At 48.6% G+C, this 71,137-nt stretch overlaps 1 protein-coding gene and 1 long non-coding RNA gene across 2 annotated transcripts; one reads left to right on the forward strand and one right to left on the reverse strand.

Annotated features, from left to right (window-relative positions):
• Nucleotides 1–20,408: 20,408 nt before the first annotated feature.
• BOD1 (biorientation of chromosomes in cell division 1) lies at nt 20,409–32,800 on the reverse strand. Its single transcript, XM_012097204.4, has 4 exons — nt 32,358–32,800; nt 28,401–28,525; nt 22,131–22,327; nt 20,409–21,186 (listed from the first exon to the last, which is right to left on the reverse strand). The coding sequence occupies exons 1-3, from the start codon at nt 32,592–32,594 to the stop codon at nt 22,132–22,134; spliced, it is 558 nt and encodes a 185-aa protein (XP_011952594.3). The 5' UTR covers nt 32,595–32,800; the 3' UTR covers nt 20,409–21,186; nt 22,131.
• Nucleotides 32,801–32,978: 178 nt separating this feature from the next.
• LOC121816792 (uncharacterized) lies at nt 32,979–48,460 on the forward strand. Its single transcript, XR_006056484.2, has 3 exons — nt 32,979–33,238; nt 33,764–34,267; nt 46,151–48,460. It is a non-coding gene; the product is annotated as an uncharacterized LOC121816792 (long non-coding RNA).
• Nucleotides 48,461–71,137: the final 22,677 nt, after the last annotated feature.

Below are 71,137 nucleotides of genomic sequence, written 5' to 3' on the forward strand. Positions count from 1 at the left end.
CCTCCTCCCTCTCCTCCTTACCCCCTTCTCTTCCCCCCTTCTTCTTCTACCTCCTCCTTCTTCTTCCACTCATAGCTCCTAGCAGGGACCAATGGAGGCCTCACTTCCCTGTGAAACATCTAACTTTGCCAAGTGCCTATGCAATAAGCATTCAGATAGGATGTTGGTCCCAGACTCTTGGGAGCTCCCTTGAAAAGCCCTGAGGGGGACTGATGGATAGTGGTGTGTCCATCTTTGGATGAGTTACTGATTGCATAGACTAAACTTTTATTTAAAAAATCCCCAAAGTGATGGAGCAAAATAAATATAGGTAAATAGATTAAAAAAAGATGTAAGTCCAGCTGAGATGCCAAGGCTTGTAAGAAGGTGATGCCGGGAGGCAAACAAGGAAGGCAAAATGTGAAACTAAATTTATTCACTTTGTAAAATAAACTTGATATTGTCAGTCTTGGACTTACAGGAAAAAGCTGAAAATAATACTGAGAGTTTCCATTTATTCCACACCCAGTTCTCTCTGTTATGAACGTCTTAGGTTAGCATGGTATATTTATCAAAATTAATGAATATTGACATATTATTATTAACAAATATCAATTAAGATGTCCTTGCATGCTCAGTGCCTTAGTCATGTCCGACTCTGCGATCCCATGGACTGTAGCCCACCAGGCTCCTCTGCCATGGGACTTCCCAGGCCAAAACACTGGAGTAGGTTGCCATTCCCTTCTTCAGGGAGTCTTCCCGACCCAGGGGTCAAACCTGGTCCCCTGCACTGCAGGCAGATTCTTTCTTGTCTAGGCCACCAGGGAAGTCCCCGAGGTGTCCTTGGTTTTGACCTAGTGTGTGTTTTCTGCTCCAGTGCCCCATCTAGGCTCTCACCGTGTTTAGTGACCATGTCTTCCTAAGTCTCCTCTCGGCTGTGACAGTTTCCCAGGACTCTCTTTGCTTCTGTGACTTGGACAGTTGGAGAAGTACTGGTTTTGTATTTTATCTGTTATTTTCCCTGTGATTAGATTGAGGTTCTAGGCTTTGGGAAGGAAGACCACAGAGACAAAGTGTCCTTCACACCACCTCATGTCAAGGGAACATACTTTCAACATGACTCATCGCTGCTGACGTTGACCTTGACACTAAGGTGGTGTCTGTCACTTTGTCAAGTTACCTTTTCTCCATTTCCGTAAGTTGTCTTTGGAGGAAGTCACTGTGTGACTCAGAGGGCTTCCCTGGTGGTGTGGATGGTAAAGAATCTACCTGCAATGCAGGAGACCCAGGTTCAATCCCTGGATCAGGAAGACCCCCCTGGAGAAGGGAATGGCAACCCACTCCAGTACTCTTGCCTGGAGAATCCCATGGACAGAGGAGCCTGGCAGGCTATAGTCCATGGGGTTGCAAAGCGTTGGACATGAGTGAGGGGTGATTGCAAACGCACTGTTTTCGCCCACACTTAAAGAACAGGAAGTTGTGTTACCCCTCCTGGGGGAGGAGTAGCTACATCAATTTTGTAGCCCGGGCTGTCTCAAATGTACCACTCAGGCTGGCTGACATGCCTTGGAGTCTTGACACCAAAACCCCATGAGTTTTCCAAACAATAGTGGGAAAGTGTTCTCCTGCTCTGAGCAGATTTTTTAGGGGAAAAAAAAAAAAAGATAAAGCAACCACAAAACCACAGCAAAATCATCTGTCCCAAGAGTACCTTTCCTCTTTCCTCCCTTCTTTGAACAGATGGCCAGCACTGAGTTGCGTGTCCAGAACTCGTGAGATGCCAGGCACCCCTGTGAATGCCCCAGAAGCACCTGGTCAGGGGGCGGGGGGCTCTTGGGGCTCATGAGCAGGTCTCAGCTCTGGGTGCATGCCATATTTGGATCGAGAAAGATGGTGCTCACGAACCCATCTGCAGGGCAGCAGTGGAGATGCTGACATAGACAGCAGACGTGTGGACACAGTAGGGGAAGGAGAGGGCGGGACGGATTGAGAAAGTGTCATTGGGACATACACATACCATGTGTGAAATAGATGGCCGAATGGGGATTTGCTGTGTGACCCAGGGAGTTGAAACCTGGTGCTCTGTGATGACCTAGAGAGGAGGGTCAGAGTGGGCGGTGGGAGGGAGGTTCGAGACGGAGGGGGCATACGTACACCGATGCCTGATTCATGTTGCTGTATGGCAGAAACTAGCACAGTCCTGTCAAGGGATTATCCTCCAACTAAAAAGGAATACAGTTTTAAAAATTAAAGAAAAGAAAACAGAATTTTTCCACTCTGTGATGAAAGGAAAGGCTCTTTGGGGTTGGGCTGTGTAATGAAAGGCAAAAGCGATTTGGAAAAAAACAAGATCTGGCTATAATGGGAAAGGTTATTTTTACTGCAGGGGCCAGGTCATCTGTTAAAATGCTGCCATTGCCAAAGTTTGTCCGGCCCTCGGAAACGTTACGGGCGCTTTTCCTTACGGAGTTTATTTGCTTTGAGCGTCTCAAGGAGTTAAGTGAGAGCCCGGCCAAGGTCACGCAGTCCCTGCCAGCGGAGGTGGTGGCCACCAAGGGCTGGGGCTTGTTGGCCACCTCTGCTTCCTGGGGCTGTGCGGGCCAGCACACAGGCCACGGGAGACATGGATTCTGGGTTGCTCTGTCCTTTTCTCAGACTTGAGATGCCAGTTCCTCGCAGCGGTCACGTGCCCTGTGCACGGCTCCTTTGCAACTGGACAGAAAATATTCTCTGACGGCTGTCTGTGGTGGGGTTCAGGGTTGAGCAAGTTTCTGCATTCCGGAATCCTGAATGAAGAAGTGCCTAGATAATCCATTGCCCTCCTCGCAGTTGTTTGAAATGAGCTTTCAGATGCTCCCAAATGCTTGTTGCAGTCTTCCCCGCCTCTTCCACAGAGACGGACAGAATGACACTAAAGCCACCCTGGGGCTGTGCAGGCAGACATGGCGGGATAGGAATCCTGGACTCTCACTCGCGGTTGCTCCTCTGGCGAGTCCCTGAAATCTCTCTGTCCCCCAGTCTCTCTAACTGCAGGCGGGGATGGCGTGAAGGTGGGTGGCAAACAATAAAGAGAGTTCACATAGAAGACTGCATTTCCTCTTCTGACAGAGCTCCCACTCTTTATTCTTAAAAAATGAAATGCTTCCACTACTCCACTACTCAAAGAAAGTCTTCATTTTGGAAATAATGCCATTTGCAGCAACACGGGTGGACCAAGAGTGATCATCCTCAGTGAACAATTAAGTCAGACAAAGACAGATATCACACACCTCTTACATGTGAAATCTAAAAAATTATACAAATGAACGCATTTACAAAACAGAAACACACTCATAGACTTTGAAAGGGAATTTATGGTTCCCAAAGGGGAGAAACACTGGGGGACGGATAAATTAGGAGTTTGGGATTAACATAATATTGTTGCCATTGTTTAGTCGTTAAGTTGCCTGTGACTCTTGCAACCCCACAGACTGTAACCCACCAGGTCCCTCAGTCCTTGGGTCTGTTCAGACTAGAATATTGGACTGGGTTGCCATTTCCTACTGCAGGGGATCTTCCCAACCTAGGGATCAAACCCAAGTCTCCTGTATCAGCAGACAGATTCTTTAGCACTGAGCCACCTTGGAAGCCTGGGATTGACATATACACATTGCTATACATAAAACAGATAATCTACAAGGACCTACTGTATAACACAGGGGACTCTACGCAATGCTCTGTAATGATCTGTATGAGAAAAGAATCTGAAAAAGAAAGAATATATGTATATGTATATGTATAACTGAATCAATTCACCATACACCTGAAATGAACACAAAATTGTAAATAATTATACTCTACTATAAAATAAAAATTAAATTTAAAAATGATATTAAAAAAAATCTTCATCTGGGGGGACAATTTTAGGTTCATAGGAGATCAAGAGGAAGGTTAGAGATTTCCAGTATACCCCCAGCCTCCACATGTGACCAGCCTCTCCTATTATCTATATCACTTACCAGAGTGGTACATTTGTTACCAAAGATGGACCTATACTGACGTGTTATAATCACCCACAGTCTAGAGTTTCTTACAGTTCACTCTCGGTGTTGTACAGTCTATGGGTTTGGATGAAAGTATAATGACATGTATTTATCATTATAATGTCATACACAGTATTTTCACTTCCTCAAAAGTCCTCTGTGTTCTGCTCATCTCTCTCTGCCCAACCTCTGGCCCCCACTGGTCTTTTTACTGTCTCCATAGTTTTGTCTCTCTTTTTTTGGCCAGAATATCATCTAGGTGGAGTCATGTAGCGTGTAGCCTTTTCAGATTGGCTTTATATGCATTTAAGGTTCTTCCGTGTCAGTCTGTGGCATGAAGGCATCTTTCTTTTCAGTGCTGAGGCATAGTCCATCGTCTGGATGTACCACAGTGTATTTATACATTTACTTACTAAAAGACGTCTTGGTTGCTTCCAGATTTTGACCGTTATTACTAAAGTCCTTGTAAGTATCATGTGCAGGTCCTATTTGGATATAGCTTTGACTCAGGGCAAATGGCAAGGAGCGTGATTGCTGGATTGCATGGAAAGAATATCTCTAGTTTCGGAAGAAGCCACCAGTCTTCCAAAGCAGCCACACCATTTTTTCAAATTGAAGTAGAGTTGACTTACAGTAGTATATTAGTCTCAGGAGTACAACATAGTGATCTGGCATTTTCAAGATTATGATCCATATAAAGTTCGTGTAAAATATCGGCTATATTCCCTGTGCGGTGTTACACCCTTGTATCTTACCTATTTTATACGTAGTAGTTTGCACCTCTCCATTCTCTGCCCCTGCTGTGCCCCCTCCTCTTCCCTCTCCCCGCCGGTAGCCATTAGCTTATTCTCCCTCTGTGAGTCTATTTGTTTCGTCCTGTTCGTTTGTCTCCTTTTTCAGATGCCACGTATAAGTGAAAGCGTGCAGTGTTTGGCCGTGCCCCTCCCCACAGGACGAGAGTCAAGGGGCGTGAGCACCCAAATCCTGTGTCCCCTCTGCTTCTCCGCCAGGCCTCGGGTGCTCTGTACACTGGGATTCCTTCCCCAGAGGGTTTCCAGGTGGGACCCGGGTGACCCTGATCAAAGTATGCTGGAAAGAGCGGAGATGAAGCGCCCCAGACAAACCCGCTGTAATGACCTGCTCGGGCTGCTACTGCAACACACCACAGTCTGGGCAGCTTAAACAGCAGACATTTCTTTTTTCTCATGGTTTTGGAGGCAGCCAGTCCAGACCATGCCTGCCAGCATGGTGAGCACCCTCCTCCTGGCTTGCAGAGGGATGCCTTCTCGCTGCATTCTCACGTGGTGAGGAGACAGCATGCAAGCTCCTGGTTTGTTTCTGTTCTTATAAGGACACCAATTCCGTCGGATCTTGGCCTCACCTAAGCTGAATTACTTCATAAAAGCCCTGTCTCCAAATACGGTCATGTTGAGGGTGGGGGCTTCAACGTACGAATTTAGAGGGGGAGACCACGGAAACGTTTGGCCCACAATGCTTACCAAGAACAACATGGGCCGCTGCGTGGTGAATAATTCAGGCTCCACACTTGAAAGCTGGTGGAAGCGACTCAGGGTCTCATCCGGGGGAGTCACATCTGAACACAAACCAGAGGAGCCCGCTTTGGAGCCTGAGTGTGGGACATCGCCACAGAACAGCAAGGACTCCTCAGAGTGGGGTGCTTGTCAGCGGCCTAGGGCTTTGCAACACCTCCGCAGTTCTTTCGGGCAGTTTCAAGCCCCCTCGTTCTCACTGCTCAGCCTGCCCGCAGGCCTCTCTCCAGCCTCGCCCGTCGGCCCCCAGCCTTCCCATTCCTCTGCCTGGAATCGACTCCCCTCTTCTCCTTGGGAGAGACTCATTTCCTTCCTTGTCTCTTGGTCTCTGAACCACTCAGTCAAATTGTTTTTCATTTGAACCTGTGCTAAGGGTCTCACCCCTGACCCCAATCGTTCTATCAAAATATTTCTTTCAAGGAGATGGGATGGTCTCCCTCTGAGGACCCTGGCAGAGGGCCCTGCCTCCATCCTTCTACGTACAGGACAGAAAGCAGGGCTGTGGCAGGCTTGTGAGGCCCAGCAGCTCTATTTCCATCCTGTCTCTGTATCCACAGTTGACGTGAGCTCCCCGGAGGCGCCTGACACTTCCACCAGGGCCTGGCTCCCGGAGTGCAGACGGTGGATGCGTGTGGAACGGCCGAGTGGGCGCTGCCCTGGGTCTCTGCTGGGTTCCCAGGAAGAGGGGGACACTCTCTGGACTGCTCTGCACCGAGCTCCCTCCCGGGAATGGCCCTTTTCTAGCTCCCTTTGGTCATTTCCATTTTAATCTTCGCCTGAAGGCTTTTGAGGAGCTCTGTTCTGAGCTTTTCCCTAGCAACACAGCATTCTCAACTTTGGTGTTTAAAACTATCCTTTTCATGTTGTTTCACCTTACAGAAAGGGAGCAAAGTGACTCCAGTGCCAAGATTAATGGGGAACATCCTCCCCTCAAATGTTCCTGATCAAGGCCTGAGGTCCATCTCTGAAGTAAAACAGAATATAAATTCAGAGTTTGTGCAAAGGTATCTAAATCCACAAGAAACCAAGAGGTAATGTTTTTTATCAGGTCAGTTACTAGCTTAGACAACTGTCTAATTTAAAACGTTCACACAATGTCACCTTCAACAAAAAAAGTTAAGACAGCTGTGCAGTAGAGTTATAAATACACAGACACACACACACACACGTATGTGTACGTGGGACCTCCCTGGTGGTGGTCCAGTGGTTAAGAATTCAACTTGCAATGAGGGGACTCAGGGTTGATCCCTGGTCAGGGAACTAGGATCCCACATGTTGTGGGGCCACTAAGCCTGTGTGCTCATGCTCTACAACTAGAGAAACCCTTGCACCTCAGTTTAAAGACCCAACACAGCCAAATATATATATATATATATATATATATATATATATATATATAACTAAACTGCTTACCAGATCAGTAAACAAAGGATGTCGTCATCTTCAAGCCATTACACAACAGCTGCCTGGACAGTGAGCCCTGAGGGACCTCAGGGTGGAGACAAAGGGGCTACCCACCGCCAAGCCCATCTAGTGGGTATCAAACTTCGGCCACTCCTGCATGGTACACCTGAGGAAACTTGGGTAAGAAAACAGGATGCTGGCCAGAGAGGGCTGAGGTGCACATCAAAGGAAGCATGTCGGTGAGCCCGGAGTCCTGCATCGTCTTGTACATGGAGGAACACTCAAGTCTTTAACTTGAGATACCTCATTTCCTTTTAGTAACAGGAATCTTTTCTTCAGATTATCTGGCTTTGTTGCAGAAACGCCTATATATCCTGGTTTCCCCCCTTCCTCTTCAAAACAGTTTTCTCAGCATTACCTGAGATGCTGTCTCCTAGACCTGAAGTTCTAAAAATGTCCCCTGAACAAAACATAAGTCTCAACTTTTAGACTGTGCATTTTTTTCAGTCAACAATACATACATACATTTTTTTCCCTAAACTTAATGAACACTTCATTGGAATTTGTTTTGTGCCAGGTAATGTTCTAAGAGTGTTACAAATGCTGACGACTCACTGGCTCCTCATATCAACCCTCTGAGGCAGGCACTATTATAACTCCCATTTTACAGATGGAAAAGGTGAGGGATGGGAGAATGAAGTAACTCACTTGAGAACACATGGCTGGTTGGGGGCAGCCGGGATGAGCAATCTCGGTGGTGTGGCTCCAGAATCCACGCTTTCTATACCTATACTATCCTAGAACTTCAAGGGGCCTCAGAAGTAATATGTTTACTTGTGGGTTATTCAGTGACCAGACTTGTGGTGATCACCCGGGCTGGGCCAGGTCCACACAGGGCAGCGACCTCACAGAGGGGAAGGCATCTGTGCCCTCACCACATCAGCATCCCAGGTCCACGCTCAGCCCTGCCGCTTAAGAGCAATGTGATCCTTGGGCGCCTTACTTAACCTCTAGTCTCTGCTCCTTCAGTTGTAAAATGAAGATCAGACTGCAGACCCGACTGGGTGGTTTTGAGGGTGAAGTGAGTGAGTCCTTGCAAAGCGGTGTGTGAAGTCCTGAGACGTGCTCCAACCATGCCCTTGTCCTTCAGAGAAACGCTTCCCACTTGGATTCTTCTTTCTGTCTCCATCTGTGGAGCCATTCAGCAAACATGCTTGCTTCACTGAGGGTGGTGGAGTTTGCTTGGTAGGGGCAAAGGCAGGGGGTCAGAGGAGCCGGAGTGGCTCTAGGGGTTGACGCCAGGGCAGACAGGGGTGATTTTCCAGCAGGGAGCAGGGTGAAAGCTGGGGTTCAGAGCCACGTGGGATTCTGACTCCAGGCATCCCTCCAGCTCTGTGATTTGGGGTGGGTTGTCTTCCTGAGACTCGGTTTCCTCTTCGGATGATGGCAGCCATCCGCTGGGGTAGGGAGGGTGTTCATGAGATGCTGTGTGAACCTGGGGTGTGGACTTTTGTCAAAACTGCTGCTGTGGTCACTCCTGGGAGCCCGGGGGGCACTGAGAGACAGATGCTAACTCTGGGGAGAGTGAGATGGTGCCAGGGCCAGCTTGGGGAGGGGTGAGATGGACATGGGGGACTTGGCCCATATGCCCTCTGGTTTCAGCACCCCGTGTGCTGCCTTGCCTGGCCAAGGGCCTTTCGTGACCTGCTCTTTTCCTGGGTTCGGTCTTTATTTCCATCAAAGCAGGCTGCCACCCTCCACCTGGCCTCCTTCGAGGCTGGTGGCCTCCAGGGCCAGCAGAGAGCGCGTGTTTACTCACACCACCTCTGTCTGTTAATGGAGGTGGAACTGAGGAGGCCAACACTGTGGCTGGGCCTGGGTGGCTGCCCCACAAAATTAGCATTCACGCTACACTGGGTTGGAAAACTCGGGGTGGAAGCAGAGTGAGATACAAGTCAAGGTCAGGCCAGGATCTGGTTCAGACCGAGAAAGAAACAGGCAGTAATAATGACTGTTATTTTGTAAGTCCTTATTACATACTAGGTGGTACTGAGCATTTCCCAGGCATTATCTCAGTAATTTCCTCCACACAGGGAAGCAAGCAGAGAGGCTGAGAAACTTGTCCAAGGCTGCTCAGCTACTTTTTAGAGAAGCTGGGGTTTCGCCTGATCTCTCTAAAGTCTGTGTTATCTCCAGCTAGGTTATTTTGCCTCCCCAGGTTTTAATACCAATACTTCCTTTTAAAAATATATATTTTTAATTGGCTTCCCAGCTGGCTCAGTGGTAAACAACCCGCCTGTCAGTGCAAGAAATGAAAGAGATGTGGGTTCGATCCTTGGGTCAGGAAGATCCTTTGGAGTTGGGAATGACAACCCACTCCAGTATTCTTGGCGTATACTCGGATCCTGGAGGACCCCATGGACAGACACACCTGATGTGCCTCAGTTCATGGGGTCGCAAAGAGTTGAGCACAACTGAGCAACAAAGGACACAGCGGACTCAGTGTTGTGCTAATTTCTGCTGTACAGCAAACTGACTTAGCTATGCACATATACACATGCTTTAAGAATTGTGTTTAACACCAGTAGTTTCTGTTTAAAGAATTTCTATAGTCTTCAAGGCAGTTTTGTAGGTGGGGAGACTGATGTTCAGAGAGGACCAGGCACTTACTTGCCCACAGATAGGAAGTGACAAAGCTAGGGTGCTTCACCCAGCTCCTCCAGATTGTGTGGGAATGAGCCTGGTGGGTGGGCCAAGCAGCTTTCTTCTGACGAAAACTCTTCCTTTAGGAAAATGCATGGCAGCGTCCTGGTGGTTCCCTCTTCCATCATGACCATGGGGTGGATCCGGAAAGATGGGCCTGTCATCTCTGTCTGGCTCTGTGATGAGAACCACAGCTTGGCTGGGTGATGATTAAGAGCTGCGTGCGTGTGTGTGCATGCTAAGTCACGCACACACGCATGACTTTGTCATAACTTAGTTATGCTTGAGTCATGTCCCACCCTTGGCAATCCCGTGGACTGTAGCCCACCAGGCTCCTCTGTCCATGGGATTCTCCAGGCAAGAATCCTGGAGTGGGTTGCCATACCCTCCTCCACGGGATCTTCCCGACCCAGGGATCAAACCTGTGTCTCTTCTATCTCCTGAATTGGCAAGTGGGTTCTTCACCACTAGCGCCATCTGGGTGCTGCACATTCTCTCATCAGCAGCTCCACGAGGTAGGAACTGCCCTATCCCCCCATGTTACTGATGAGGAAACAGAGGCTCAGGGAGCTAGGAGGGTCTGCCTCAGGTCACCTGGCTACTGAGGGGTCTGTGCGGTACATTCACCCAGTAGGGTTTCCCTCCAGAGCCCAGACTGGTGGCCGCTGCCTCCCATCTTCTGCACCACCCCAAACTGCCGGGACCTCCTGCCTCTAGCCCTCCTCATGCCCAGGCTGCATCCACATCCCTGCCTTCACAAGTCTCTTTCTCCCCTTTCCCTCCTCTTTAGATCTTGTTCTAGTTCCATGCCTTGAGCTGGGCTCCCTGACCTCCTTGCCCTGGCTCTGCTGTCCTTAGGCCAGCGGGCAACCAGGCTACTTGGTCCATTAGCTAGCTCTGGGCTAGCCCTGGGCTTCCATTTCTGTAAAATGAGGGTGTGATGGCTGCTCTGCACTCTGCTCTCTGGTTAAATGAATCAGCAGCAACGACACCTGTAGCTGCTATTGTTACCTTGAGCAATTACAGTATTTAGTGAGTGCTTACTATGTGCCCTGTGTGGACAGGTGCTCTGCAGGCACCATTACACTTGATAAGGGATGGAAAAGGGAAAACTAAGGGACATGAGGGCTTCCCTCGTGGCTCGGCAGTAAAGAGTCTGCCTGCAATGTAGGAGACGCAGGTTCGATCCCTGGGTTGGGAAGATCCCCTGGAGGAGGGCATAGCAACCCACTGCAGTATTCTTGTCTGGAGAATCCCATGGACAGAGGAGCCTGGTGGGCTACAGTCCACTGGGTGGCAAAGAGTCAGACACGACTGAAGTGACTTAGCACGCAATGCATGCAAGGGATGAGTGTTTCCTCTCCCGTTCCTATTCCTTTCCTATTTCTAGCCTATCCTTGTCTATCCCCACAGAGCAGAGTGCCACACCTCAGAGTCTATGGAACAGAGGACAAGAGAGCTGCCGGATAACAGAAGCAGCGGTTAAGTGAGGTGACTCTGTCCCTCTAGGATGTAGCTGTGTTGCTCCTCATGGATGGATGGGCCACAAGTTCACAGTTTTACCTGACAGCACCTGAAAACCATCGCCAGGGCAATCTCTGGCAACCATGCATCTCCTTTCCCCCGCTTCTTACAACAACTCTTGTCCCTCCCCCTGCTTCACTCTGCCCTGGAGTTGAACCCGCCTCGGAGGCCTCCACTGACTATTTGGGGGTGGGGGCGGGGAGGGTGTGGGGAACAGCCCTGGCAAAATAGGTCAGTTCCAGGGTCTAAGCAAAGCTGCGGGGCTAGCACGGAGTCACTGGTCTCCACGCACAGGCCCAGTGCCCTGGGTCATCACCTTACTCTGCCACCGTAGGAGATAAGAATGGACACAGAGGCGTCCCTGCCTCCTCAGGTCCAGCCTTGGCATCCTCCACCTCCTGCTTGTCTGCTCTGGAGGCATGTGATGAGAACACTCCATTCTCCCGCGTCCCTCCCTCTCTCACTCCCAGAACCCAGCTGTGCGCCCTGGGCCTCGCCTGCTCCCCTTTCCCCTTCTCTTCCTCTGCCTCAGGCAGGAGAGGTCTGCGCCTCCCTGGGCTTCCAAGACTCGGGTGTAGCGCAGGGCAGCGGGCAGAGCTGCCCTCTTCAGGCTGGCTTTGGTTCAAGGCCGTGTCGTCCGCGAGCTGGCTGGGGTGAACGCGGCCCCTGGTGTGGTCCAGCTTGTCTCCCTCGAGTTCTGTGTCAGGGTGTAGGGCCAGAGGCTTTGCTGATCACAAATGATCACTGCGCCAGTGTCAAGCGTGCAAACATCTCCTTGGGGACTTGTAAGGAGGTGGGAGGCTGGGCCGAGGCCGGAGAGACGCGGTCCTGGGTCTCCAGGTCGCGTGGGACTCATCTGGCGGCTGCAGACCACAGGTGTTCCCGCGTGCACTTCATGAGGAAAAGTGGAGTGACGCAGCACGACAGTCCTCACGGCGATTGCAGCCCGCAGTGTTCTCTGTGTTTTCACCCACGCTTGCGAGCGTCTAGGAAGAGCTTCTTGCTAGGAAGGAACACTGGTAAAATCCCAGCTTATTAATCACTTATGGAACATAAGTAAGTTTCTGTTAGTTTCCACAGCTTGTGGACTTTTGCCAAATTTGGCATGTACCAGGTGGTCTAGCTTGGTGATAAGAAATAAGCTGGCATCAGAAAGACGCGTGGCCTGCCACCCAACGGGCCGACACTGAGCCACAGCAAGAGACCCCAAATGCTGACGGGGCCAGGGTGGGGTGACGAGACAGCAAGAACAAAGGAAAAAGAAAGAGTGAGCTTGACCCCAAAGCCTCTGTCTGCTGGTCTGCATGTCCAGGAGGTGGCCTACTGATAAGCCAGAAGCCAGCTGAGCTGCCTGCTCCGCCAGGCAGGGGCTGTCACGTGGTGTGTGTTTGATTCACCGCTCCAGCCGTTTCATCGCCTATCACCACCCCCTGGCCCATTCATACCATAGGACCTTGGAGTATCGGTGAGGTCAAGGGTTTGCAGATAGTCACAGGGCCACCGGACGGGGCTGATCAAGGTGAGCATGGAGAGAGTGGGGGCCAAGTATCAGGGTGTAGTGTTGGAGCCAGGACAGGGTCAGGGGCATCCGTAGGGGCTTGAGATGGTGACAGTGATGGCAGAGGGGTTCCAAATAGTGGTACTGATCCGTTGTTAATGTGTTTAGGATAATGGGAAAGTGGTGGAAAAATAATTACAGTTCAAGGAAGGAAACTAGCTGAATCCCAAGAGGGTCCGGGAGCAGAGGCATGTCTAGCTCTCAGATTTGATTTTTAAATACCAGCCAGAGGATCAAGCCTCCTTGGAAAAATGGCAGATTCCAAGTTGGGGGCAGGGAATATACATGATGAGCTTGGGGCATCTTCTGGTGTCAGAAAGCAAGTGCCAAAGAGAGGTGGAGAAAGGTCACATGGACACGAAAAACAGCATGGAGGGCCACCCCCTGGCCAAATCTGGGACAGTTTGGGCATCAAAAGAAATAAGACTAAAATATAGACCATATCAATTAAATAGGAGTCCATGGATCAACACAAATAGAAATAAATAAGAGAATAAACGAGGACGAGAAAAAGCTTTCCTTGCAGTGGGATGCAACTAACAACTGTAGAGGGAATGGTGGGACTAGGAAGTTACCATTCGGTGCTTATCGTGGAGCAGAATGTTGACAAGGCCAGAAGCGCCTCCCCACAAAACACTGACCACAAAGGGGGAAAACAGCAATCTTTAATCAAGTGATCAAGGTGAACATCACCAGCAAAAGTGAAGCCGCTCAGTTGCTCAGTCGTGCCCAACTCTTTGTGACCCCATGGGCTGTAGCCTACCAGGCTCCTCTGTCCATGGGATTTTCCAAGCAATACTACTAGAGTGGGTTGCCATTTCCTTCTCCAGGGGATCTTCCCGACCCAGGGATCGAACCTGGGTCTCCTGCATTGTAGACAGACGCTTTATTGTCTGAGCCACCAGGGAAGTCAGCAGCAAAGGACGAGCCTAAATCATGCCCCTGATAGGATGCTGTGGAAAGAACACAGCTTCACTTCTGTAATGTCTCTGCTCAAGATGCAGAATCTGAGTCTAACCACAAGGAATCGTCGGACAAACCCAAGGACTATTCTACAAAAGGTCTGACCCATTGTCTTTAAACGGAACTATTCCAGATTGAAGGAATCAAAGGAGGTGTGACAACTAAAGGTAGTGTTTGACTCTAAACCGAATCCTTTCTCTAATCAGGACAGCTGGCAAAACAGAAGGCCTGTGGGTTCATGGTAGTATTGTATTAATGTTAATTTTCTGTTGCTCTTACTGTGGCTTTGTCGTACACTGTCTTTATTTGTAGGAATTACATGCTGAAGTATTTGGGGGAGATGGGACATCAGGTCAACAACCTCTCTCAAGTGGTTCAGGAAAAAGTTGTTCGTACTATTCTTACAACTTTTCCATACGTTTGAAATCATTTCAAAGGAAAAGGAAAGAGTTTTTTCAAAAAAGTTGTTAAACATCTACTGAGAGGCATGTTTGTTCAGTGCTGTGGTTGAAAGGAATATTATGGAATATTATGGTTGTATGGAATATTATACAGCCTTAAAAAGCATGGAAATTCTGACACATGCTACAGCCTAGACGAACTTTAACGACATTATGCTAGGTGAAATGTCAGTCACGGGAGGACAAATACTGTATGATTGCACTTATATGAAGTTCTTAGAGCAGTCCAATGCAGAGACAAAGTAGAACGGTGGGTGCCAGAGGCTGGGGGCAGGGGGAGCGGGGAGTTACTGTTTAAAGAACATAGAGTTTCAGTTGGGGAAGGTAAAAATTCTGGAGGTGGATGGTGGCGATGTTTGCAGAACAAGATGCAGGTACATATTGTCATTGGACGAATGGTTGAGATGGTAAATTTCATGGTTTGCCTATTTTCCCACCATATAAGAAACTGGAGGAGAAAAAGTCAGGCTTTGAAGGCGAACAACTTCTCAGCTCTGACACTTGTCCCTGAAATCTCAGGTGAGTGCTTGTCTCTTTCTTTGTTGCTGGGGACAAGGGCACTGTCTTCATACTGCAGAGTCAGAGACCCTGCACGGAAGCCCTGCATGTCGTGGCTGTAGTGGGCAGCACATAGTGGGTTCTCAAAACAGGGCACCTCCTTATTCTGATCCTTCCACATGATTGCATCAACTTCACAGCTCTTCGGGGTGGCTGCCATTTTCCCCAACGCCCCCTCCTCCCACTTCCAAGAACTTGCTGACTACTCAGCACCCAGCCAGCTCTCTTCCCCTTTCTAGGAACTTCTTCTGTGGACAGTTAGAGAGGTAGAGTGTGTCCCAGTTAAAGATATGAAAGCCTTATATAAGCATATAAAGACATGCTTATATATGCACAGATCATCTCTAGAGGGATCTGTATAGACTCAGGTAACAGTGATGGTCTCTGGGGTCCCTAAGGGACACGGTGGGAAACTTCTCCTGTTAAACCCATTTGTACCCTTGGGATGTCTTCCCACATACAGGCATTGTTGCTTTAAATAAATGAGAGAAATAAATAGCTGGATCAATCCATCTAGTCACCAAAGAGGGGCCTCTGTGACAACTGAGTTCCTTTGGGAGGATCTGTCTTGAGGCAGATAAAAGGAGTTCAGAAAAAGTATCTCCCTGCATTTGCTGTTCAGGTGCCAACAACTCAAAATAATGTACAAAGCAGCCTATTTTGTGGTGGCACATCCTCAACCCCTGCAGTCATAGTTTGGGGCAGTATTTTTGCTACCCTTCACCCTCATTTACAAAACGTTAAGCTGCATACACAGATTCAGTTCAGTTCAGTTCAGTCGCTCAGTCATGTCCGACACTTTGCAAGCCCATGGACTGCAGCACGCCAGGCCTCCCTGTCCATCACCAACTCCCGGAGTTTGCTCAAACTCATGTCCATTGAGTCAGTGATGCCATCCAACCACCTCATCCTCTGTTGTCCCCTTCTCTTTCTGCCTCCAATTTTTCCCAGCATTAGGGTCTTTTCAAATGAGTCAGCTCTCTGCATTAGGTGGCCAAAGTATTGGAGTTTCAGCTTCAACATCAGTCCTTTCAATGAACATCTCCTTTAGGTTGGACTGGTTGGATCTCCTTGCAGTCCAAGGGATTCTCAAGTCTTCTCCAACACCACAGTTCAAAAGCATCAATTCTTCAGTGCTCAGCTTTCTTTATAGTCCAACTCTCACACCCATACATGACCACTGGAAAACCATAGCCTTGACTAGAGGGACCTTTGTTGAAGTAATGTCTCTGCTTTTGAATATGCTGTCCTAACTTTCTGTCCAAGGAGCAAGTATCTTTTAATTTCATGGCTGCAATCACCATCTGCAGTGATCTTGGAGACCCTCAAAATAAAGTCTGACACTGTTTCCACTGTTTCCCCATCTATCTGCCATGAAGTGATGGGACTGGATGCCATGATCTTAGTTTTCTGAATGTTGAGCTTTAAGCCAACTTTTTCACTCTCCTCTTTCACTTTCATCGAGGCTCTTTAGTTCTTCACTTTCTGCCATAAGGGTGGTGTCATCCGCATATCTGAGGTTATTGATATTTCTCCCGGCAATCTTGATTCCAGCTTGCGGTTCCTCCAGCCCAGCGTTTCTCATGAGGTACTCTGCATGTAAGTTAAGTAAGCAGGGTGATAATACACAGCCTTGACATGCTCCTTCCCCGATCTGGAACCAGTCTGTTGTTCCGTGTCCATATACAGGATAGCTACACACAGACCTCCGTCTGTCTTGGCCTCGGGGACACGGCCACTCGGGCGCCTCGGAGAGGCTTCTGAGAAGCCGGGTGCTGGTGCCTCCTCGTACCTGCACCAACCTCTCCCTGCTGTTTCTGCTGTCACCCTCACAGCCTCAAGTGGTCCTATGTGGGCGCCCAGAAGGGGATGTGAGGGACCCTCAGCCTGCTTCCCATCTTGAGAATTCTAGAGCCCAACTCACGTAACTTAACCACTTGGTCTCTTATGAAAACTTAAATTCTAGAAGATAGCTGAAGAGATGTTTTTGAATAATTTAAAGTAATCACAAGGTGATGACCCTCTGGGGGAAGTACGACCTGCTCTCGTGTCCTCAGGGGCCAGTAAGGGGATGGAAACAGGTGAGGCCAGCCAGTGACTCCCGCACGTCCCACCTGCCATCTGAAACGGTCAGCTGCCATCACAACGGGCTGATTGTTGTCCATGGGACACAAAAGCATTTCTGAACCTTGACCTTCTCCTTTAGGAGACAGAAATACAGATCTATATGGAATCTCCCCATTTGGAAATATTGGTAAATAGTTGAAAACAAAATAAGAGACAACAGTCACAAATCCTTGGCCGAAAGAACATGGTTCGAGGTGCAGCAGAGCGGCCTGGCAGTTTGCAAACTCTGCCCTGTGATGTACAAGGGGCACACGCTGGCTAGAAACTAAGGGCTTGTGTTGAGACGTCAAGTTGGCTCGATTTGGGGCTAACTTTGGAATGAAGGGTGGATCCTGGAGCACTGACAAATTTGAACTTGTTCTATTAATTAACAGGGAGGCAGAGTAGCAAAGGGTGAGGGGGATGGGAAAATACAGGCTTTGAATTCACAGAAGCTTGGGTTCAAACCTTGCTTCCATACTTAATAGTTCCCTACTTAATAGTAAGATGCTTCACCTCTCTGAGTCTTGGTTTTCTCATCCATAAGTCAGGATAGACCCTACATAACAGGTTTGTGAGGATTAAATGAAGTTGTGTCTAAGGAAGTGTCTGCCATCTGGTAGGCAACTAGTTCACTTCTTACTTTCAAAGGTTTGGGAGTGAGGATACTTGATGAAAGCAGCATTTTGGGAAGGATGGCCAAATGGCAGCTGGGAGACTGGAGTCAGAAAGACTGGCTAAGTCTCTGGCAGCGTTACTACTTTGAGGATGGGTCATTATTACTGCACGGCCTTGGAGCTGAGCCTGTCCCCAGGGGCCAGACCATAAAAGCTGACCTCCTGGCTTCTCCATGGGTAAGGTGATGGACAGGGTGCAATGCACAGCGCCAAAGAAAGCTCAGCTGTGCCAGCTTTCCTGTCTGCTTCCCACCCCCTCTTCAGCAGCCTTCACGCAGCCAAGGGAGGCAGCGCCTGGCCTCCTGCCAGTGCTAATCCAGGCGCAATTTCCAAGCCTGAACCTTGGTGCCAGCCTCAGGCACAAGCCAGGCCCTGACCTTTGCTGGGTCTCTACAGACATCTCTATCTTGAGGAGCCACTGAAGGCTTTTCTGCAGAGTTCCTGGTAAAATTCTGTTGTTTTTGTTTTCATCACTCAGACATGTCCAACTCTTTGCGACCCCATGGACTGTAGCAAACTCATCTTCAGAAGATGGCTTAAAGCTTTTGAAAGCTTGGGAGCTTAAATTACATGCAGACATTCCTAAGCCAAAAAGGCCAAATGCACAGTTCTTGCAAGGGACTGATGGCAGAATTAGTCAGAGAGAAATAGTTTTGCTCCTTTGGAACAAGAGACACATTTCACCCACTATGTAGGTGCTATGTGTACCCACTAATATAATTAAACTGTCATTACCAGTCAGCAACTTTCCAAAAAGGTTTCCTTAAGTGGAAATGATTTTTAGTGTGCATCAGAATTGTATGAAAGGCTTGCCTGCCAATCCTCCTGCCCCCTCCCTCCCAATAAGTCTCTGAATCGATAGATCTGGGGTCAGGGCTGCATTTCTAACAATCACAGGAGATGCTGATGCTTCCCGCTGGTGGCTGGGTGGTTATGCTTTCAGAAGTATTGCTGTAAGGAATCTGCTGGTATTTATTCACTCCACACTACTAGTGTTACAAAATGCATGAGAACCCTCATATCCCCAGTTGAGTAAATAGAAACCAAGGTTAAATGACAGAAACAAAACAATGCTTGAAAATCTTGATCTAGGAGCCACAAACTTCACTATAAGCCGCTGAAGTGCTTAGGCAGTAACTGGAAAGCTGCTGGGGGCAGCAGTCTCTAGTCACAATGGGAGATGCTGCCCCGTGTCAAAGAACTGGACCGCAAACGAGCATGGGGTTCTTCATATCATCACGACTCCAAGGCTTGGATGGTTTTTAAAGGCTGGGGTTTGTTGATGTCTCACAGAGGTTAGTTCTGTGCTTCATGAGGCTTTTGCAAATGTTAGTGGGTTTTCCAACTACAGAGAAAGACGACTTGAGGTCTGAGACAGGTAGTTTCTTATTTAGGAGCTTGCTGGAGCAAGGGTGCTTAGGGGTGAGATGCTTTTGGTGGCCTCATCTGCATCAGGGGGGAATTTCACTTTTTCTCAGATCATTTTTCTAGGCCCTGCAAGCCTAATACTCAACATGACTCCAGTGAGAATGAAAAAAGGCTTAGCAGGTGACCAGTTCTTGAGGGAGGTGGCAGCTTTGGACATCTCAGGCCCCTGAGTGCCGTTTGCTCTCATTTTCCCTGGCTGCCCACTTAACTACATTTACTCAAGGGAATATGGAAACTACTTCCATTTCAATTTGGCTCAGCTAAGTCAAAATCAGCCTTCTGTCCCAACAGTAGTAATGTGTCTAGGTACTTCTGTAATCTGATAATTTCATTTGAAAAAATTCCCTCTAGTCAATGGTGACTCTTTGTGGATATAATGATTTAAATAAAAAAATCTCCTTGGTATCTTGGCATATTTAACATTCTGTGAAAATCAGGGTATTTCTCATTAACTGGTACATCCTTCTATAACAATGGAAAAAAGAGAACTGAGATGGACCAAAACCGTCTGCCAAAAAGATGCACAACACAGTCACTTGCAAATCTGGGGAGAGAGGAAGAAGCTTCTCTGGGTTGCTCATACTGCCCGGTCAGCTGGTTGAGGCCAGTGGTGGATGGGCAGAATGTTGGCGGGGTTGAGAGGGGCTCTGTTGAGACCACCCTTCTGGAGCAGAGGCCTCCCTGGGAAGGAGGCCCGTGGTCCTGACCAGCGGGGTCTGAGTCTGGGAGGCCTCCTTGCAGTGCACAGGCCTGCAGTCCTTCCTTATCTGCCTCTCAGTGCAGGGGACTGACTGGAGGGGCTCGTCTCTGGGCACTGAGGACCCGGCTGTTGAATCCTAGACTGAAAAGGGCAGCAACCTGCTCTACCTGGAAGCAGAACACACTGCACAAGTAACTGCCACCTGCTCTACCCATGGGCTTAGCTTGCGTTAAAGTAAGGGCACATGCTGCCTGAACATCCTGCTAAACACAGAAGTGCAGTCCTAACTTGTTATTGATGGTAAAGGTGGAACAGGTTAAAGTCTGAGTAACAATATCCAGAAGGCTCAACTAAGGACCAAAGACTCTTAGTTTGAAGTAAATTTTGATATCATCCAAAGCTTGGGATGCAAAATGACTTGGGTCAGCAGTGGAAGCATCACTTGGAACTTGTCAGAAACTTTCAGGTCTTTCTGAACTTCCGAATCAGACTTTGCATGTTGTTTAAAATCCCCTGGTGACACTTCTGCAAGTTCACGAACAAGAACACGGCCCTCAACTAAAGAGGAGGACTGGCAATGGTCCGGGGAAGAGAGGACCGCTTCTAGGTATACCCGCCAGCTGCAGGACGATGGTAGTTCCAAGATGCGTCCACCAGCCCTTCACTGCCACCAGGTCATGTGTTTGCACAGGAATGGTACACAGATGGAGGAGAAAGGTTATGCTCCATACCTGGGGTCTAAGAGTTAGCTGAAGTTTCAGAGTATCAAATGATCTAATTACAAAACTCAAGTCCCTTTATTCACTTTCTAAAAAAACACAAACATGAGAATAAAATAAACACACCCCGCTCACTAGCCCTTGCGGGACAGGCCGAAGCCCTGGATAGAGAGCCTGCGCATGTCTTTCCTCACACTTAAGTCTGCATCTTCTCAGGCATTCCAGGCTCCCGGGTTTTGACACCTCTTGCAGGGCAAAGGAAATGGAAGCTAAAAAGAGTCACCTACAAGAGGGTCACAGCGACCTTACAGCTATTTGATGCTAGTGGCTTGTAAACTCTGATTTGCAACTCTCAGAAACTGATAGTATCAACTAAGCATTGTTAAAACCCTACCACCCCTGGCTAACCTTTACTGTCAATTCTTTGAAACTGCATCTTTAGGGCTGGTTATGTTCCTTCACTGTAGCTTCTGATTATCCTCAAGCACAAACCCTAAAATCCATACACAGTCTCTAAGTTCAAGTACAAAGGTTCGCTTCAGGACAAACCCCAAAGTGATGTAGTGTTTCTTAACATGTCTGTAGTGTCTACTGGGTGTCACCACCCTGGACAGGCTAGCTGGATGGCAGCACAATATGGGGGCCCACATGGTCAGCTTTTCTATAGCCCCACTTGCTCCCTATTCTATCTGGACACCGCCCCACAGTCCACATTGAATTCTGAAGTCAGTGAGGGCTTCGGCCTGTCTTCATTCTGAAGTTGTACTCTTATGTAACTGAATCCAGTTCTTCACCATTAATTCAACGGAGCTTCCAAAACATGTCAGGCATATTCTAAAAAGAAAGATAATCAAGTCAAAATGTTAGTTTTGTGTTATGTTAATTTTATGTTCCCAAAGGAATTAAGCTAGAAAGAAAAACTTGAAGCAAATGTTTACACTCCATAATGGAACTGAGGTTTTCTCCTAATACAGGCACAAAGGGACAATTTGTCTCATAAGTTTCCCATGCGAGCCTGATGTTCTTGCTTTGTTCACTCACTGATGCTTACTAATCAAAAATAACAGACATCTTACAGACTCTTTCAAAGAGAACACCAACGTAGAATGAGGGGATAAGGCACACCGTGATGGTTACCCGCAATGGCTGAGAGAGTCCACCACGGCTTACTTGTGATAACTTTATCAACCCCTGCAAACAGTATTGTTTTGTGCATCTAGAGCTGATTTTTAAAACTAAATTTCAAATGTGAAAAAGAAAAAAAGGGTGCTCATAGCAGAAGAATCCCATGGTAGCTGACAGTGGTAAACTGAAATGCTTAATAAATACTACAAGGAAACCCAAGAGGACTTAAAGCGGATTCTGAGCGCCACTGAGGAGGCACTTTAGAATGCACTGCTTGGTTTTATATTCAAATTGTAAGCCCAAGTTAACTCAATGTCTGGGGGAGAGACTCATTTAGGCAATTTCACAAGACTTTAATGTGAATTTGGCGTGTGCATACCAAGCATCCCAGCTGGTTTTTAATGAAGCATCTATTCATGGCTTAAATGTTCAGCTCTGCTGGCACAGAAAATCACACTCACTGACATAGGAAGAGGCTACTAATTAGTTCTCAGTAAAAAATTACTCACAACAAAATGAAATCCATTTGCAGTAAACACTTTTCTGAACAGATAAGAAACGTGAACCTTGGTAATAGCTTATCTCTTTTCTATCCACTTCCTGTGTCTATAAGCCGGAGGTGAATGCTCCTGGACAGAAGGCAGGACACTGACCTTAGGAAGCGTCTTGGGATGGAGCAGCAGGGTCCTGGCTTTCAGGCTCTGGAGGCGGTGCTGGCACGGCTTCTTTTTTCTGGGCTGCCAGGAACTCATGAATTGCTCGTTCTATCTGCGGTCTGAAGATGTGGTTCAGTTTGGGATCCACCACCTGGGAAATAATTCTGTCCACTCCAGCTTCTAACATCCCTGACCTTGAGAAGACAAACAGATTATTGCATTATTTAGCCTGCAAGTGTCATGGAAGAGTGCAAGAAGTATCCACCTGGTCCAAGGTACAGGCCCGTGAGAGAGTGCTTGCAAAGGACGGTGCACTGAGCACACAGGGTTCAAGCCATGATGTCTTTAGAGGGCAATTCATTATTCCTAGTTCACAATCTCAGCCACTCTCAATGCAACCTTGTACAAAAGAACCAAACAAAACTCCCCCAAAGACAAACAGTAACAGGACGGTCGAAAGAAAAGACGCCGTGGGGAGATTTGAAAACCTCAATCCAGCAAAGCCAGCAGGCCTCCCACTTGACTCCACTCCCCTCAATATCTATTCTTCCACACGTCAAAGCAGAAGTGGGCCCCAGCAGCAACCTGGATGCTGCTGCCGCCAAGTTGCTTCAGTCGTGTCCGACTCTGCGCGACCCCACAGATGGCAGCCCACCAGGCTCCCCCGTCCTTGGGATTCTCCAGGCAAGAACACTGGAGTGGGTTGCCGTTTCCTTCTCCATGCATAAGAGTGAAAAGTAAAAGTGAAGTCGCTCAGTCGTGTCCGACTCTTAGCGACCCCATGGGCTGCAGCCTACCAGGCTCCTCCGTCCATAGGATTTCTCAGGCAACAGTACTGGAGTGGGGTGCCATCGCCTTCTCTGAGCAACCTGGCTACTAAGCCCTAAATCTTATACAGCACAAACCAGTCAGGGCTGGGAATGCTTACAGCATCCTCAGCAATTCAAAGGCCTTCAAGTTGTGCTACATACAAGGTAATGTGGAAGCAAACAAGTAAACAGACAAGAAATAGATTGTTTCTAAGCTTCTAAGGGGCTAAAATACAGCCCCAGTGCTTTTTGAAATAGAACAAAAATTAGTCAAATGTCTATATTCAAACATTAGGGATGGGTAGCAAGGAAGATTATGGCCATAGGAAACAATCACATTTGAAGGGTTTGGAACATAGTTCATGCAGGGTCAAACTGACTTGTTCTCCTCAAAGGATTAAAATATTCAAATACCATTCACAAGTGTGGTGGACAGGTTTTACTTACTTTCCTTTAGACTTGAGTTCTTAGGCCATTCAAGATTTTGCTTGGGTAAAAATAGGTCCTGATGTAACGGGGCAAATGGTGTGTCAGAGCACAGCCGAGGAGACAACCGAGCACACATACGCAGCCATGAGTGAGATGAGAAACAGGCCCTGAACTGGTTAGGCTGAGCAGTCAATAAGGTGCTCCCTAAACCCAGTGGTGACGGACAGCTTATCAACAGGAAGCCTAGATGTAGACAGTGTGCGCCCACGGAACACCGAGGCCAGCAGCAGCCCCTGGGTCAGCGGGGAAACAAAGCCACTTCTCCTTAGTCACAAGCCAAGGGCTACTGGCCTCCATCACCTTGCTTCCTGCGTCAGGTTCTTTCCAGGTCTTTCCAGTTTCAGTTGTCGCTCAGTCATGTCCGATTCTTTGCGACCCCATGAATCGCAGCACGCCAGGCCTCCCTGTCTATCACCAACTCCTGGAGTCCACTCAAACTCACGTCCATCAGGTCAGTGATGCCATCCAGCCATCTCATCCTCTGTCGTCCCCTTCTCCTCCTGCCCCCAATCCCTCCCAGCATCAGGGTCTTTTCCAATGAGTCAGCTCTTCACATGAGGTGGCCAAAGTATTGGAGTTTCAGCTTCAATATCACTCCTTCCAATGAACACTCAGGACTGATCTCCTTTAGGATGGACTGGTTGGATCTCCTTGCAGTCCAAGGGACTCTCAAGAGTCTTCTCCAACACCACAGTTCAAAAGCATCATTCTTTGGCTCTCAGCTTTCTTCACAGTCCAACTCTCACATCCATACATGACCACTGGAAAAACCATAGCCTTGACTAGATGGACCTTAGTCGGCAAAGTAATGTCTCTGCTTTTGAATATCCTATCTAGGTTGGTCATAACTTTCCTTCCAAGGAGTAAGCGTCTTTTAATTTCATGGCTGCAATCACCATCTGCAGTGATTTTGGAGCCCCCCAAAATAAAGTCTGACACTGTTTCCACTGTTTCCCCATCTATTTGCCATGAAGTGATGGGACCAGATGTCTTTACTGGAGGTGAAAATCTGACCAAGGAAAACAAAATACCAAGAGTACAGCTCCCTTTCCTGGAGATTTTAAAAGTGCCAGGAGGAAGTAAGAAGTATTGTCAGGTGCCTAAAACAGAAGATGAAACAAACAACTATCATGTAGGTTCCTCCAGGCTGGAGACTAGGATACGGCGTCTGGGCCTGAGCAGCGCGGCTGGCCAGCCAATGCTGAGGGCTGCAGTGTCGCACTGGCAGGGTTAAGGAGTGAATCTTCACTGTAAAACATCATTAGAATTTGCCTCAAATTCAAAATGTTAGCAGGAATCACAGACAAATGTCTCAGTACGACATCCAAATTCATGTTTTCAGGTTAAATACATTCTTGATCAAAGTGAAAAGCAGGGAATAATTACGTAGGTGGTAAAACTATGAAAAAAAAAAAAGGGCAAGGAAATAAGGACCATCCAAGTGAGGAGTTGGAGAAGGCAATGGCACCCCACTCCAGTACTCTTGCCTGAAAAATCCCATGGATGGAGGAGGCTGGTAGGCTGCAGTCCATGGGGTCGCTAGAGTCGGACACGACTGAGCGACTTCACTTTCACGCATTGGAGCAGGAAATGGCAACCCACTCCAGTGTTCTTGCCTGGAGAATCTCAGGGATGGGGAAGCCTGGTGGGCTGCCATCTATGGGGTTGCACAGAGTCGGACACGACTTAAGTCACTTAGCAGCAGCAGCAGCAAGTGAGGAGTATGGTCAACTTCTGAGAGAACAGGTACTGGGAAAAGTGGGAGGCGGGGCTGGGATGGGTAGGGCGTGGGGTTTGGAGGGTGCTGGTAATGTTCTATTTCTCAAGCTGGGTGGGACTACAGGGATGTTCTAACTATTTGTTACACTGCACATCTGTCGTAAGCACTTTTCTGTGTTACATTTCATATGAAAGCTATATGAAGAGAAGTGCCACATGCACACCTCAAGGATGGTATCAACACGCATTAGAAATTAACAGTAACGTTGACAGTCTTCATGCCATTATTGGCACCTTTTCAAATATTTAAATTATTTTGTGCTTTATTTTCTTAATATGGTTGCCAATCTTTTAGAAGGTAGGGTTAAAAGTTTCATCTGATTTGTTACTTAAGCTGTCAAATAGTTTTTTTTTAAGGACTAGCAATAACTCATATGCAGAGTACACCATGAGAAACGCTGGGCTGGATGAAGCACAAGCTGGAATCAAGATTGCCGGGAGAAATATCAATAACCTGATATGTAGGTGACACTACACTTATGGCAGAAAGTGAAGAGGAACTAGAGCCTCTTGATGGAAGTGAAAGAGGAGAGTGAAAAAGTTGGCTTAAAACTCAGCATTCAGAAAACTAAGATCATGGCATCTGGTCCCATCACTTCATGGGAAATGGATGGGGAAACAACAGAAACAGTGAGAGACTTTATTTTGGGAGACTCCAAAATCACTGCAGATGGTGACTGCAGCCATGAAATTAAAAGACGCTTACTCCTTGGAAGGGAAGTTATGACCAACCTAGATAGCGTATTAAAAAGCAGAGACATTACTTTGCCAACAAAGGTCCATCTAGTCAAGGCTATGGTTTTTCCAGTGGTCATGTATGGATGTGAGAGTTGGACTGTGAAGAAAGCTGAGAGCCAAAGAATGATGCTTTTGAACTGTGGTGTTGGAGAAGACTCCTGAGAGTCCCTTGGCCTGCAAGGAGATCCAACCAGTCCATCCTAAAGGAAATCAATCCTGAATATTCACTGGAAAGACTGATGCTGAAGCGAAAACTCCAATACTTTGGTCACCTGACGTGAAGAACTGAATCATCTGAAAAGGCTCTGATGCTGGGAAAGACTGAAGGTGGGAGGAGAAGGGGATGACAGAGGATGAGATGGTTGGATGGCATCATTGACTCAATGGACATGATGTTGGTGATGGACAGGGAGGCCTGGCGTGCTGCAGTCCATGGGGTTGCAAAGACTTGGACATGACTGAGCGACTGAATGGAGATTGAGTAATAACTCATATAAGGACCAGTGCCAGACGTGAAGCAGCTGCTTTGTGAGTGGCAGCCACTGTCCCCTTCTTTTTGAAGGACTCCTGTGCCAGTCTGCTCACCAGAGGCACAGGCCGTGGGTAATGAATCCAGAGCGACAAGGCACTGGACATCTTCTGGAGTCATGCTTCTTCCCTATCTTTGAGAACTTTTATAAATTTTAGTTACATTTACAAAGATTCAGATTTCATCAGCTATATTCAAAGTGCCAGCATGTTAATAAACATTCTTTTCTACATTACAAAACTTTTTATTTTGAAATTATATATTCATAGAAAGTTGCAAAGAAATACATAGGGAGGTCTATGAACTCTTTACCCAGACACCTCTAATGCTTGTACTGTGTATAACCACAGTACAATATTGAAGCCAGGAACATAAGAGGGAAAATTCTGTAACCATATGTGGTGATGGATGTTAACTACTTATTGTGGTGATCATTTCAAAACATACATGAATTGAATCATTATGCTTGAAACTAATTACACCTGAAACCAATAAGCTGTATGTCAACAACACCTCCGAAAAGGCAGGTGGCCGGCAAAAAACTCCAGAAAACCAGCATGGGTACTCGACCTCAATTACATCTCAGTTATAGCTGCATTTGTGTGTCTGGATACATGGCTCTGTGCAATTTCATCGTAAGAAACCTCATGAATCACAATTACTCACTTGTATCCCACCCTCTTCCAGCTACCCTTTCCTAGCCACACTCACATCCCTCCAACCCTAAGCCCTAGCAATCACTAACCTATTTTCCATTTCTATAATTACATGTCAGTTCACGAATGTTATGGAAGTGGAATCACGCAACATGTATCTTTTTGATACTAGGTTTTTTTCACTTGGCACAATTCCCCACCATTTCTCTTTTTAAAGAGGAAAGCATCACAAGCTTTTAGATATTCCAGGAGAGTGAGTGGATCAAGAAAACCTGAACATAAGCACTGGTATTAAGAACAAAAAAGAAAAAGCTTATCTCAGGACACCAGATTTCATGAGCCACCTCCACTTTTGTGCCCAGTGACACGCAGAAGTCCCTTGGATGCACAATCAATAGCACCTCATTAACTGAGGTTCAGTTTGCTATTATGAAGAATATACTTTTAATAAAACTTCATGCCTTCTTGAACACTACCGTTACACTTTAGAGGGGTCATGTGGATTCAGAAAATCTGTGTAACCCACACTGGCTTGTGAGAAGATCCGGCTGCTCTTGCCCAAGGCTCAAACACTGATATATTGGTATGAGCTTCAGTGTATGTTCATGCTACACTGAAAACTTCAAAGAGCCTGAAATATGTCTTACAATTTGGAATACCTTTCCTGGTAGAGACGTGCACAGGAGGCCTCTGTAGGTATCAAGAGTTTTAATTGAGTTCTTGACTTCCCTGGTGGCTCAGACAGTAAAGCATCTGTCTACAATGCGGGAGACCCAGGTTCGATCCCTGGGTCAGGAAGATCCCTGGAGAAGGAAATGGCAATCCACTCCAGGACTATTGCCTGGAAAATCCCATGGACAGAGGAGCCTGGCAGGCTACAGCCCATGGGGTCGCAAAGAGTCGGACACGACTGAGTGACTTCACTTTCTTTGCTTACTTGAACTTAACTGGGGGGTGGGGTCTGCTGCCACCTGTATGTCTTATTTGCTAGAAGGTACCATGCACTTGGGGCTTCCCAGGTGGCTCAGTGGTAAAGAATCTGCCTTCCAATGCAGAAGCCACAAGAGACACAAGTTCAGTTCCTGGGTTGGGAAGACCTCCCGGAGGAGGAAATGGCAGCCTACGTCAGCACTCCTGCTAGGATACCCCATGCACAGAGGAGCCTGGCGGGCTGCAGACCATGCGCTTGACCGAACAGGGCCTTTCACGGGCCTTGTGAGTTACACTTGCGGTTACTGCCTTTTCACTTTCAATTCTGCTTACTTACTGAACCACACTCTGCCTCAGACCATTTCGCAATTGGTTTTTGTTCATCGTGGGATTCCATTCCTGCTTGTCCAGATGTGTTGACACAAAATTATCCACTTTTTGCCTCAGGTTTTGGTAAGCTGGCTAAAATATTAAAAAAAGGGGGGGGGGGCAAGGTCAGAAGTTACACGCACCAGACTTTTGTAAATTTGCCATTCAGATCACAGATTTTCATAGGAATGCAGAACTTCAAGTCCTTAATTACACCCCAGCGTGTCCATGAAGTCAGCATACAGCACAGCAGAGCGTGGACTGATGACCAACACGTGCGCCTGCTTTAGGGCATGCATGTGTGCGTGCTATGCCACTTCAGTTATGTCCAAGTCTTTGCAACCCTGTGACTGCAGCCCGCCAGGCTCTTCTGTCCATGGGATTCTCCAGGCAAGAAGACTGGAGCGGGCTGCCATGCCCTCCTCCAGGGGATCTTCCAGACCCAGGGATCAAACCCATGTCTCTTATGTCTCCTGCACTGGCAGGCAGGTTCTTCACCACTAGCGCCACCTGGCAGGTAGGTATGAGGCCAGATGCTCTACTGCCCTGCTTACTTTTCAGATAACTCTATGAGGGTGGTCCTATTAGTTCTCTTCTGCACTCATGTTAAAGGATTTAGGTTTAGAAAAAGTAAACAACTTGCCTACAAGGCTAAAACGTGGCAAAGTCAAGGTCAGACCCAGGCTGTTCCCAAATTAAAGGAAATGAGTTCTAGCCCAGCTCTACTGCTTACTAGCTCTGTGACTTTCAACAAGTCAACCAACCTGAGTCTCAGTTATTTCCATCTCTAAAACAAATATTACTGCCCCACTTACCTCATAGGGTGTTCTCAGCAACAAGCAAAGGCCCACGAAAGCCCTCTGTGTAAAGTGAAGCCACCCAGCCCTCACAAACACAGACTGAAGTCAAAGTCCATGGAACACTGGGAGAGGCTGACAGGAAGCAAAACTTCAGTCCCCAAAGGAGCCTGAATGGCAGCACTGCTCTCTAAAGCCAACTAGTATGAGGAGAACAAAATCAGAAAGGAATTTGATGAACACAAGGAGTGCATGTGAACACAAGGTGCACTCTGAGCCTCCAAGACCTTCTGGCGCCATCAGCGGCTGTCCAAGCCAGGTGCACCAGTGGGCACCGCCGTCTCACGCTCCACTCCTCTCTCCTCCCACTGTGGCCGACTCACTGATGTTGCATTTAGCAGTGCGGTTTTCTTTGGCCAATGAAGTGTCTAGTAGCTCAACTGGTAAAGAATCTGCCTGCAATGCAGGAGACCCTGGTTTGATTCCTGGGTTGGGAAGATCCCCTGGAGAAGGGAAAGGCTACCCACTCCAGGATTCTGGCCTGGAGAATTCCATGGACTGTGTAGCCCATGGGGTCACAAAGAGTTGGACACGGCTGAATGACTTTCAGTTTGATAATACTGTGTCGCTGACAAGAAGTCCTAACGTGGTTGTGCCATCTGGCAAGGCTCTGGTGCTCTGGTGACCTCCTATGAGGGTCTATTCTTTGCAACCTCTGTCCCTCGGGCCTGGGATGTAGGAAAACTACACATGCAGAGATGTTCCCCCAAGCACAGCTTGGACCTAAGCCCAGGTTGCCTATAGCTGAGCCACCAAGTCTATCCAGACCAGCTGAACTTTAGCTGACTTGCAGTCCCATCAGCATGCAAACAAATGCTTATTATAAGCCACGAAGATTTGGTTTACTATACAGCGTTACTCTAGAAAAAGTCTGTTAACAGTCAGGTGCATGACACTGACAAAGGAATCAAGAGGCCTCAGTTCTGTGAGCCGGCTCTTCCCAAAGGCCAAGACTCACAAACAAAGACTCTCCACCAAACCCGAAAAGAGAAAGGCAGGGAGGCGGATGAGGACCACAATTCACAGCTCCCCATGTACTATCCACCTAGCGAGTCCTTCTTCCTGGTAATTGCCTTCCCTTTCTCACAAGGATAGGGCAGTGGGCGCCACATTCTCCTGGCCACAGGGGTGGCTTCCTGAACCACGTTTAGACGATGCGTGTGTTTTCTGGGATTTTTTTTTTTTCCTTTAACTGGAGCCATTTTGAGAGGAAGAAGCTGTAAGATGTAACCGAATGGATGACTCTGCTCTGCAGTGACATGGGTTAGATAGCCCTGGTGGAGAATTCTTGGTTCCAAATGCAGCCCTACCCTTCTGGCAGTTTTTTAAATTTTACCCTTCCTTAGATTCCCACAAGTCAATAGATTTGCTCACAGGAGTTAGATTTGTCACTCCTAACCATCAATCCTGACGCTGTCTCTTTTACTATTCAAAATGATTCACCCAGTTTTAGGTAGGACTGGTTACTGAAAAGGACAAAGGACAGCTAACGTCACCAACCAAACTCTAACCTTAACAGACCCTGACAATATAGCAAAACCCCTTCGGTTCATGAAGTGAAAGATCTACAGTGCCTGTCACTAACGCTTTATTACACTATCACTTTCCCTTAACCTATCAATCTATTCTATTTATTTATATTTTGGATGCATTGCAAAGTAAATTACAAACATCAGCAGTACACATTCCGTTCCACACATCTGCAGTCTGGGGTGGAGCCTAACAATATGCAAATCTAACAAGTTCTTAGGTGATGCTGATGATCCAAGGACCACGCTGTGAGAACGGTGGGACTAAAGCAACAAAGGATGTGCCTGGAGACACACTACCTCAAGAGCTAAAGCAACCTGGTGACAACCAGAAAGAACATCTAAGGGGGTGTTAAGTGGTGAAGGCTCTGATTCCCTCTACCCCAACAGATTCTCAATACCGACTAAAACAAATGTATACCGCATGGGTTAAGCCACATAAAACCTAGTGAGACATAAGAAAACATAGTGGAGAACTTGCGATGGGAAGCTGAGAGCACCCAGGACTGGAAAATGTGAAAGTTCTGTCAATACATACGTTAAAAAAGAAAAATTAAGTAATTCATTCCAAGGAGAGAACTGCTCCATGCGTTTTTTAATCTTGGAGAATAACAGTATACTTACTATACATATTGTCTGGTCTACACTTCAGTTTTCTACACCAGAATACACACTTTGAGGACAGGATAGTGACATGCTTGACCCTGTGTCCAGAAACCTCACCAATAAATGTTTAATGGATAACCTATCTTTAAGGCCTAGTTTTAAGCTCACAATCTTCCTGTGAGGTAGGCAAAAGATTTCCATGTTGGGCTCAGAGAGGAGAAATCACTTCCCAAGCGGAGCCCATTCAGTAAGAGAGCCTCCTATATCTACAACCACAGTCTTGTGAGAGAAACTTCTGAAAAAGGAGTAAAAAAAAAAAAAACATTTCAGCGACTACTCTTTGACACTTAACACCAGTGACTTCACTGAACACAAATGAATCTAGGCAAGGTCAAGTGAAACAGTATTAGCCGGTTGACCTGTGGCATTAGGATCTAACAGAATCTTTCAGCCAGTGATGAAATACAAAATAAGGGTGCCGGTTCTACGAAAATGTACCTTAATTAACTGCATACTCAAGCCTGCAAATCACTGAGCTAGAGAAAAGGAAGAAAGGCTGATGTTTGTGCATTCATACCATTCCTGCTTACTTACCCGGTTTTCTCCGGTGTTCTTAACATACTGAGATTTGTTACTGTTGTGCTTAAAGGAGTCTCATCTTGGGAAATACAGGGTCGAGGCTGTAAAACCGGTACTGGGTCCCCAAGTTTAGAGTGCCGTTGGGCTAAGCCGCACAGAGCAAGGATGGGGCGGGGAGCCGAACCCACGTGGACATCCCTCAGAAAGCTTCCTATACTGCCCCAAGCGGTCTCCTCGCTGCTGAGATTTGAAAAGCACCTTTTGTTTTTCTCTCGTATTTGGAAATGCGAAGCTGCAGCCCTAGCAGCCTCACGCCCAGCCTGCCCTCCATGAGCCCAAGCCGCCTCCGCTGACCTTGGTGTCCACGTCGGCCAGGCAGTCCCGGCGGAAGCTGTCAAATAGACCCCGGCTCTTGAGTTGCTCCACGATGAGCGCGATGAGCTGCGGGTCGCCCGGGGGCAGTGAGGCCGGGTTGATGGGGCCGCCGCCCCCGCCGGCCCCGCCGCCGCCCGCCGCCGCCCCCGCCGAGGCCGGGCCCGCGCCGCCGCCGCCCACCGCGCCGGTGCCCCCTCCGCCCCCGCCGTCAGCCATGGCTGCGCGCCGGGCCCGCCAAGGGGCCCGAGTAAGGCTTCCTCTCAAGAACAGAGGGCCTAGGTCGTGGAGAGGTGGCGGAGGGGCCTGAAAAGGAGAAGGCGGCGGCGGCGGCGGGGACGCAGGAGGAAGGCGCGGCGCCGGCCTCCCCAGCGGCCGCAGCAGTCTCTCAGGTAGCCGAGCTGCTGCCGGAGGCGGCGGAAACCGCCCGCCGCGTCCCGGACGCTCTACGGATGACGTCACCGCCGATCTTTGCATTGTGGGGCGGGAGGTCTTCCGGCAGGCAGCTCCCGCTCTCTTATAAGCAGAGGTCTGGCGGATGGAAACTACATCTCCCGGCAGGCTCCGGGCTCGCGTCTCCAGTTGCGGGAAAGAATGGGACTTGTAGGCGTAGGCCCTAGTTATTGCTGCAGCGTGGGCTGGCCTTCCTCGCCCTCACCCGGTACTGCCCCCTTGCTCTAAATCTGCTCATTCCCAGAGTACCTGATTATAAGAATCGTCTGCTAGGCTTGATTGAATGCATAGATTAACAGGTTTGTCCCTTAGAGCTTCTGATTCAGTATTTCGAGGTCGTGGCCTCGGAATCCGTGATTTTAATGTATATTCCCACGCCCTTGAGCAACAAATATCATCTGGGAAATGTGGTAAGCAGTGGACTAGTCACATTTCTTTTATTCAAACATTGTGGGTTTTATTTCCCCTTCTGATTTTAGTAGAAATACATACTTATTTTAGAAAATTGAAAAATAACAGAAAATTTTGCTGTAAAAAAGTTCCCTGATTTTGTGTGTGTGTGTGTGTGTGTGTGTGTGTGTGTGTGTATTTCTTTCCGGATAGTTTTTTTTTTTTTTGTCTTGCTTGGTCTGACTCTTTGCAACACCCAGGGACTGTGGCTTGCCAGACTCCTCTCTCCATGGAATTTTCCAGGCAAGAGTACTGGAGTGGGTTGCTATTTCCTTCTCCAGGGGATCTTTGCCACTCAGGGAACAGAACTCTCATTTCCTGTGTCCCCTGCTTTGGCAGGTGGATTCTTGACTACTGAGCCACCTGGGAAGCCTATAATAATAATAAATGAATGTTGAGTAATTGGAATATTACAGGCATGATACCAAGTACTTTACATACACTACCTCACAATCTAAAGAGCAGTTATTATCACTATTTTGCAGATCCAAAAATGGAGGCACAGAGTTTGTTACCCTGATCACCTAGCTAAAGGTGGAAGAGGAGGGGCTGAAGTCAGGTCTCCTAAATCCAAATCTTGGCCACGTTTAATCTAAGGTGTACTACATTTTATGAGCTGCTGCTGCTGCTGCTGCTGCTAAGTCGCTTCAGTCGTGTCCAACTCTGTGCGACCCCATAGACGGCAGCCCACTAGGCTCCTCTGTCCCTGGGATTCTCCAGGCAAGAATACTGGAGTGGGTTGCCATTTCCTTCTCCAATGCATGAAAGAAAAAAGTGAAAGTGAATTCACTCAGTCCTGTCCGACTCTTAGCGACCCCATGGACTGCAGCCCACCAGGCTCCTCCATCCATGGATTTTCCAGGCAAGAATACTGGAGTGGGTTGCCATTTCCTTCTCCAATGCATGAAAGTGAAAAGTGAAAGTGAAGTCGCTCAGTCGTGCCCAACTCTTACTGACCCCATGGACTGCAGCCTAAGCTGACATCAAAGGTAAGGCTTTTTTTCTCAATTTTTTTTGTAGCTACAATTCACCATTGGAACTGCCACCACTATCCTCCCTTCCTTTCAGCTTTTGCCTGTTACTAACTGAACTCTTACCCATAACGTAGGTATTGTTATTTCCTCATCTTCCATAAGCAGTGAAGGGTATGTAAATAATAAATTCTTCAATATCCTTGGCTCCTAAGAAGAGAAATAATAGACATTTCTCTATTATGGATGCTCTCCTCTCCAACATTTCCCATTTAAAAGCATTTAGCCCTTAAAATGAATATTGGGGTGTTACAGTTTACACTCATCCTTTAACTCAAGTTCAGTCTTCCTCAAAGGTTAAGTTAACCAACATTATCTCTTAATACTTCAGCCATCCTGGGGATTTCCTAATGACTATTTCTCCTAATTGTTCCCACGCTTATTACCCACTTTTAGCCCCAGGAGAGGCCTGGGTTCAGGCTGCCTGGGCCCCCAGGTTCATTCTTCTCTAAACTCTGATCACTTTGACCAGCCTCTTCTCCATTTTGACAGGCACACCTTACTCTCTTTCTTCAGGGTAAACTTTTCTGACCTTCTGGCCTAATTGGTCTGTCTCACTTTTATAGACTCCCAGAGCCTCTTTCTTGTAACAATTATTTTAATTGAGAGTGAATAATTTATAGGTTAATTGGCCACCTGTTCCCACTGCTAAAGTTTTAGAGCCAGGACCACAGCTTGCTGTTCATCACCATGTTTCCAGCCCATAGCTCAATACCTAGCTGAAAGTCGACGTATACATTTTGGTCTGTTTCCTATAATCATGGAATAAAGTCAGAGAGACTGTCTGTGTTGGGGGTGGGTGGAGGAGGGTGTCATGTGTAGCCACCACTTGCAGAAAAAGCAGGGGATGATGGCTTAATCCATCGTTACCAAATGGGTACGTGATCCCGGAGCCTGACAGCAAATGGTTTAATTGTTTGTCAGCCTCATGAGGACCTTGTATCATATCCTAGTTGCTAGAATTCTGAACTGTGGAAACAGGTTGAATCTTATAGCTGTGGCCTTATGTCTGGAATCACTATAAATGGGTTGTGGTGGGGTCAAGGGGATCAGGAGAAAGTAATCAAGACTTGTGCAGTTGCTAAGTTGTGTTTGACTCTCTGTGACCTCATGGACTGCAGCACCCCAGACTTCCCTGTCCTTCACTATCTCCCAGAATTTGCTCAAACTCATGTCCATTGAGTCGGGGATGCCATCCAACCATCTCATCCTCTGTCGCCCCCTTCTCCTGGCTTATTACTCATCCAGAGTTGCAGTAACAGACAAAGACATGTAATACACAGTGATTGCCACCAGGGAGCGCCATTGCTGTATTAATAATCCAGGATCTTTAGAAATTTCTACACAGATATTGTTTTAATTTTGGCCCAGGTAGTGATCTCATTTTCAGATATCCTTTAGGAAAAAATAATCGTTGCCTCTCATTGTTACAATTTGTCTGTAGCACATTGCCTGAGCCCAGTGAATTGTACATATTAAGGACTGGAATATTTTATGTCAACGACTGCAAGGCTAAGCCTGGATCTCCAAAAGAGAAAGGGCAGAAACTGGAAATGAGATCCATAATTTGCCGAGGGAGACATGAAAAAGCAGCCAAGCATGAGGGCTTTCTGCATCAGATGACAGTGGATGGGAATCCCGGCTCCATCGCTTTGGGGTGGTGTGACCGGGAAAGTCGCATCATGTCTCAGAGCCTTAGTTCCAGGGCTCTGGCGAGGGTGAAGCTTCAGTTTGACATCCTAGTTAGCATAATTCCTGGTCCTCAGCAAATGTTGATAATATAATACAGTCACAAGTTTACATTTGGGTTGGGAAGTTATTTAATTAGCCAGTGTCTCCTCTACTCACTTCTCAATTGTATGAAGGGAGGGTTTGTCTGTTTCGTTTATCATTGTGTGCTTAGCACCTAAATAGTGCCTGATACATATAGGCTCTTGGTAAATATAGATGAATGAAAGAGAATAATGAATAAAGGGGAAATTTGCTCTTCTAAGTATATAATGTAATGTAATGTTCGTCGCTTAGTTGTGTCTGGCTCTTTGCGACCCGTGGACTGTAGCCCTCCAGGCTCCTTTATCCATGGAATTCTCCAGGCAAGAATACTGAAGTGGGTTGCCATTCCCTTCTCCAGGAGATCTTCCTGACCCAGGGATTGAACCCTGGTCTCCCACATTGTAGGAAGATTCTTAACCATCTTCTAAGTATCAGTTCAGTTCAGTCACTCAGTCGTGTCCGACTCTTTGCAACCCCATGGACTGCAGCACGCCAAGCTTCCCTGTCCATTACCAACTCCCGGAGCTTGCTTAAACTCATGTCCATTGAGTCGGTGATGGCATCCAACCATCTCATCCTGTTGTCCCCTCCCACCTTCAGTCTTTCCCAGCATCAGAATCTTTTCAGATGAGTCGGTTCTTTGCATCAGGTGGCCAAAGTGTTGGAGTTTCAGCTTCAGCATCAGTCCTTCCAATGAATATTCAGGACTGATTTCCTTTAGGATTGACTGGTTTGATCTCCTTGCAGGCCAAGGGACTCTCTAGAGTCTTCTTCATCACCACAGTTCAAAGGCATCAATTCTTCAGCGCTCAACTTTCTTTATGGTCCAACTCTCACATCCGTAAATGACTACTGGAAAAACCATAGCTTGACTAGACAGACTTTTGTTGGTAAAGTAATGTCTCTGCTTTTTAATATGCTGTCTAGGTTGGTCATAACTTTTCTTTCAAGGAATAAGTGTCTTTTGATTTCATGGCTGCAGTCACCATCTGCAGTGATTTTGGAGCCCCCCAAAATAAAGTCTGCCACTTTTTCCACTGTTCCCCATCTACTTGCCATGAAGTGATGGGACCGGATGCCATGATCTTAGTTTTCAGCCAACTTTTTCACTCTCCTCTCTCACTTCCATCAAGAGGCTCTTCAATTCCTCTTTGCTTTCTGCCATAAGTGTGCTGTCATCTGCATATTGGAGGTTATTGGTATTTCTCCCGGCAATCTGGATTCCAGCTTGTGCTTCATCCAGCCCGGCATTTCGCATAATGTACTCTGCATATAAGTTAAATAAGCAGGGTGACAATATACAGGCTTGATGTACTCCTTTCCCAATTTGGAACCAGTCTGTTGTTCCACGTTCAGTTCTAACTGTTGCTTCTTGACCTGCATACACATTTCTCAGGAGGCAGATAAGGTGGCCTGGTATTCCCATCTCTTGAAGAATTTTTCAGTTTGTCCTGATCCACACAGTCAGTGGCTTTGGCATAGTCACTAAAGCAGAACTAGATGCTTTTCTGGAACTCTCTTGCTTTTTCCATGATCCAGCAGATGTTGGCAATTTGATCTCTGGTTCCTCTGCCTTTTCTTAATCCAGCTTGAACATCTGGAAGTTCATGGTTCATGTACCATTGCAGCCTGGTTTGGAGAATTTTGAGCATTACCTTGCTAGCATGTGAGATGAGTGCAATTGTGCGGTAGTTTGAACATTCTTTGGCATTGCCCTTCTTTGGGATTGGAATGAAAACTGACCTTTTCCAGTCCTGTGGCCACTGCTGAGTTTTCCAAATTTGCTGGCATATTGAGTGCAGCACTTTCACAGCATCATCTTTTAGGATTTGAAATAGCTCAACTGGAATTTCATCACCTCTACTAGCTTTGTTCGTAGTGATGCTTCCTAAGGCCCACTTGACTTTGGACTCCAGGATGTCTGGCTCTAGGTGAGTGATCACACTATCGTGATTATCTGGGTCGTGAAGATCTTTTTTGTACAGTTCTTCTGTGTATTCTTGCCACCTCTTCTTAATATTTTCTGCTTGTGTTAGGTCCATACCATTTCTGCCCTTTATTGTGCCCATGTTTGGCTGAAATATTCCCTTGCTATCTCTAATTGTCTTGGGGAGATCTCTAGTCTTTCCCATTTTATTGTTTTCATCTATTTCTTTGCATTGATCGCTGAGGAAAGCTTTCTTATCTCTCCTTGCTATTCTTTAGAACTCTGCATTCAGTTGGGTATCTTTATTTTTCTCCTTTGCCTTTAGCTTCTGTTCTTTTCTCAGCTATTTGTAAGGCCTCCTCAGACAACCATCTTGCCTTTTTAATGTTTCTTTTTCTTGGGAATGGTTTTGATCACTGCCTCCTGTACAATGTCATTAACTTCCATCCATAGGTCTTCAGGCAGTCTGTCTATCAGATCTAATCCCTTGAATCTATTTGTCACTTCCACTATATAATCGTAAGGAATTTGATTTAGGTCATACATGAATGGTCTAGTGGTTTCCCCACTTTCTTTAATTTAAGTCTGAATTTTGCAATAAGGAGTTCATGATCTGAGCCACAGTCAGCTCCGGGTCTTGTTTTTGCTGACTGTATAGAACTTCTCCATCTTTGGTTGCAAAGAATATAATCAGTCTGATTTTGTTATTGACCATCTGGTGATGTCCATGTGTAGAGTCTTCTATTGTGTTGTTGGAAGAGGGTGTTTGCTATGACCAGTGTGTTCTTTTGGCAAAACTCTTCTAAGTATAGGAACAGGCTATTCAAGATTTTTGATACTGCCCTCCACCAAATGGCAGAATATCATCAGTATATTGGCTGTGTTTACAGAGGGGTCAGGTGCAATCCAGTGAGCTGTCCATAATGAATGACTGAACTGGACTAGGAGCCTGGAGCTGAGAGCAGGCCCCAAGGTTAAAGGAAAATCTGTGGGTTGCCTCGGTATCCTTCCAGTCTTGCAGGAGCATTCCAGAGTCCGGGGCTGCATTTAGACACAACGCCCACTTGGGTTAGACAGGTTGTTGGTCCTCATTCATGTTCATGGCGTGGCCCTTTTTCTCCTTGCTTCCATATCTTCATCCAAAGAGCCTTACGAAGTCTTAGGCCATACAGATGTTCATTTTTTAATTGATAGTATACAGCGTTTCTCGAAATTTCCTGTCTGTAGTATATTGGCTACATCTGCACCAAAGGATCTCAGCTGCTTTTTGTTTATTTCTTTGTGATGTTTTCCAGCATCTCTAATGAGTGACTGGAGCCAAACACACACTCAGGCTTTAATAAGCAGGTGTCCTCAGCACCAATCAGTACTATCACTGTCTCTCCCTCCAAATATGCATCTTAGATAACATGTCCGGCTCAAATGTTTTTAGCACATTGTCTTTTCAAATTATTATTACCAAAGGATGCTTAGTGAAAGAGGCAATCTGATATAATGTAAGAAAAGAATGGGAAGTTTGAAATCTGCATTGAGTTTGGATTGGGAACCTCTCTTATCACGTGTGTGACCCTGAAGAATCCATGAACCAGTCTGAGCCTCAGTTTGCTCATCTGTAAAATGAGCGTAATAATACTTGCCATTTGTTGTTGTGAAACAGATAGTTTGTATGCAGAACCTGACACATAGTTGGCACTCAATAGCTAATAGCTAATAATATGGTCTTGATACAACTTCTTAGTGTACTCAGTTGTAGTCTGTTATTGGGCAGAAATCTTGATTAATATGTGTTTATTTTATTATTACTATTTTTTAAGTATTTATTTTTATTTGGCCACTCCACGTCGTCACTGTAGCATACGGGATCTTTTAGTCTCAACATGTTGAATCTAGTTCCCTGGTCCGGAGTTGAACCTTGGCCCCGTGGTTAGGAGGGTGGAGTCTCCGGGGAAGTCCCAATATGTATTTAGAATTATACTTATTACTTGCTAGTTTCAGTCTTTGGATTACATAGGGAACCGCTTAGCCAGTCCCTAAACTGATGGACTCAGGGAAGCCAGATTCATGGCGGGGCCGCCCACGCCGTTGCTGTTGGCATCTGGATCCGTTCTGTCTGTTTGCTGTTTTCACAGAGACAGTGCTATCTGTCATCCTCCAGTGACTCCCCTGTCGAGTCATATGCTTCTAGTTGCCTACCCAGTATCTATCCCCTTTCTTATCATCAGAACCCCGTTTTATCTGGGGCTTCCGTGTGCCCTGTTAAAGTGTCTGCCCTAGATTCCTTGGGTTGCCAAGGGTGACCGTAGGTGTCCGTTCTGGCCGAGGAGACAGAAGCTGAGGGTGTCTGGGAAGGCTTTGTCTTGCTGATGGGCCTCTGCCCCATCCTGCTGTCCGTATGGAGGTGCAGCAGTCCTGAACCAACACCCCGAGGGTTACTTGTGGGGCACGTAACTGGTTCTGGCCAGTGAGCTGTAAGCAGAAGGGATTCGTGTCCCTTCTAGGCTGCGACATTTAAGTACTAACATGAGACCCTCCAAGAATTCTCCTTTCACCTGCCATGATAACTAGCACAATTTGAGACAGTGGCTAATCTATCATCCTGGGCCCAAATGAGAGGTCATGGAGTAGGGGCTCCAGTTGGCCCCTAATGGACCAGCAAGATTGAAAAATAAACCTTGGTTGTTTTGAGCCACTGAGATTGTGGAGTTGTTTTTTTACTGCAGCATAATCTAGCCCATCCTGACTGATACAAATCTGACCACATTGCTCCACTAAATCCATCATTGTGAAATGACTGAACATTGAAACTAACAAATGATTGGCTAAAAGCGTGAATGAATCAGCTTCCTTCTCCTGGGCCCCATCCCTTCAGATCATGTCTAGGAATGACTATAAATCCACCTAGCTCACTACGTATACCTTTGTAGATGTCTTTGGTTAGTCTTTCTTCAACTGTGGTGTTCATCAAAATTCCCTGAGGACCTCATTACAAATACAGATGCCCAGCCATCCCTCAAGTCCACAGAATCGTTCCCAAGAGGTGGGTCATGGCAATTTGCATTTATAACAAGTTTCCTAAGAGATTCCGACAATGGGTTTGGATCAGGAACGTTTGCCTGTTTGGGTAGAAAATTCCGACCCCCATCAACAAGCCCAAAAGGGTGATTATCTTTTGGCATGTTGGTTTTTTAGCTTCTCTTTGTCATCCCCACCTCAACCTCTACTCCCAACTCTTACCCTTGTTCCCAGCTGGCCACTTATACCTAAGTGATTACCTTTGGTTGACGGTGCCCTTGAAAATATCCTTGACATCTCCCCTCTGGCTCTTGCATCTCTTGTCTGTAAAGAGAAGCACGTTCATACCTTGAGGGAGGTCATCAATAGTGGTTCCTGAGAATGGAAGTGGTTACAAAGGGTACAGAGGGGTGCAGGTAACTGCTCAAGGCAGCCGTGGGGACGTCCCACAGAAGGTAGCGTTCAAGCAGGGTCCTCATGAATGTGGTGGGTGTTGCCCTTCTTTATGGAAGTGCCTTTGAACATGTTCGTTCATTTGGGCCATCCCTGCCTGTGGGTCTCTGTAGGATGGGGAGACCTCTTCTATCTGGCAGCCCAGAGACTTGATTTCCCCGCTTCCTAAGCATATGGTTTCCACTCCAGCCATTAGAGGCCGCTGTGGCACTTGGTGCAGCAGGTGGCAGGTGAAGAAAGCATGTTCCATGCCGGGAGGTGGTGTCCTGCCTTCAGAGGGCCGTGGTGGGGGGTCCCACAGGGGTGTCCAGTATCTGTGCAGTCCGTGTCAGAGGCACCTGATGCTGTTCTGAGCCAGCACTGGGGCGGTGGCGTCTCCGTGGAATGTCCAGTGCTGTGATTTTAGGGGTGACTCCTGTCCACGTCGTCTCCAGGCTTGGATCTCTGGCCCGCCCAGGGATTCCAGGAGCCACTCGTATTCCTATTTTGGGGGGTGGGGGTTGCTGTGCTGAGTCTTCGTTGTGCAGGACTTTCTCTAGCTGTGGCCAGCAGGGGCTGCTCTCTACTGTGGTGTGTGAGCTTCTCACTGCCTGGCTTCTCTTGATGCTGAGCACAGGCTCCAAGGCACCCGGGCTTCAGTGCTCGCGGACCCTGGGCTCTAGAGCACAGGCTCCGTAGTTGTGGCACACAGGCTCCGTCGCCCTGCGGCGTGTGGGATCTTCCCGCATCAGGAATTGAAACCCCTTGTCTCCTGCATCGGCAGGCGTAGTCTTCACCACTGAGCCATCAGAGAAGCCCCACCCCGTGTTCTTTGCTGCATAACTTTACTGATTAAAGCAGCCAGAGTTCATGTCTGTTGCAGCTGAAGGACCTTTCCTGGATGAGTACATAGAGAGGAGAGAGGATCAGAGCCCCACCCAGGCAGAGGGTTCCAGCTTGAGCAGAGGCCCAGGATCTTGAAGAGCATTGGATATATTCTGTAGAGGGATGCCAGTCCCGTGGGGTTGCAGAACACGTATTTGGGGTGGAGTGGGGACCAGCAGGCGATCAGGTGGATGAAATAAGCTGGGAGCTCAAATGCTACCATTTCAGGAATTAAATTTGACCTTGGAGTGGAAACAGTGGGCTTTAAATAGAACAGGAGTACCAGATCCAAAATTGACAAAGATTACTCTGGGACAACATGGGGTGTGATTGGACCTGGTGGAACTGGGGGCGGGGAGACGGATGAGGAAGCGGCAAGAAGTATCTCATGTGGTGGATGCTGGCTAGGGCGTCCCTGCCCCTTGAGATCTGGCTCAGACTGCTCACTCCTTCCTTGTCACTGCCCACCCCGCCCTCCGCCCACCACCACTATCCTAGGCCCTGCAGAAGGCCAAGCCTGACCCCGCGACACAATTTCTGCAACTTCTCCATGATCACTGCTGCATCAGAACTCCAGCCTCTACTGTGTTCCTTTTAGTTTATGGATTTTCTTGTGAAATGCAGCCCCTTGATTCCTTGACATGGATTGAAGTTCTGAGAGTATCAGAGGGGAGACTGACATTTCAGCAACATTAAAAACAAACTGCAAATTGTACTATCAACCTGCTTGTTCTTAGACGACTTTATATGTCCCGAGGGATTCATGGTCAGCTGTTTCTCCCCATGGGCGCATCAGCCTCTGTCCCAGCGCGTCACCTCCTCTCTGCCCTTACCCACTCCGTCTCATCTTCACTCCCTGCCTCGTGGTTTGCCTATGAAATGCCGAGTACTCCTGCCTGACAGGCTGCCCCACAGATGATGCCTCTCAAGCCCTCTCTTCCAAACCCAGTTCCAGGCCCATGAAAGAGGCCATCGGAACATGAGGTCACACTTTTAACAAGCCCAATGCTCCTTCGAAGACAAGAGTGGTTAACAGTTACTTTTCTGCCTCTACAATAGATTTTCGCAGTTGAATTTTGCTTTTATCAATAGTAATTATAAACCAGAAAATAACAGAAGTTCGTGTGTCTGATGGAAAAGTCTGGAGGAAGACTGACAGGGCAGCTCCCTGACCTTTAGCCTCCCAGGCTCCTCTGCCATTGTGAAAGCTCTGACCCAGGAGGGCTGCTTAAGCGCTGCGGAGCAGGTTGGGAAGTGTAGCTGGACCTCTGGTACAACCCCTGGTTAAAAATTGGTGTACGTATTCTTGAGGAAGAAGTGGCAAGTGGGTATCGGGAGGAAATAGTGGTTTGTGCTGTATCAAGGAAACCCACTTGTCTCAGAAGTTCCACCTGCGCTTTTTCCTGGACTGGATCTTGGAAGAAGCTTAAATGTTTAGTCTGTGGGTTGTGGGGCACAATGGTCCCAATAGTTGCTCTCACTCCTTTGGAAGTGTCAGCTCTGCAGCTTTAGGAAGGGCTGGGGCACAAGGCCACTCAGGAGTCAGCAGATGCCGCTCACAGTGCCCCACTCCCTGCTTTCCTGGGGCTCAGTCTGGCAGGCACCTCTCTGCAGCTGAAACAGAGTGGGGCCCAAGAGGCCTGTGAACACACCAGAAATCTCAGCTCTTGTTGCTCACAGAGGGTTTATTTCCAGAGGGATCCTGGGGCTACCGAGAAGTGCCTTTCTGGGGAGACAGTGCAGCCGCTGAAGAGCCTGTGGGGGAGGACAGCGTTGCTTCCTGCCTGAGCTCCAGGAGCCTGGGTCAGCTCCTGGCGCTGGCTTCTCCTAGCCTGTCCAGGACTTCATTGGTGGGCTGCGCGCTGAGCATTTGCTGCTGCCACTTGCTGCTAATATTTGAGTGGACTGCTTCCTGGGATCACACTTCAAAGTGGGGTTTTCCTCCATTTTTAGGGGTGCTAGAGAAATGTACAGGTCCCAGTGGGTCAACCTAAAATGAAAGCCAGGTCTCCTGCCTTCATTCCAGTGCCATTTTCTTCTCTTCCCTCCCGAGGAAGGCTCTGGTTGGCAGGTTCCATTTAGTGGGCTGTGGACATCACCAGGTATTCTCAGCTGTCTGCCTTCTAGGCCCAAGGCAGTATTGTACATGCTGGTCCCAGGCAGGGCCATGTGACTAGTTCCAGCCAATGAGCCAGGAGTAGAGTGATGTCACTTTTGGACTAAACTCTGTAATAACTGCTCCAGATCGCTCTCTCTGGCAGTGATGATGGATGCTCCGTTAGCCTGGGCTCTGGGTGACCTAGAGCAGAGCCCTCAGCTGACCCTTGATGGAGCTGTAGAGTGATCAAGAAATAAGTCTTTGGTGTTTTAAAGTCATTCAGATATAGGATTTTTTTGTTGTTGTTACCTGGCCTGACCTGACTTTACCTGCATATGTACCATCTGCTTGGTTACTTGGCATTTCAGTACCCTTCCTATTGTGGGGGTAACCTCCACCCTCTGAGATTTGTTGGGCAGCAGAAGGTGGAGGTGCCCAGTGCACGCTGTCCCAGCTCCCCTCGCAGCCCGGGTGCAGGCACATGGCCAGGGTCAGCAGAGGCAGCGCCGGCGGTGGCGCCACGGGCCGTGTGTCTGCAGCAGCTGCAGTGGTGCCGTTGCTGGGCTGGTTTCGTTGCAAGAGTTTGAGCTGTGATTCTGGCTGTGTGACCTCCCTTTATTCCTGCCTACCTTCTCAGCCTCGCTCTCCACCCTTCCTGTCTCATCTGTGAGCTGCTCAGCATCCTTTTAATAAATTTGCTTTCAGTTTAAATCACCCATACTTCATTTATGTTGCGTGCAACTAAGAGCCTTGGATGGATACAACCAAATAGAGGGCAGCGTGGGGTGGCACAGGAGCCAGGAGCTGGAAGGAAGGATCTGGCAAAATGAGCCTGACTTTTCTCCCTTGCACAAATTGCTTCTCTGGGCGCAACTTTTGTCTGTCTTAGGCCAGAGCAAACCAAAGTGCTGGGTAGGAGCTCTGGTTAGACTTGGTCAGCCTTTTGGGCACGTGAACCTCACTTTTCTTATCTGTAAAAGGGCCAATGACAGGACCTCAGTTATAGGGAAGTTGTGAGGCATGTATTTGAAAGAGAATATATTTGAGGAAGTTCTGGGAACCATAAAACAAAACCCCAGTGCAAGTTCACCACGTTATTCTTCTGTGTTAACTTGCCCAAATATATCCAGCTGGGGAATCGTGGATGGCACAACAGGTTAAATGAAACCCATTCTTCCTGATGCCACTGTTCTGTCACTCACCTCTTGGGAGGTCACAGACCAGTCCTTACAATTCAGACCCATCTGAGATTCTGCTCAGGAGACCGGAGACCTCAGACTGGAGGGGATGAAACGATTCCCGGTGGGCTTGGTGAAGGCAGAGAGGCACAGAGGTGGGAAAGGATATTAGGCGTTGTTCTATCCAATCCTCTCCATTTTGAGAGTCCACAGAGAGAGAGAGAGCCTCCAGCCCCCCGCCACTCAGCAGCTCTGTGGCTGAGCTTGGGGTTGGGATGTAGATCTTTTCATTTTGACAGCGTGCCTTCATCTGGGGTACACGTGTGCTATCATCCAAGGATGCAAAGAGAACTCGGGAATATGACAACTCTTCCTCAAATTAACAACCCCCACTTCCTAGCAACCTGTGACCGATGGTCCTTATCCCCCGATAGAGAAGGATCTCCGGAGCACTGTTTCTGTTTTTTTCTTAGCCCTCTAAACACTTTATTTAGGGAGGCTGAAAACTGCTGAATCGATTTTTTTTTTTTAATTAGCACGGAATCTGAATCAAAGAAATTTGGAAGAAGAGAACTTTCTCATCCAAGTGGCTGTCGGCACCCCCACCCCGGCTGAAGCGCTCCCTTGTTCTCGCCTGCTCTGCCCCAGATTCATGGGCTGCGCTCGGGATCGTTGGCAGTTTTCTCTGCACTGTCCTGACAACCTCCGGCCATGAAACTAAAAAGCTAGTTACCGAATCTCGCTCCTCCCGGCTTTGTCCTTGCCAGGGATTCAACAGAGAAATCTGGAAGAGGGAGCCTCCCCGCGCCTGCAGCAGGCTGAGATGCCACCAGAATGACAATGGGCTGGGGTGTGGGAGGAGGGGAGCGTGCGCGGCGTGCCAGGAATGAATGAATGAATGAGAGGGAGTGAGAGAGAGAGCAAGTGAATTGTGGGCTTCAAATAAAAAAATTCCAGGGTCTCGACAGAGGTGCTGGTGCCTGTACTCCAAGGCTTGCTACCAAATGCTGAGCTGGGCACTTTTCCCCAGGCGGGTGCCCTCTGGCCCTCTGCCAAGGTACAGAGCTTGGGGCTGCAGAAGGGAGAAGTAGGACTTTGGGGGCGGAAATGGCTCCAAACTGGGGCAAGCCCTGGGAGGCCAGCCTACCCAGTCAGCTTGCTGTCTGGCCAAACTCCCCCTCCCATCCCCCTACCACCTCAAAGGTCTCCGCTGAATTTAGACATTAGTACTCACTCCACATACCCTCCCCACTACCCCTCCCTAACCCACTAGAGGAATTTTAAGAAATCCACAAAAACCAGAGGAATTTTGATTACCCTTAATTAAGGAAAAGCTTTCCAGAAGACCACGTGACAGGTGACTCCCTGTGACATGAGTGTCCCGCAGCTGCAGGAGGGTGGGGCAGCCCCGTGGCTCTGTGTCCTCTGCCCTTGGCCCTGGGACTCACACAGAGCCAGGTCTTGGTGGATGTTTGTAGGAACGGCTTCTTTCAGAAAGCTCTTGTTCCTGCCTCATCCCCTCGCTAGCCTTGGGGACTGACGTAGGGGTCTGTGGGGAAGTGGGAGAGTGAGGTGTCTGAGCAGCGGGCCTCCAGGGCCAGGCTGAGTGGGGTCTCTGACTTGATGTCCAAGAGACCGCAAGCCAGTTGCTTAACATCCCCAAGTGTGTCTCCTTATCCCTGGCGTGGAAATCACCATGGTGACCACACTCAGGGAGGCTGTGAATTACACAAAGACCTCCATGTCTGCATGCCGGGTAGTCAATGTTCAATAAAAAGAGAAGCTTAACTAGGCGTACACCGGAGCCCCTCCTGACATAGGGAGACTCTTCTCAAGAGCTCCCACCTCACCACCCGCAGATCCTGGATTGGTCTCATTACTGGACTGGCCTGACACTGCAGGGACCTTGGGAAGCTGGGCTGGTCCTTTGTGTTTTAACTGAGCATGAGCATTCACTCACTCAGCCTCTCTGTTCTCCTTGTTCAGTCGCTCAGTCGTGTCCGACTCTTTGCAACTCCATCGACTGCAGCATGCCAGGCTTCTCTGTCTCTTCCTGAGTTTGCTCAAACTCATGTCCATTGAGTCGGTGATGCCATCCACCCATCTCGTCCTCTGCCATCCCCTCCTGCCTTCTGCCTTTCCCAGCGTCTCATTTGTTCACAGAGACTGTTTCCCAGTCTCTCATCTGTTCATGCATTTATCGAGTGCCTTCCACACGCCGTTTTGTGCTGGGGTTTGAGCTAAAAGAGCAAGTGAAAGGGCGGCTGATCTCAGTTCTTGAAGCTCACAAGCCAGCAAGAAACAAACAACGTCAAAGTCGGAATCATCTGCGGCCCAGATCAGTAGGTGATCAGGGAAGGCTTCTCTTGCAACATTTGAGCCTAGATCTAAATAGTAAGAAGAAGCGGCCACACTCAGGCCTGAGGGAAGGGCAGCCCGGGAAGGAAGCAGTAGTTTGGAGGCTTGGAGGTGGGGCCAGGACTGGTTAGGGGGCGCTTGTGGCTGAGGCTGATGGAGGTGGAATAGGACTGGTTAGGGGGCGCTTGTGTCTGAGGTTGATGGAGGTGGGCCAGGACTGCTTAGGGGGTGCATGTGGCTGAGGCTGATGGAGGTGGGACAGGACTGCTTAGGGGGCGCTTGTGGCTGAGGCTGATGGAGCACCAGGACCGTGGTGGGGAGGAGCAGATGGGTTCTGGGATAGCGCTCCTTTCGTAGGAAGGCAGCCTGGAGGACTGGAGTTGGGCCCAGAGTCCAGCGTGTGGTAGGAGCGGAGTGCTTCTGCCTGTGTCTCCGGCCTTCACTTTGCCCTGCACCTGCTGTAAGTACATTAAAGGACAGATCATTCAGAATTGAGGTGTAGTCCCATCATTATTATACACAGCCTGCTTTCTCAAAGGGCGTCTCCCCGAACTTGGGGTCACACTTGGCCCCGGTTGCGGGGGAGTGGATATGCCCTCCCGCCTGGCACCAGCCTCTCCTGCTGTTCTCTGTGTGTGGTGCGCATGCTGGTGCTGACTCCCAGGGGTGCAGGCAGTCCTGCCAGAATTGGAGATGCCCTTCCCCAGCTGGGTCCTGACTGAGGCAGGTGTCAAATAAGCTCCAGGGTGGGCCTGTTGTCCAGGCCTGCAGCCTGAGATCACCATGATCAAAGTCTCCCTTGGTTCCAGCTGTGCAAACAGAGGACCTGCAGCCACCCTGAATGTTGGATCTGGGGTCCCATTGCTGTGTGGGCATAGCCAGCCGATTCACAAAGGGCTGCCTGCTGGGGTCAGGCAGCCAAAGACCCTCTGGTGGTACGGAGCCTGAAGCTCTTCTTGTTGAAAGGAGCTAAGAGACATGTAACCCAGCCCCATTCATTCGGTCATTCATTCAATATATGTTTGTTAAGTACCTGCCATATACCACACATTGTATTAGTGCCAGGCTATATACTAGACACAGGGAACTATGGTGAAGAGCAGACCAGTGATTCTGTTCCTCATGGCTCAGTATTTTTATGCAGGTGAAGACACACAAAGCAAGGAAACCTACGAATGCGTAATTCAGAACGTATATGTGAGAGACAACACGAGAGCAAGACATACAGCATATGTTACAGACCCAGTTTGGTCAAAATGGTCCAGGTGTGAAGGCTCAAGTACGGTCGCAGTCCCATATAAATGCCTGTATCATCTCTGAGGCTCATTACTAATAATACTGCCAAAAAGAATAAATATGAAAACCATGTAGAGAAAGTCTGAGATGTGGCCAATATTGAGATTAGTTGCAAATCCTGATGTTAATGAAAGTGGTGAAATCTGACAGTTGTTGGCTGTGTTTATAAACTCAGAGACAGTAACAGGTGACATGTTTGTGGAGCATCTCCAGTGTCAGGCTATGTGCTGGGGGTCCAGGGGTCCCCAGGATGTTAAATGTTAGCTAGAAGTAAAGTATTCCTGCCTGCACCCCGCTTGGAGCACCTCTCAGGGTCTGCCTGTACTGTGCCACGTGAGGCATGGCAGGGCTGCAAGTTCCCAGCTGTCTGTCTTGTTTTGCTTCAAGATTTGACCTTGTCACCAGATTTCTGTCGAGATTAACTTACAGAGTCCCAGATGTAGTTCATTCTACGGCAGGTTAGCTTTTCACAGTCGATGAAGTTAGTTATAGTTAGATCTTGGTGAAGCATGCACAGAAGGGGAGTTTTGAATGGCAAAAAAAAAAAAAAAATCTCATTTTAGATTGGGAAAAATAGAATTCATGCTTGAGAAAAGAGTGCTATTTCTGTCTCCAGTCTGACTTTACACCCATTTCAGTTTAAAGCTGTGTCCCATTCCAGATCAAAACCTTCCTCTCCCCTTCCTCCCACTCATACCCTCCCCTTCCTCCCACTCATCTTCTCCCCCTCCTCCCACTCATCTCACCCTCCTCCCAGTCATCTCCTCCCCTCCTCTCACTCATCTCCTCTCCTCTTCCCACTCATCTCCCTTCCTCCCACTCATCTCCTCCCCTCCTCTCACTCATCTCCTCCCCCTCCTCTCACTAATCTCCTCCCCTCCTCCCACTCATCTCCTCCCTTCCTCCCTCTCATCTCCTCCCCCTCCTCTCATTCATCTCCTCCCCCTCCTCTCACTCATCTCCTCTCCTCTTCCCACTCATCTCCCTTCCTCCCACTCATCTCCTCCCCTCCTGTCACTCATCTCCTCCCCTCCTCCCACTCATCTCCTCCCCCTCCTCTCACTGATCTCCCTTCCTCCCTCTCATCTCCTCCCCCTCCTCTCACTCATCTCCCCCTCCTCTCACTCATCTCCTCTCCTCTTCCCACTCATATCCCTTCCTCCCACTATCTCCTCCCCTCCTCTCACTCATCCCCTCCCCCTCCTCCAACTCATCTCCTCTCCTCCTCTCACTCATCTCCTCCCCCTCCTCCCAGTCATCTCCTCCCCCTCCTCCCAGTCATCTCCTCCCCCTCCTCTCACTCATCTCCTCCCCCCCAACTCATCTCCTCCCACTCCTCCCAGTCATCTTCTCCTCCTCCCAGTCATCTCCCCTCCTCTCACTCATCTCCTCCCCCTCCTCCCAGTCATCTCCTCCCTTCCTCTCACTCATCTCCTCCCCCTCCTCCCACTCATCTCCTCCCCTCCTCTCACTCATCTCCTCCCCCTCCTCCCGCTCCTCCTCTCACTCCTCTCCTCCTCCTCACCTCTCCTCCTCCTCTCACTCATCTCCTCCCCTCCTCTCACTGATCTCCTCCCTTCCTCCCTCTCATCTCCTCCCCCTCCTCTCACTCATCTCCTCCCCCTCCTCTCATCTCCTCCCCCCTTCCCACTCATCCCCTCTCCCTCCTCCCAGTCATCCTCTCCCCCTCCTCCCACTCATCTCCTCCCCTCCTGCTCCTCCCTCCTCATCTCCTCCCCTCTCCACCCTTGTCTTTCTACCCTTCCTCCCCGCTCCGCTCCCCTACCTCCTTCTCCCACTCTTGACTCTCCTCAGTCCATTTGCTTGGCTTTGATTGGGGGTATAGTAGCAATTAGGAGATTCAGTGTTAGAGGGACATCCGATAACCTTGGAGCCACTGACCCAATTTATAGGAGTTCCTCTGTTTTTATCTGTAGAATGGGAATGGTTCAATAGCACGTGTATTTGAGCCTGTGTTTGTTTATTCTAGTCTTCTAGGCCCTGTGAGATATAAGAAAAGGAACAAATGGGACTGTACCCTCCCTCTGAATAACTTCCTGTCTGAGCGGGAACCTCCTATCTGATGGGGACTTTCTATCTCAGGACACTCAAGACTGCAGTATGTACTTAATTGAAAAACAGATTAAGAGGCACAGACAAAAATTGCTAATGGCGACTGGGGTCACTGTGGGCTGGAGGAAGGCTCTGCAGGCAGTGTGGTGCTTAAACTGCGTCCTGAAGTTTGGAAAGATCCAGAGTCAGAGGGCTAGACATCCTGGTTCTGATGGAAGGAATGGTCTGTGATAGGAGCAGCTTGTCTGTCCCCAGATTCCCTGTTCCTGCGCCACGGGACTTGCCTTCTTGTGTTTCTGCCTGTCGCCCCTGCACAGCAGTCCCCTGCCCCCACATCTTTTTGGTATTGGGCTTTTCCTCTCGCTTCTCCACACGCTGACAGTGAGCACACCTGTCAGCCGTGCCCATTCAGTCTGGGAAAGGCTCCCTCATCTCTCCCAGGAGGACCGGGTGTCCTCACACAACTGGAGTGGTGGATGTGGCAAGGAGGGCGTGGCCCCCGAGCTCGCACGCGCTCTGGATCCTGCTCTGACTGTGGACCTGGGCAAGTCAGCCCACAAGCTGAGCCTCCAAATCCTCTTCTTTAAGCTGGGGGTGATAATCCCTGCCTCGCAAGGCTTTTTCTTTCTTCCAGGAGGAAATAAGATGCTGCACGGGTAACAGATCTGGTACAGGGAGAGACTCCCCCAGAATGCTGGTGTCAACTTTATGCCAGTTCATTTCAGCCAACCGTGATGAATAGCCAAGAAGATCGGTGGGAGTAAGTGAGGGCAGAGCAAATGCCCTTCCACGCCTGTGGAATCTGATCACACTGGCCTTGATTTCTGGTGCTTGGGTCCAGCAGTGGTGTCTTTTGGACAAAGGATGTATCCTTTGGGAGCTGCACTTTCCTCACTGGTCAAACAGATCCACAGTCCCCCCAGGACTGTGCTCAGTGTGAAACGAGACAATGCAGTGAAGAGTTGCGCCCAGTGGCTGGCGTGTGGAAAGTACAAGCATCACTGTGGTGACCGTGGCTGAGCCAAGGCCACAGAAATGGTACCTGCGTGGCATCAGGCAGAACTTCTGTACCAGCTTTAGGTGATGAAACGAGCTGGAAATGACATCAGGTCTTTGCATCGAGTGGTTCACAGTCTCTAACAACAGTATCCGCAGGCCAGAAACATGTTTGGAAATAGAACCCGGGAGCCCCGACATGAGTGATTGACTTGCGTCACCCTTTGGAGCTCACGCACATGTCCTGCCTTCTTCGGAATTCACCCAACGCCAAGATCTCATCACACCTCGAGAAGAGAGTAGCCAAACCCAAGGCAGCTGGCATCCTAGGGTGCTTTGCTCACTAATCTTAAAAACAAACCCATGGCACTGACAACAGCCCGCCAGCCTGCTTCAGGCAGGGCGGAGCCCGGAACCCAAGAGCTCTCCTCGTCTGCGGATGAGAGCGACAGCAGCGGAGGTCAAAGTTTACCACGCCGACTGTCTCTGGTTTTGAGTGCCAGTGGGGCTGAAGGGGCCACCTTCTCCTCGGGGCCCAGACAGGGTGGTTGGGGGGACCTGAAAGAGGAAGGCAGCTCAGCTGATACAAAGCCAACCCCACTGCAGGCTCAGTCAGGGCTCTGGGTGCCCCGGGCCTTCTCTGCAACCTGGTTGCAGGGCCTGGTTCAGTTACTTTCAGACTTCCCAGATCCATGGGGGTTCAGCAGGCATGAAGGACAGAACACAGGGAACCAACTGGAATAAGTCCTCGGAGTAGACTGCCTGCAGAAAGACCGGAGTAATAAATATCTGGACGTATTATCCTGTTTCTAGATCGGCTTCAAATGCATCGTGTTACCAGACCTACCGTTATCATGGGAAAGTGGACCGTGAAACTGCTGGGCATAGGAGGTGCTCACTCCCTCTCCCTTCAGGATATTTTACAAGAGTGATTATTTTGATGACAGTAATGAAAGCAGCTCATGTTGATTGAATCCTTCCTATGTGTCAGGCAGATTACTAGACACTTGACATTCATTAATGCAATCCTCCCCACAGCTCTCTGAGGTGGGGTGCTAGTATCCCCATTTTACAGAGGGGGAAATGGAGGCTCTAAGTACAAGACCCAAGATATAATTTGCTTAGACCAATGTGGTGCCAGCCATCAAGGAGCCTGCAGTCCAGTGATGGGTCATTAGGTTTGAAGGGTGGATGAATGAATCGATCGGCAGCTGTGGGCAGACCTGCTGCCTGACGTCAACACACATAAGAGATGCAGACGATTAGAAAGAAGAGGTTATCTGAGCCTGAAAAGATTGGTAGGAGTCCAACAGTCGATCAAGATGGGAGGGAGAAGGGGCTCCTGCTGGAGGTCACTGCTCCAAGAAGACCCGAAGCAAGTCTGGATGAAAAGGAAGGATCCCAGCGTGGCTGGAGTGGGGATTCATAGAAGGCAGGCTGGAAAAGGGAGGTGGAGCTGGGCTGGGAAGCCTTGAATGCCAAGTGGAAGGGACTGGATCTTTTTCGGTCAGCTGTAGGAAACTATTGAAATTCGAAGCAGTCAGTGCCCAGAACACTGCTCTTCCTCTTGGCTTAGCAAAAGTAGAAAGAACAAAAGTGGCCTTAGGAATCAGGCAGTCTGGCTTTAATCTAGATCTTCCCCATAGATTTGCCATGTTGTCCCGGAGTCGGTCACTCCACTGCTCCAAATAAAGAGAATACTTACGTGCATTTCAGAGGTTTTTGAAAGTGAAAGTGTTAGTCGCTCAGTCACGTCCCACTCTGTGACCCCATGAACTGTAGCTTGCCAGGCTCCTCTGTCCATGGGATTTCCCAGGCCAGAATACTGGAGTGGGTTGTCATGCCCTTCTCCAGTGGATCTTCCCGACCCAGGGATTGAACCTGGGTCTCCTGCATTACAGGCATATTCTTTACCATCTGAGCCACCAGGGGAGCCCCACCAGGGAAGTGCCACTTCTCCAAACAGAGAGAATACTTCTGTGCATTTCAGAGCTTTTTGGAGAGAGTTAAATATAATGTGCTTTCAAATAGGAAAAGGAGTACATCAAGGCTGTAAATTGTCACCCTGCTTATTTAACTTCTATGCAGAGTACATCATGAGAAACGCCAGACTGGAAGAAACACAAGCTGGAATTAAGATTGCTGGGAGAAATATCAATAACCTCAGATATGCAGATGACACCACCCTTATGGCAGAAAGTGAAGAACTAAAGAGCCTCGATGAAAGTGAAAGAGGAGAGTGAAAAAGTTGGCTTAAAGCTCAACATTCAGAAAACTAAGATCATGGCATCCGGTCCCATCACTTCATGGGAAATAGATGGGAAACAGTGGAAACAGTGTCAGACTTTATTTTTGGGGGCTCCAAAATCACTGCAGATGGTGACTGCAGTCATGCAATTAAAAGACACTTACTCCTTGGAAGGAAAGTTATGACCAACCTAGATAGCATATTCAAAAGCAGAGACATTACTTTGCCGACTAAGGTCTGTCTAGTCAAGGCTATGATTTTTCCAGTGGTCATGTATGGATGTGAGAGTTGGACTGTGAAGAAGGCTGAGTGCCAAAGAATTGATGCTTTTGAACTGTGGTGTTGGAGAAGACTCTTGAGAGTCCCTTGGACTGCAAGGAGATCCAACCAGTCCATTCTAAAGGAGATCAGTTCAGTTCAGTTCAGTCACTCAGTCATGTCTGACTCTTTGCGATCCCATGAATTGCAGCATGCCCGGCCTCCCTGTTCATCACCATCTCCCGGAGTTCACTCAGACTCACCTCCATCGAGTCCGTGATGCCATCCAGCCATCTCATCCTCTGTCGTCCCCTTCTCCTCCTGCCCCCAATCCCTCCCAGCATCACAGTTTTTTCCATTGAGTCAACTCTTCTCATGAGGTGGCCAAAGTACTGGAGTCTCAGCTTTAGCATCATTTCTTCCAAAGAAATCCCAGGGTTGATCTCCTTCAGAATGGACTGGTTGGATCTCCTTGCAGTCCAAGGGACTCTTAAGAGTCTTCTCCAATACCACAGTTCAAAAGCATCAATTCTTCGGTGCTCAGCCTTCTTCACAGTTCCAACTCTCACATCCACACATGACCACAGGAAAAATCATAGCCTTGACTAGATGGACCTTAGTTGGCAAAGTAATGTCTCTGCTTTTGAATATGCTATCTAGGTTGGTCATGATTTTCCTTCCAAGGAGTAAGCGTCTTTTAATTTCATGGCTGCAGTCACCATCTGCAGTGATTCTGGAGCCCCAAAATATAAAGTCTGACACTGTTTCCACTGTTTCCCCATCTATTTCCCATGAAGTGATGAGACCGGATGCCATGATCTTCGTTTTCTGAATGTTGAGTTTTAAGCCAACTTTTTCACTCTCCTCTTTCACTTTCATCAAGAGGCTTTTAGTTCCTCTTCACTTTCTGCCATAAGGGTGGTGTCATCTGCATATCTGAGGTTAGCCCTGGGATTTCTTTGGAAGGAATGATGCTAAAGCTGAAACTCCAGTACTTTGGCCACCTCATGTGAAGAGTTGACTCATTGGAAAAGACTTTGATGCTGGGAAGGATTGGGGGCAGGAGGAGAAGGGGACGACAGAGGATGAGATGGCTGGATGGCATCACTGGCTTGATGGACGTGAGTCTGAGTGAACTCCAGGAGTTGGTGATGGACAGGGAGGCCTGGCGTGCTGCGATTCATGGGGTCGCAAAGAGTCGGACACGACTGAGCGACTGAGCTGAATGTGTCAACACTTGGAAGATCTATAGGAGTCATGAGGCCATCTTTTTCAAGTGAACAATGTTATACAATGTTATAAAATCATGTCTGCGTAAAGTGAAAGTGAAGTGGCTCAGTGGTGTCCAACTCTTCGCGACCCCATGGACTGCAGCCCGCCAGGCTTTCCCGCCCATGGGGTTTTCCAGGCAAGAGCACTGGAGTGGGTGCCGTTGTCTGGGTAAAAGATCTAGTCAGAGTGCACGGTGGACCGGTGAGTTTCAGTGTGACAGAATGGAAGAGCTCATTGACATGGTTTCAGACCCTCCATTGCAACAACCCCTCACAGTCGTCAAGTTTTGCTATAGAACCAGAGAATATTCATTCTTATCTGTAAAGGCAATCAGAATACTTCTCCCTTTTCCAGCTGCATAATCTGTGTGAGACCAGATTTCCCTTATACATTTGAACCAGAACAAGATACTGCAACCAACCAAATGTAGAAGCTGATCAGAGAATCCAGCTGTCTTCCGTAAGCTGGACGTTGAAGAGATTTGCAAATATATGAAACAATGACCTTCTTCTCATGAAATGTCATTATTCTGTAAAATAGTTTATTTTCATAAACTGTGTCACATGTGAAGGTATAATGAATTTGTTTAATTGATCTATTTTTTTTCAGGTATACAGCAAAGTGACTCAGTTTATATATATATACGTAATTATTTTTTCAGATTATTTTCCATATAGGTTATCACAAAATGTTGAATATAGTTCCCTGTGCTCTGCAGTAAATTCTTGTTCCTTGTCCATTTTATGTATGTGTGAATGCTAAGTCATGTCCAACTCTTTGCCATCCTCTGGACTGTAGCCCACCAGGCTCCTCTGTCCCTGGGATTCTCCAGGCAAGAATGCTGGAGTGGGTTGCCGTTGCCCTCCTTCAGGGGATCTTTCCAATCCAGGGTTTGAACCCGAATCTCTTACATCTTCTGCAGTGGCAGGCAGGTTCTAATGCCCCCTGCTGCTGCTGCTGCTGCTGCTAAGTCGCTTCAGTCGTGTCCAACTCCGTGCGACCCCATAGACGGCAGCGCATCAGGCTCCCCCGTCCCTGGGATTCTCCAGGCAAGAACACTGGAGTGGGTTGCCATTTCCTTCTCCAGTGCATGACAGTGAAAAGTGAAAGTGGAGTCGTGTCCAACCCTCAGCGACCCCATGGACTGCAGCCTACCAGACTCCTCCATCCATGGGATTTTCCAGGCAACAGTACTGGAGTGGGGTGCCATTGCCTTCTCCGCTAATGCCCCCTAGGAAGCCCATTTTATATATAGTAATGTGTGTATGTTAATCTCATACTCCTAATTTATCCTTCCCCTCTTCCTTTACCTTTTAGTAACCATGTTATTATTATTTTTAAATGAGTGAATGAATCTCAGTGTAATTCTTCAATTTTAGTTTCTTCTATGAAAAATAGAAGGAAAAGTGCTTTGGGGTCCTCAGTGATTTTTTAATTTCTGTGTAAAGACCAGAGATTTTCGGAGCCACTACCTCACGGGCTGGTACGTAGCAGGTACTCATTGACTGGGTGTAGAGTTGGGTCTTTGGGAGTGCTGGCAGGCCGGGCCGCCAGCCGCTTTGTCACTCTGACCCTCTGCTCTTTGAAGGACTGTGTCTGGGCTGCCCGGCGCTCCCTCCTGTGATTCTCAGCAGGGCCTGGACTTGGGGACCTTGGAGCTGCCTCAGACTAAGTTCTACTGAAAGTGTTAGTCACTCAGTCATGTCCAACTCTTTGCAACCTCATGGACTGTAGCCTGCCAGACGCCTCTGTTCAGAAATTCTCCAGGCAAGGATGCTGGAGTCTGTAGCCATTCTCTTCCCTGGGGGATCTTCCCCCGCTAGGTATTGAACCTGCAGCTCCTGCGTCACAGGCAGATTCTTTACCGCTGAGCCATCTGGGAAGCCGCTTATGCTGAGTAGGGTTACCGTGAACCCTCACATCCACATCCCAGATCACCTCCGCGAACTGCAGGTTCTGATCCCGTCTGTTGTCTGCCTTTATCTCTTGGGTTTAGAGCAGACTGAGAAGCCTGCAGAATTGCTGAGACAGCAATTTGCGATTAAATGTAAGAAACGGTAGATGTAGGCTATGAGGCAGATGTAGGCTATGTTTAAAGACTGGCCACGTGAGAGGAGTCAAGGCGGACCATTAGCTCTAGGGCCTTCCTCTGCCTGGGATGTGGCTCCTGCAGGAGGGGAGATGCTGATTCCACCCTCCTTGCTCAAAGGCGGAGAGAGGCCGGGGAGCAGGGACCTTTCTCCGACTCCCCACCATCCAGTCTCCCCTCTGCTTTCTCTCTTCTTCCCAGGGCTGCCCCCTGTGGGCCTGAAGGAGTGTGTCTTGCCTGGCGGCCTGAGCGCCTGCCTGTCATCAGCATTGAGGCCATGATCCACTTGATCCCACTTGAGGGAAGAGTAATGGGGCCTGGGAATGAAGCTAATTAGCTAATTATTAAAACACAGAAATAAAGAAACCCAGCCACCTCCAAGGCTTTCAGGGCTTGTGGAGGCTGAGGGGACCCTGGGGTTCAGGGCAGGTTCAAGGCCCTTTGAGAAGGTCAGATGCACCCAGGCTCCCTTCACTTCGGTCTTACTGGGAAAGGACTGCTGGGGAGATGGAGCTGTGCGGCGCTGGTTGGGAGCAGATGCTTTTGGACAGCATCTTCGGGGAGTTTCTCAGGCAAGTGTCTGCAGCAGGTGGTATTTGGGAGAGTGGACTCAGGAATCATACCTGTGATGGAGGGGAGGCGGGACTCACAGGAGAAGGTGGGCTGGGATGTGGCTGCACCAGAGGCCTCGGCCCATCCCCAGGGAGGTCGGGGACCTGCAGAGTTATCCTGAATTGAATGAATCAAGGGGGTTTCCGTTTTGTTCCTCCATAGTACTCGGTCCCTGTGTGTTCGCTGTCCCCAGGGGAAAGGACTAGAAATGATGTCCACACAGTTCTCTGCAGCCTAGTGCAATTCCCAGAGAAGGGCTCGGTGGGAGTCATCAGCAGCCAACACCCCTGGAAGCCAGAGGGATGGGTGCCTGGGTCCCGATGAGCCATCTGGGCCAGGCACCACAGCACAGCCCGTGGAGGCAATTGCAGGCCATTTGAGGATGCAGGGACCAGGGGATGAGAGTCAAAGGACGCAGGGAGCTGGACAGCAAATTTCACTTAAAAATAAGTATTGCTTCATAAGAAACGCAGAAGATACTCAATGCATATCTGTTCAAAGGCTGGATGAAAGAAAGAATAGAAAAATGAAATTGTATGTGGGAATCCAATATGTACAAAGGATAGAATGGCCCTTGGGTAGGTATTTAACCTTTTTGTGCTTCAGATTTCTCATCCATAAAGTGGAAATAGTCATGGCACCATCATCATCAGTGTTTTTGTGAGGGTGAAGTGATTTAATACATGAAATGCTTAGAACAGTGCCTGGCACATGATAAGGGATATATGAATGTCCACTATGATGGTGGTTGGTGCTGTCCAGGCAGTGGTTGTGGTTACTGCTGTTCTGCAAAGTACTCACCCACCATGGCAGGCCCCGGGCGTAGCCATGAACTTCAAGGTCTCCAGTGAGCATAGTTACAGCTGCTGGGAACTGTGGAGACACGTGTATGGTTGGGGTTTGGCTCAGGTTCTGGCTGGGACCCAGCTTCTCTGGGTGTGGGGAACACTAGTAATTTGTTGGGCACCTGTAGTGAGGGATACAGGTAAAGCATCAGAGACAGCCTCTCTCAACCCCGATTCTGTCAGGAAGCTCTCAGTGCTCCGGTGTCCCTGACACCTCCCTAACGCTAGCTGGTCTCTCTTTACTGACAGCTAGAGAGCAGGCTGCAGACTGAGTGGAACCTGGCTGGGCTTCAGGAATGTTATCTTGCTTTCAGTGTTATTTTTATGATGATCATCTCTCTATAGCAAGTAAAACCTGTTTTTAGTTGTTACCGTGAGAGGAAGAGTCTTCTTAACATAAATTTCATTTTATTAAAATATTTTATTTTAATTTTAGGGTAGGTTTTTAAAGCTTTAAAATTACTTTTTATTGAACATTAGCTGCTTTTTTTTTTAAGTCATTTTTATTTATTTTTAAACTTTTGGCTGTGCTCGCTCTTCACTGCTTTGCCCGAGTTTTCTCTAGTCACGGCGAGCGGGGCCTTCTGTTTGTGGCCACGCACAGGCTCATCATTGTGGTGGTTTTTCTTGCTGCAGAGGGCAAGTTCTAGGCACGCAGGCTTCAGTAGCTGTGGCCTGTGGGCGCTAGAGCATGGGCTTAAGGTGGTTGTGATGCATGGACTTAGTCGCTCTACAGCGTGTGGAATCTTCTTGGACCAGGGATCTAACCTGTGTCCCCTGCACTGGCAGGAGATCTTACCACCGCGCCACCAGGGAAGTCATAGAGTTGTTTTTTTTTTAATATGCTGTCTAGGTTTGCAGTAGCTTTATTTGCAGACAAGGTCTGTATATTAAAAACTATGGTTTTTCCAGTAGTCGTGTACAGATATCAGTGTTGGACCATAAAGAAGGCTGAGTACCAAAGAACTGATGCTTTTGAATTGTGATGTTAGAAAAGACTCTTGAGAGTCCCTTGAACAGCAAGGAGATCAAACCAGTCAATCCTAAAGGAAATCAACCCTGAAGATTCATTGGAAGTACTGATGCTGAAGCTGAAACTCCAATACTTTGGCCACCTGATACAAAGAGGTGACTCTTTGGAAAAGACCCTGATGCTGGGAAAGATTGAGGGCAGGAGGAGAAGGGGGTGACAGAGGATGAGATGGTCAGATGGCATCACTGACTCAGTGGACATGAGTTTGAGCAAACTCTGGGAGGTAGTGAAGGACAGGGAAGCCTGGCGTGCTGCAGTCCATGGGATCGCAAAGAGTTGAACATGACTGAACAACTGAACAATAGCAACAAAATTTTTATGATGATCATCTATAGCATATGAAGCCTATTTTCCAGTTGCTACTGTAAAGTTAAGATTCTTTTTAACAGAAATTTTATTTTATTTTTCGGGAAGGTTTTTAAGTTTTAAACTAATTTTTATTGGAGTATAGTAACTTTACAATGCTGAGTTGGTTTCTGTTGTACAGCAAAGTGAATTCAGCATATAGCATATGCTTACCTGTATCCTCCCTTTTCGGATTTCCTTCTCATTTCGGTCACCACAGAGCACTGAGTTCCCGGAGCTATACAGTAGTTTCTCATCAGTTTCCTATTTTATACGTAGCATCAATAGTGTATGTGTGCCAATCCCAGGCTCCCAGTTCATCCCACCTCCCCTCCAAACATAAGTTTTATAACACAGAAATTGGTGAGTTGATGTAAGGAAAAATGTGACGTAAAGAAGAGCACAGGTTATACGGGGATATGGCAAAGATGCGAGGGGTTTCCGTGGAGGACTGCAGTTCGTGAAGCCCTGGGTTTAAGGAGAAGGACGTGTGGGGAGGCAGCATGGGCAGGGCTGGAAACGGCCTCCATGGCTTTGTACACAGGTGGCGCCACGGGGACTGCTCCCGTATTCGCCCGTCTGCGCCCCGGATCCCCCACACCTTTCCCACCCTGGCTCTAGGGCCACTGCCTTCACCAGACGCTTCCTGATGGCTCCCCAGGTGAGTTACCTCTCCGCCTGCTCCGTCCCCAGAGTTCACAGCAGGCAGCGAGGCGCTTCTGTCCTTTTAAAGCAGCGCACACTAATTCAGTCTTGCGCTAGCACAGCACAGGGCGTGCAGCAGGTGCTCCATGGGTGCTGACTCTGAATCAGCGCCTCACTCACCCATGGCCAGGTGAGCGGAAAAAGAGGGAGCCCAGGGCCCAGTGCTGTGGGGTCTGCAGCGACCAGGTGCATTGGGCCTCCTGTGCTCAAGACTGTGATGCACATGTCTTAGGCCAGGGCCTGACACTGCTTAAGGACTGTGATGCTTAAGGCAGTGATGCCCAGGACTCAGGCTGGACTTGGTGGGAAGTGGTCCTGAGGGCTGGGAGGTGAAGCACAGAGGCGGGCAGCCACCACGGCTGTTTCTGTGTGGTGCTGTGGGCCACCAAGGGCCGTGGGAGCCCTTCAGAGCTGATGCCTGCGGCCGCTCTTGTCCTGTCCCCCGGAGCCGTCTGCTCTTATCAAAGCCACTCCCCCCTCCCCTACCTCAGGACCCTGCCGTGGCCTCCTCCAAATCAGAGGGGACTAGCACTCTGCCCTGCTGGTGTTAGCTGCTCATCAGGAGGCGAGAGGAGCTTTCTTCTCTCAGCACCATGATTACCTTCTGCCTGTTTCCATTTAGGGGGAACCATTTCCATAGTTTGGCCTGGTGGGAAGCTCCCTAGGGGACCCTAGCTCCTCCACTGATGGCCTTGTGACCTTGGCCAGTGACCTCTCTCTTGGAGTCTCAGGCTTTCCACTGCCATCCCTGCCCTCCAAGTTGTGCCAACATGACTGGCCCAGGGATGGGCGAGTGGTAAGAACTCCTGTTCCACAAAGCTTGGATGCCTTTGCAGGCTATGTTCCAGAGCTGCAGTGAGGTGAGGAGTGGCCTGGCTGGGGAGAAAAATGCTAAGGCGGGAGGGCACCCCTGCCCCGATCTTAATGGCCGCAAGTGAAGAGCTTAATTTCCTATTAAAATGGAAAATCCAGACTGTAGTTCTCAAATTTTAGTGAGTGTAGGCATCTGAGGATGCTTGCTAAAATGCAGATTCCTGGGTGCTGGCTGCAGAGTTTGGGTGGGGCTGGAGAATGCCACTTGAAACAGTCCCTGCAGGTGTCTACGCAGGTGGTTCCCGGAAAGGCCTCTGAGAGCCGTGCCCTGCTCACAGGGCTGGTCCACCTAGGGCAGAGGTCACAAACCTTAAAACAGAGTTTTTCTTCTTGCTTCTATTTGGATTTCTTGTTCTTTAGGAAAAGCTGACGCCTTAGCGACCCTGGGCCTGCCTGACGGGGCAGTGCTGAGTGGTACCTACTCCCTTTCAAACGGAGCTACTGCTGCTATTTCAGGCCCTGGCCTGAACCCTTGTGGTGTTGGCGTTTGCTGCCTCTGGCTCAGTCCAGTCCCCTCAACCCACAGATCCAGAAACTGAAGTCCAGAGTGAAAATGGCCAAGAGATAGACAGCGGGCTGTGGGTGCCCTGGTCAGAGGCCACTTCCAAAGAGCTGCTGTGTCCACTGTGGGTCTGAGTGGGGAGAAGGAGCCAGTGGTTGAAAGGGAGAGGAGAGGGTCACTGGGTTCTGGGCCCTGACAGATAGCAAGCCTAGGAGAGCAATTCCTAAGTGCCACGTGGTGGCTCAGAGGTTTAAGCATCTGCCTGCAAGGCGGGAGACCTGGGTTCGTTCCCCGGGTGGGGAAGATCCCCTAGAGAAGGAAATGGCAACCCACTCCAGTATTCTTGCCTGGAGAATCCCATGGACGGAGGAGCCTGGAGGGCTACAGTCCACAGGGTCGCAAAGAGTCGGACACGACTGAGCGACTTCACTTTCACTTTCACATGGCAGACAAGGGGGGTCACCGGGCAAGTCCAGGCTCAGCGTGGGCACAGGATGAGAAGTAGACAGGGTGGCGGTGAGGGGCACCTGGAAGTCAGGGAGCATCTTCTGCATCGCACGTCCTAAGGAGAGGGCCTGGGTGGTGGTTGTAGTCCACACCCCTCAAGGAGTGAGCCTCCCTGAGGCTTCAGAAAGCAAAGCCCAAGGTGGGAATGGGAGGAGGAGAGAGAGAGAGAGGGTCCCCATGATGTTATTTGAACTTCCAGATCCAGCCTGTGTCATGAGTTATAAGGCACTACTGCGAATAGGATTGCCAGATGAAGCCCAGCTCGGTCAGTTAACTCTGAATTTCAGACACACAGTGACTCTTTTTTTTTTTTTTTGGTACAAGTGTGCCCCCATACAATATTTGAGACATGCCTGGACTAAAATGTTATTTGTGGTTAATCTGAAGTTCAGATTAAACTAGGCAACCTGTATTTTTATTAGCTAAATTTGGAACCCTAACCTCTTCACTCTCTGGGGCTGAAGCCAGTCTGGTTGAATTTCTGAGTCTCTCAAGTAAAGAAATCTCAGTGGAGGCAGGCAGCCCGCAGGCAGCAGGCAGAAATGACTCAGCTTGCCCGGGGTCACAAGGCCAGCAAGTCACCGCGGCTGGATTAGAACGCGTGTCTGTGACTCAGGAACTTGTGGTTCCTCCCCTGGGGATCTGAGTGTGGCAGAGAACAGATGATCTGAAGCTCAGGTGACACAGCTGGGCTTGAACAGACTGGGGAGCAGGGAAGAGGGCGAAGAGGGAAGGAGACAGGGATGGGTAGCTTTGCTGCCTGGGAGATGGCAGTACTTCTTACCATTGTTTGCTAAGCTGCTCACTAGATACTTACCAAGTACCTGTCAGGCACTGTGCTTGTTTCTCGATGTCTGAGACGGGCTGGTTTTATCATTTGTCTTTCCTGTTGTACAGAATCGGTACATTGTACAGAGGCTCAACAAGGAGGTGGGGACGGGTGCTGAGGGGCCTGGGGCTTTTCCAGGCCTCCTGAGCTTCGTACCCCACCCTGCCCACCCTCATGGGGGCAAGTCGACTCTGCCATGTGCTGCATGTTCAGACTGGACTCCCCATCCCCTGCCTGAGCAGAGCAAATGCATATTGAAACTCCTAATAAAAAACGCTCAGGCTGCCTCTGCCCTTGGCAGGTGTGTCTGCTGTGAGGTGTCGGACGTGCAATCCTGACAGCCCGTGTCCTGCACCTGGGCGCAGCTCTCCTAGGCCAGCCCCTGTGTGGGGCCCAGCTGTGTCTCCTTTCTGTGTTGTGAACTGGAGGATGCTTAGGGGAGGGGGACAGGCACTCTGGGGGCCTCAGCAATGCCGGAAGTTGGATCCCGGCCTCTGGTGCCATGGTGATGGTTACTATGGGAACACATGGACTGCACTCCGCACTCCTGTGATCTGTGCGGTTTTTTCCCTAGACTGGAGTTGACAGACTGGGGGCACCTCGGTAGTCCAGAGTGAAGGCCAGGTCTTGTCTTGGGGCCGCACCCCCGATGTCTCCATCTTCCTCTCCTGCCACTGCCCCGCCCCTGCCTTCCCCTTCCCCTGAATGGTCCGGAGGACCCAGGCTTCTTCCCCTGGTGAGTTCCTACCCCTCCTGCAAGCATCATCCTGATGCTGTGTCTCTCATTCAGCAAATATTTAAGGAGTGTTTACTAAGTACGGGACACAGGGTCACTGGGGACCAAGAGAGACAAGGGCCCTGCTCTCATGGAGCTGCCAGTCTCGGTGGAGAGACAGGCATGACAGAGGCACCCAAGTGGGTGCCCAGGACTCCATTCCGATCCAGCGGTGCCTTCGCGGGAGCGAGGAGGCTGATGACAGTGCCAGGTGCCAGGCCAGGGGGCTTGCGGGTCAGGGGAGGCATCTAGGGAGTCTGTCCTCTGTGCCCTCCGGCCAGCCCCACCTGCACAGCCTGGCCTCCGAGGCAGTGCACTGACATCGTAGCACCAACTATAAGGTCCCTGCCCGTTTCCCACCCTGAACTGTTTCCCCTGTGAAGGCAGGAGCTCAGCTTCATCTGTCTCTGGGTCCCTAGTGTCTGGTGTGTAACCGGGATTTGATAAGGTGCCCATTTACCGAGCTGGGCAGTGTCACAAACGGCTTCTCATTTCCTCTTCATATTGAGTCCAGGACAGAAGTATAACTTGATTGTTTCTTACCACTTTTGAGATTTCGGAACCAGGCTCCGCCAGGTTAGGAAACTAGCTTTACGTCCCGCAGCTAACCCCGAGTAGAGCTGAGAGTCACAGCCACTCCGCCTGATTTGTGCTCCTTTTGTGTTGTATCCCGGTGTATTTATTGAGATGTAATTCACATACTATACAGTCAGTCTGCCTTTTAAAGCATACAAGTTAATGGTCTTCAGTTTAGTCGCAGAGTTGTGAAAACATCAGAACAATCAATTTTAGAACATTTTAGTCACAGCCCCCTCCACCATAGCTGAATTCCTCCAGCCAGGGACCCCAGCCTTGTAGGAGGATTTGAACTTGAGAAGTTGGCTGCAGTTGTAAATTTGGAGCTGAGGGGTTCTGTGTGGGACGGCTGCCTCTCTCTTGGCATAGCAATAGTGAGCTTTTGCTTTTTTGGCATTTTAAATGTATATTCCTGACTTCTCTGAATTAAGACCCTGATTCTCTACTGCAAATCTCAAAACAACCTACGGACAAATAAGCCGAATTCCAAGAGAGCCTTGGAAGGTTTTCCTAGCTGGGGCATGGGGGCTGTTGTCTGTGGCTCAGAATGTCTGGAATCTACCAGACTCTGCCTGCTTAAAGCCCCGGGCTTTCTGGAAGCCTGGCTCTGTGGTATGTGCAGGCACAGGAGGGCCTGCAGCCAGGGGGAACTGGGAACTCTTTGAACCCCAGGACTGGTGTGTCCTCCTCTTCATGAAGTGCCCTTGGTGAGCTGTTTAACCCGTATGTCCAGTTCACTTAGCCCCAGAACCCGTGAGTGGAGTAGGCAAGGGATTCACCCTTTCCTCGGTGCCAGGGGAGGTTCCACTGTGCCCAGTCTCCTCATCCTTCCCCCCTCCCTCCTACAGCTAACCAAAATTCACGTCCAGGGATGTATGTATTAAAGTATTGAAGGGGAGTGGTTTAACTTTCCCCTCCTGGTGCACAGAAAAGGTCACAGGTCATTTCACTGTGCACACCATAGCCCCCAGTTGCCCAGTTTAGCAGAATGTTTAGAACCTTGCTCCTGGCTCCATCTCTCCTTCCGTTGGGATTGCGTAAGAAATTCAGGTTCTTCATTGGTCTCCAGGGGTCAGACTGCAGTCAAGGACATGTAGGGTGAGCTCCGGAGATCCTTACCGGGCCTTGCATCCTTTTGCTCAAGACTGGCTCAGCATTCTCTACCCCTGCTCAGAAACAGGAACCAAACCTGGCCAGTTGAAGTATAAAAGGATTTCTTAAATGTTGCTGGTTGGCTGGCTTCCAGAATTCTTCCAAGGCCAGAGACCCAGGCTTGAAAAGTCACTTAGCTAGAAAACAACTTCCAAAACCACACAGCCGTTCTTCTGCTGGTCTCAGATGCTGCCTCTGGCACCAGCAGGGCTGGACCCTGCATCCCAGGGTCATGATTCGGCTGGGAACAGGATTCGGCTCATGACTGTCATCTTTGCCATACAGTCCCTGCTTCTCTGTGTCTCTGGTGCCAATGTGCCAATGCTGATGTGCCTAGAAGGGATGTCTGATAGTAGCCTAGCTCATGCGTCATCTACCTAGCTGTACTGGAGGCTGGGAAGTGAATTTCAGCTTTTGTAAAGGGAAGTGGTCTTTGCCCACCTGGTAGACTCATGAAGTGGAAAATTCACCCTTAAATGAGCCACCCAAATAAATACTCAGTTGCCAATGGCTTCTATACAGACTTGCCCATCTCCACCCTGTGCCTCTGTACCATGGGATTTGGAGAGGGACAGCCATTGGCCCCTCCTTCTCCCTCCCCAAACCACGCTTGTCCGCCTGGCATTTCTAGAACTATGAGCAGCCACAGGTGACTGCACAGAATAAAGAAGCCTACTTCCAGATGACTAAAACCCACATGGACCCAAGTGGGAGGAGCTGTTGCCCAAAGGAAATCAGGGTGCTGTTTCCAAACGAAGGGATTCTGGAAGGAGAAACAACACACAGTCACCGCAGTCAGGGAATCCTGTGGCCAACTGATCAGGAAGCAAAAACAACACATTGGAGGAGACACAGAGGGATCTCAGGGAACACCAGGGTCGGCAGTGGAATGCTCTGGAGTGCGCATGGCACTCAGCCTGTTCTTACACTCCGGTTGCCCCCTCAGGAGTCCCTTTCCTCTCCTCTCCATCTTCTGCGTTCCTTCTTGCCTTATCCGGGGAGGCTGGGATGCCCTTGCATGGGTCTTCATCCTTGACAGGTAGTGTGCTCTGGGCTTAGAGGTCGGGCTCTGGACTTGAGCAGATCTGGGTTCTGCTTGGACTCTGCTCCTTTTAAAAATGTATTTTATTTTGGGGCCACGTTGTGTAGTATGTGGGATCTTAGTTCCCTGACCAAGGATCAAACCCAGGCTCCCTGCAGAGGAAGCACAGAGTCCCAACCACTAGACATCAGGAAAGTGCCAGACTCTGCTTCTTTTTTGCAGGTTGAGCAACTTTACCTTCCTCAGCCATGGTCTCTTCACCTATCAGTTCATTTCAGTTCAGTTCAGTCGCTCAGTTGTGTCCAACTCTTTGCAACCCCATGAATTGTAGCACGCCAGGCCTCCCTGTCCATCACCAACTCCTGGAGTTTACCCAAACTCATGTCCATCAAGTTGGTGATGCCATCCAGCCATCTCATCCTCTGTCGTCCCCTTCTCCTCCTGCCCCCAATCCCTCCCAGCATCAGGGTCTTTTCCAATGAGTCAACTCTTCGCATGAGGTGGCCAGAATATTGGAGTTTCAGCTTTAGCATCAGTCCTTCCAATGAACATCTAGGACTGATCTCCTTTAGGATGGACTGGTTGGACCTCCTTGCAGTCCAAGGGACTCTCAAGAGTCTTCTCCAACACCACAGTTCAAAAGCATCAATTCTTTGGCGCTCAGCTTTCTTCACAGTCAACTCTCACATCCATACATGACCACTGGAAAAACCATAACCTCTGTTGGCCAAGTAATGTCTCTGCTTTTGAATATGCTGTCTAGGTTGATCATAACTTTCCTTCCAGGGAGCAAGCGTCTTTTAATTTCATGGCTGCAGTCATCATATGCAGTGATTTTGGAGCCCCCAAAAATAAAGTCTGACACTATTTCCACTGTTTCCCCATCCATTGCCATGAAGTAATGGGACCAGATGCCATGATCTTAGTTTTCTGAATGTCGAGCTTTAAGCCAACTTTTTCATTCTCCTCTTTCACTTTCATCAAGAGGCTTTTTAGTTCTTCTTCATTAGAATAAATAAAATGATGGTGTTTATGTCATAGGATTGTTTTGAACTTTAAATGAGATTATTCCAGTGAAGTATATAACTGCATGATATACAGTAATTCTTGATAAAGGCAGTTTTTAAAAAAATATTACTAATGATAGATAATTGTTACTATCATTTAAGAGTTGGGGAAAGTTATTCACCATCTCTGAGCCTCAGTTTCCCTCATTGTAAAGGGGGAACAGTTGTGCTTGCCTTTAGAAAGTTACTGTGAGGATGCTATGAAAACATCTGGATGGAACCTACCACAGTGTCTTCACTTCCCTTCTGTGAGGAAGATCACATCAAAGTAATAATGGAGTCCACAGCCAGGAAGGACTTTCTAGTCTACATGATGTGAGGAGAGAGGTGTTCTTCACAGAAATGGCTCTCAGGCTCAGAAGGGGGGCCATGAGAGACTGCACTCCCTGCTCACTTGGGTAAGATTATACTTTTCTGCTTCATTAACATCAGGCTTGCCCATGTGACCTGTTTCAACCTGAAATGTGAGAGAAATGAAGTGTGTTACTTCTGTGGCAAGGCTGTAAGGGTCATCATGTGGTTCTCCATATTCATTTATAACATTCAGAAAATGAAGATCATGGCATCCGGTCCCATCACTTCGTGGGAAATAGATGGGGAAATAGTGGAAACAGTGTCAGACTTTATTTTGGGGGGCTCCAGAATCACTGCAGATGGTGACTGCAGTCATGCAATTAAAAGACGCATACTCCTTGGAAGAAAAGTTATGACCAACCTAGATAGTATATTCAAAAGCAGAGACATTATTTTGCCAACTAAGGTCCATCTAGTCAAGGCTGTGGTTTTTCCTGTGATCATGTATGGATGTGAGAGTTGGACTGTGAAGAAGGCTGAGCGCCAAAGAATTGATGCTTTTGAACTGTGGTGTTGGAGAAGACTCTTGAGAGTCCCTTGGACTGCAAGGAGATCCAACCAGTCCATTCTAAAGGAGATCAACCCTGGGATTTCTTTGGAAGGAATGATGCTAAGCTGAAACTCCAGTACTTTGGCCACCTCATGTGAAGAGTTGACTCACTGGAAAAGACTCTGATGCTGGGAGGGATTGGGGGCCGGAGGAGAAGGGGACGATCGAGGATGAGATGCCTGGATGGCATCACGGACTCGATGGACGTGAGTCTGAGTGAACTCCGGGAGATGGTGATGAACAGGGAGGCCTGGCGTGCTGCGATTCATGGGGTTACAGAGAGTCGGACACGACTGAGTGACTGAACCAAACTGAACTGCCACAAAAGTAGCCATGTTGCAGGTAAGGGTCTCTCCATCATCCTGAGTCCTGAGGAAGCCCTGGAGCAGAGTCAGTGGACTCTGCTGGACACATAGCCTGTGGGGGAAATTGACTGTTGTTGTCATAATCCACTGAGATCTGGAGTTTTTTGTTTTTGCAGCATAACCTAACCTATCCTAACTGACACAGGCTGATACATGAAACAGTCCTCTTCTGTCTTCCAAGCCACTGTGATCAGACTCTGCTTTCAGTCTTGGATGTTGCTTAGGAGTGATAGTGTTAACTCATACTGCCCTAGAGAAGGACAAGGCAGTGGGATCCAGTGAAGATGACTCCATCTCAGTGTGTGTAAAGTTGTGCTCAAAGCTGTGAATGGAACGTGACTGATCTCACCTGGTCACAGCCAGTAGCCACTGTTGAAGTGTGCTGTAGGGAGCATTGTGAATTGTCTACCCGATTTTCTTGCTACCTTCATGCCTTGCCAACGTTTCCCAGACTCTCTCAGCTCTTCATCCTGCCCTACATGAGTTGGGGGAAGCTGACCCCATCCCAAGTCTAGAAAGAGATTCTGGGTAGTCTAGGCCAGTGTTACTCAAAGTGTGATCCATTGACCAGGGATGTTCCACAACTGTTTGTTACAGGTGCGTTATGAGATGAGTATAGAAACAGAGGGAGTGTTTAGAAACATTTATTGTGATTGAACATTGCCATAGCATGCACATATATGAGAAGTGAACTCTTGCTGAACAGAGTGTTGACCCTTGAGGTGCTGTCAAAACCACTTAAGCTTTCATGCGATAGAATTGCATACTGCCCGTGTGCATACGGAACCCTGTGCTGATCTA

The sequence above is a fragment of the Ovis aries genome, chromosome 16 (assembly GCF_016772045.2).
Source record: "Ovis aries strain OAR_USU_Benz2616 breed Rambouillet chromosome 16, ARS-UI_Ramb_v3.0, whole genome shotgun sequence".
NCBI classification, from domain to species: domain Eukaryota; kingdom Metazoa; phylum Chordata; class Mammalia; order Artiodactyla; family Bovidae; genus Ovis; species Ovis aries.

Coding starts and splice junctions, on each gene's coding strand:
- BOD1 (XM_012097204.4), bottom strand. CDS start 32,594: ATGGCTGACGGCGGGGGCGGAGGGGGCACCGGCGCGGTGGGCGGCGGC. Junction 28,526..32,357: donor TGGCCGACGTGGACACCAAG/GTCAGCGGAGGC, acceptor TTAATATTTTAG/CCAGCTTACCAAAACCTGAG. Junction 22,328..28,400: donor CTGAGGCAGAGTGTGGTTCA/GTAAGTAAGCAG, acceptor TGTCTTCTCAAG/GTCAGGGATGTTAGAAGCTG.